This window comes from Lepisma saccharinum, chromosome 26 (assembly GCF_977018435.1).
Source record: "Lepisma saccharinum chromosome 26, izLepSacc3.1, whole genome shotgun sequence".
Classification (NCBI taxonomy): domain Eukaryota; kingdom Metazoa; phylum Arthropoda; class Insecta; order Zygentoma; family Lepismatidae; genus Lepisma; species Lepisma saccharinum.
In genome coordinates, this window is record NC_139254.1 from 54,948,777 (window position 1) to 55,020,865 (window position 72,089).

A 72,089-nucleotide genomic window follows, 5' to 3' on the forward strand; every position below is an offset into this window, starting at 1 on the left:
ATTTGTAAAATCATTAAATCTGAACTTTGAACATATACTTGGAAACAAACATTTCTCCTGAAATTAGATGAATGAAGTGTGGAATTTTAATAGTCAATAGCGCCACCTTTAAGTTTCAAGCACATTTGCACACGTTTTCTCATGCTGCGGACCATTTTCTGGCATTCTTGGAGCGTAATCTGATTCCATACTTCGGAGATCTGTTCACGAAGTTCCTGGACATTCCTTGGCTGGCTACACGAATGCGTCTGGCTACATAGGTATTGCATAGGTTTCAGGTCCGGACTTCGGGCTGGCCAAGGCAACAATAGGATTTCCCTCTCTTGAATCCAAGCCATTGTTGCTACTGAAGTGTGGCAAGTCGCGTTGTTTGTCCTGCTGGAAGACGAAGTACCCCTTGTGGTGCTTCTGGGCGGACGGGAGCATGTTACCTTTCATTGTTTGGATGTATTCTCGTGAATCCATGGAGCCAGGAATTAATCTCAAATTCCCGGTCCCTGCAGCAGACATGCATTCCGAAATCATGACTGATTGACCCCCACCCTGAACAGCTTGCACAAGACATTCGGGGAGAAGTTTCTCGGTTGCTGTTCTCCAAACTCTAACTTTTCGGGAGCTGTACAGCATGAATCTCTATTCATCACTGAAAAGGACCTTCCCCAATGTTCCATGGACCAGTTTATTTTATTTTTTCACCACTTCACACGATTTCTCTTATGTACATTGTTGAGCAATAGCTTTTTGAGAGGAGCGTAAGACGCAAGTCTACATTCCCCCATACGACACGCAATGGTCATCTTTGAGACTCTTTTATTAGCGGAATCTTCAAATGCCTTCATTATCGCTGGAAGAATGGCTTTACTGTTACTCTTTGCCACTCTCGCGATAATCCGGTCCTCGCGTACAGACGTTACCCTGGGGCGCCCGCAGCGTGGTTTATCAACCACTGTCTGTACCTTGCTGCTTGAATTTGTCTATTGTGTTTTACTCACATTCAATGCGACTGCAATTTCTCTATGAGACCTATTGCATCTGTACATACCAATTATTTGCCATTTCAAGGTCACGGGCACAGATTTTCCCCCCATTATCACGTAGCTTGCGATTCAAACAGCCTGTTTATTATCAAGTGTAACGAAAACAGGTTTGGACTTGCACAATGTTGCTACTCGAGATATGTCTTTCTGCGCCATCTATTGACACACATTTCAATTAATGACTGACAAAATTGGTTCACTCCAGCGCAGTCGCTGAAGAAGATATTGTTATCTGAAGACCTCTCAGTTTTCGCTGTATTTTTTTTTATTTTGCGAATTTAGAAAGAAAAAAATAAAACACGAGAATTTCTTTTTTGGATTTTTTTAAGCCAAAACCTTCCTTCATGTTCCGCAATTCTGGAATAAATTCAGTACTGTCATAAGGACGTCGGGTTATACGCATTCATCTGTACTTCAAAATGATGGATTTTTCAGTTAAGAAATTTGATTTTCCACTTTCGTTTCTCAAGAACTACAAGACGTATACCAATATTTTTTCAGCAATATATGCCTCACACACTATATTACTTCCATACAATTTCACTCCATATTTGTACCAAAAACTTTCGGTCAGGACTAATTTTTAGAAAAAGTTGGTGGTCTTAAACTTTTGGTAGGTACTGGACATCATGCCTGCAATGTTTACTATTTAAATAATGAACATGAAGAAAACTGTGTGCTGTAAAATTGCGTTATTGACTTAACCCCCTTTTGAAAAGTCTAGATATGAAATCGTTAGTATAGATTACAAGTCGGACATAAGAAAGGCGTATTTCAGAAACAGGTACGAACACTTTACGAATTTCATTGCTTGCCTCATCCGGTGGAAAGGTACCAGCCTGGACAGCCGGATCTGAATTGACTGGAATTTGTATATCTAAGCCGTTATGGAATGAAAATCATTGCTTATTTTGCAGTCCGTGCAAAGACATCTCGTCAACAACAGGGAACAGGTATACAGGGTGTTTCCGGGCTGATGATACAAACTTTCAGGGATGATGGAGAAGGGCACATGTTTCAATTTGAGATAAGGAACCCTGGTCTGGAAACGAGTTAGTCGAAAGTTATAAGCGAAAATCGGTGTATGAAGATGCAATACTTTTATTACCTGCACAAATTTCACAAGCTGCTACATTCACAACAGTTGTTCAAAGTGGCGTCCCCACTTGATTTCTTCTAATGGGGTCATGTAAAAAGTGTTGTGTGCGAGACACCTGTCGAGACTGAAGAGGATCTCCTGGCAAGAATTCTCGCTGCCTGTGACATTGTTCGAACGACCACGGGTTTGTTCCAACGGGTACACACCAGGACTTTGTGGGACGATGATGTCATGCCTTTAGCAAAGCTGGGGGACGCCACTTTGAACAACTGTTGTGAATGTAGCAGCTTGTAAAACTTGTGCAGGTAATAAAAGTATTACATCTTCATACACCGATTTTCGCTTATAACTTTCGACAAAGTCGTTTTCGGACCAGGGTTCCTTATCTCAAATTGATACATGTGCCCTTCTCCATCATCCCTGAAAGTTTGTATCACCAGCCCGGAAACACCCTGTATACCTGAATAATAGAGATGTCTCTCTGATATCACACGTCTGAGCCGATTATGTATTAACCCCTTGCTGCCCCTTTCATTATTCTTCTTCAACCCCTAGATCCCAATTAGCAATTTCATATTTAAAGGAAAAAATAAACAATTACCTGCAACGTTAAGATGTTATTAACTTGGTATGAAGTAATAATGAAGTTCTTTCTAACGACCGAAATGTGATTTTCATCACTGACAGGAAGAATTTTAAAGTCACCCCTCCACATACAAGTTAATATTAATTTCTTGCACCAATCTACTCGAGCTCCTCTTGTGGTAAGAAATAGAACTCAAGCTTAAGGGATGTTTCAAAGGAAATGAAACTTATGTTTTGATTATAGTGATCGTTATTTGGTCCGTCTTGTAATTTTATTTCGATTAGGTTGAAATCTTACCTTTGTGTGCTATTCCTGGAAAAAAAAACTCACACTTATAGCGATAGCCTATATTTACGTACAGGTCAGACGTGCTGATATAAGTTAACTTGATTTAATTTTTCTTATTTGCGTCGCTTTTCTGCCACTTTTGACTTCACAACTATGATGATGAGTGATGATATGAAGAAATTGATGATAGGACACTTACAAAGAACACTCATGCCCAAGACAGGATTCGAACCCAGGAACCATTAATTTAAAACTTAGTTTTTCCCAGGAGTGCAAGTGGAATATTCTCTTCGCAGTATTTACAATTGAAAAATATTTATCAAGCTCATACTTTCCAAGATACATATTCTCCTGTAAATTATACAAGGTGTATCATTAGTAGTAGCGCAAACTGACACAGTTGAAAATACACGAGGTAACACTTTACTATACCTGAGACGGATTCCTTCAAATTTACAGGAGAAAGTACTTACGGAATTCATTTTCTGGAGTGTTGTTGATGTTCCGGAATGTATTTTTTGCTCCATTTCAATGCGAATCCATGTGGTTTTATACGAAAATCTCTCTCCAACGTGCTATTTCTGCTCCCGCCAATTGCTTTTTACACGAGAGAACTATACACGCTATTGCTGTGCGGCCATTTGCTTTGTGGACGAGAGTACAATGCGTGGTACGCGTAAACCCCGTAGCACGGCCCCCTAGTCAGTGTTTCAAGCCACGCGGTGTTATCTCCGGAAGATGACGTGTCGAGGATGCGCCGTGAAGTTGTTTCCAGGTGTGGAAGATGCGGTTGAATTTTTAAGAGAGCACTATACGCGCTATTGCTGCGCGGCCATTTGCTTCGTGGACGAGAGTACAATGCGTGGTACGCGTAAAACCGGATTTCTTCAAATTTACAGGGGAAAGTACTTATGCAAATCATTTTCTGTAGCGTTGTTGATGTTCGGTAATGTAGTTTTGATCCATTTTAATGCGAATGCATGTGGTTTTCTACGAAAATCTATTTCCGACGCGCTATTGCTGCTGCCGTTATTTGCTTTCTGCACGAGAGCACAATACGCGATATTGCTGCTGCTACAATCCGATGTTGTCCGTATATGCTAAATTGAACGAAAGGAGTGCTAATGGAAGCTAACCTAACAGGCCTAACCTAACCTAGTAGGCATACCTCGTCCCCGTAAGTAAGTAAAAAAGTCAATTTAAAATTCCTAAAGTGCTTTCAAATTTTTAAAAAAATTTAAACTATGCTTGCCTTACCTAACCTAACATAACGTCAATGGTTTGTTCCCGAGGTGTTTTTTTTTTAAAATTTTTTATTTTTTTTTTATTTGAGCATACTTTGAAATCTGTCCCGAAAGTAGGTATTTTTCGGTAAAGGAGCTTGCAACACTACATGCACACTCTAAATCGACAAAACACTGGCACAACGAACGATCAACGGTAAGCTATCGCCATGTTGTGTGTGGAAATAAACAAGAACAGTAAGTACTCGTAAATGTAAGAAAAATACATTATTTTCGTTACAAATTCCATTATTTCACCTAAATAAGTGTTCCGGAATGCAGAATAGTACGTCAGCAATGTAAAAAAGTGCGAAAGAAATCATTTCCAGGTGTCTCAGGTATAGTAAAGTAGTACCATACACGATAATAGAAGCAAAAAAGTCTCAGTAAACATGGGTCTGCAAACGAGCCGTTTTCGAGATAATTGCGAATGTGTGGTTACGAGCCGCCACTGAATTCATTGTTTGTAAAGGTCGTCCTAGTTGGTAAAATGTACTCTTCGTTGCTGTAAGGTTCAATTTTCACAACCCAGTACAGTACAACTGACGTGACTCCCACAGTACGATTAGACTGTGTACTGAGTGTATCCAGCCTGATTGATTACAAAGCCACCTCTCGGAAATGTTCTGTTTTGTAAACAAAGAGAGCAAACCTCGTAACGCGCAAGGAGTAAAGCACTCGGTGTTTACAAAATGCAATCAGTGACGGCTTCTAACCATACATTCGCACACATTATTAGCATTTTACCAACTAGGACGATGTTTACAAACAATGAAGTTGCTACGTTCCCCGGATTATTCTCAATGGAACTACTTACGTTTATTCTGCAACGGCGAGCCTGAGACTTATCAGCCTACTATGAAGCCCTCAGGTTGTGGGAAATCAGATAAGGATATGCTTACGTAAACCTTACCAACTTGCACTAGCAATTAAACTCCTTATTAGAAATTAAATTGTATTAAGTTTATAATTGTTCTTCAATACACAAATTACCACATTCACATTTCAAAAATCACTTCCATTATTCCAGCAACGTTCATCAGCAACTCAGCAAAGATTTATTGGACTTACAGCTTTACAGATGGCTGTTTATGCCCAGCATACCAGCAACGTTCATAATCATATCTCTCTCCTAACAACTCACAATCGAATGTTTTAAGGTTAGTCCTTAACCATAAAAGACTACTCATTTGAACAAAACAAATTACGTCATCACAGACAATTAACATCTTAAACATGTTAAACACTTAAAATGATACAATAAGTGGGTGCGTATCAAAGTCAGTGGCGGTTTGTGACCACACATTCGCAATTATCTCGAAAACGGCTCGTTTGCGGACCCATGTTTCCTGAGACATTTTTGCTTCTATTGTCGTGTACTTTCAACTGTATCAGTTTGCGCTATTACTTATGATACACCCTGTATATAACTTGAAACAAATTTTCTCAATTTATTTTTCGTATTTGGGTGGGGGACCGCAGTCCCGTGAACCCCTTACTTAGGTACGCCTTTGCCGCATGGCGTGGTAGTTTACCAAAATTGACGTTGGTTCCATTCAGAAGTTCTTAAACCTTACCCGTTCAATGAGAAGCGATTCAGGACAAAGGTCAAAGGCTTTTCTGCAAGGGGGAATGAACCCACAGCTCCCCCCTCGGCTTCAATGTAAGAGGTTTCCGTGGAAGGTAGGACTTTGCGTATCCTGAAATCTCTCCGAAAATCCAAGCCGTCAATCAGATCTTTGGCGTTCTTCCGCCCCTTTGAAGCACAGTCCCAAACACACATTTGTTGCAGCAATGCATACACTTCCATGTGTGATAATTCCTCATTTGAATTTGCATCGATCGTTTCCGTTTGCGTTTACAAAACCCATTATTGAAATCTCAACTGTGGACGTCGCTAATTACATGGCAACTAGCAAACATAGCTTGCCTGCAATGGGGTTTCATACATCCGTGATAACAAAGCAGGTAATGTACAGGATGATTCATAAGTCTGTTAAATTTTAGAAATTGTATGCAGATAAGCAACACATCTGACGCTGTCCACCTTTGCTGCGCTGAAAGGCTTGTCTCACAAGATCCACAGTTGTACACAGGTGGTTTCTTAAAATTTTACTCAAAATCATCGCTGTACGGTCACAGTGGCAAGATTCTTGCATATTATAGCACACAAAACGCCTTCTCTTGTTTACATGGCGCCATGTTTCCTACTACTGGTACTACTGCCTCCTGGCGGCAAACCATGGTAACTATGCGCTCGTGCGATTTCATACAAGAACATGAAGAACTTGTCGTTCTACTTGGTTCAGAATTACCACTAGTTTATATGTGGTGAATTTCTAAGATGTTTCATTGACTTATGAATCACTGTGTACCAGTGGCGGCGATTAGGGGGCGAGGGAGCAGTTGCCCCCCACTATTTTGTCACTTTTGCTCCCGCACTATGCTAAACCTTATGCATCAAGCGAAAGCAAACTGTTTTTTCCCCCTTCCCAGTTTTGGAACCCAATCGCCGCCACTGCAGTGTACTATTACCTTTTAGATACTATAGCCAATCGTCATCGTTCCTAATAACAAAGTAAATAACATAAACACAAGCAAACTATATAAACAAATGTTGGAAGGGATGTAAGGAACCTTTTCATTTGGTACTCATAGTTGGGACTTCACACACGGCCTATCTTGAAGAAAAGGTACCACCTTTCACATCACGTATCACAGCAATATTAATCAGAAATGTGATGCTGATCAGATCGTTCCAACTATTGCTGAAATCAAGAATATGTGTAGCTCTACCTCCACATCACCCCATATACCTTCATTGCATGTGTGCAGAAGCACAGGGTACCTTTACTTTTCTTTTAACAATATAAGTCTTATATGAGAGGGAAGCCTCTCCCAAAACTATTACTTGAATTCAAATGTTGGTCGATTTTCAAAATGGAGTGTCATATTTATCTACAGTAAACCTCGTTAATCCGGACCACAATAAGCCGGAGAGGAAGAAAAAGAGCAGAATGCAAGGTTTTAAGTGTGGCTGTAAGTCAACATGAGAACTTCCCAAAGAAAAGGCAGTAAACCACTGATGAAATTCTGTTTCCCGCAGACTTTGTACTGTACTGTATAGTGTATTTAGGCCTATGCCCTTTAAATACATCATAATAAATATGTTTTGTTGCTATAAACAGAGTTTTAACGCACTTTCTACTGTTCTTTTAGGTTATTTCAGTTAATCCGGACTTTCGTTAAACCGATCAACTTATCGCCCAATTAGTCCGGATTAACGAGGTTATACTGTATTTTTAACGGGCGTCATTCAAAATTATTCTTCTAGTGCTTGTGGAAACAGCAATATTGCAGGTTAACGAAACTCTAAATATGAATGCCAATATGAATTACGAATATGAGTAACAATTCAAGGAGTTTGTATGTTGCAAGAAGTAATTTAAATTGGGAGAATACATGCGATGCGATGATTAATTTATTCACACATAATTCCCCATACGTGTTCATTAGCAAGTATAATGATAATTTTCAGCCATTTAACTCTAATGTGAAATATGTCACTGCAATTATAACTATAATATCATGACGTTACTCCACTGTCAAATGAGCATTACTGCAATGTAACTTTACCAAATGACGTCACCACAAGGAAGGAATAACGTCAAATGCGCGAGACTGCAAATTCTGAAATAACCTTGAATATCTATTCGTATTGTCATAGCTGAGGTTCTACAATACTGCCGAGAAAGCAACTACAGTTCACAAGTTGTATCTTTGCGGTTGACCTTGGTCGATCGGCGCAGAGATACATTTCTGTACTGGCCATCTACTGTCCGTTTGGATCTTAGAGTATAGAAAGGTACAGAGAGAGTCTAAGCATGTTTTCGGGGCGAGGGGAATGAAGCCGTGAGGGGAAGGGTGTGAAGTAAAACCGCCATCTTGGAATGTTCCACAGTTACAGCTGATACAGTGGTGGAAGTAGGGATTTGAGCGTGGAATGTTCGTTTATAGTGCATACTATATGTACATTTCAGTGACACTGCGAGTAGATAATAAATAAGAAGCTACATGTCTCCCTGCGGAGCTTTCGGATGCAACAAAAGAAGTGGCAAGAAATGTTTTTAAAAAAGAAGGAATTGAGAGGTCCCAGATAAACATGCTTAATACAACATATTTACGTTTATTATACACGCATTTCTGTTGTGATTTTGTTAGTGTATTATTATTAACGGTATGTATAAATTTTTAAATTCAAAATTGTGACATATCGGAATAGAAAAAATCGTTCGCACGTTTCATAACGGTAACTATTACAAATGTTTATACGTGTTGAGAACTTTGTGGAATGTAAATTCATTGAACGAACAAAGAGAGACTTCAAAATGTCGTTTGGAAACCAACCATCAGAAATAAATGAGACCTTCTGAACCGAAGCGACAAGACAAGCTGCACTGCGCTGTTTTCTTAATAGTGCCCATCATGTCGCCTCGGTCTGTTTGTGTCTGTTTGTTATTTTTTTTCTTCAGACTGAAGGAGACCGTGTCGGTTTTCGCCTCAAATCATAGAGTTTTCAGATATAATGTACACGCGACTCATGTCGCGTCGGAACGAGCAAGTCAACGTTTACACCTGCCTTAGCGGCAAGACAGCTTTGTTGAAATCCTCAAAGCGGCACCTAAAACTTGTTGTTTGGCTATGAAATATTTCTATTCAGACCGAAGCGTCAAGCAACATGTGCCGCTTGGAAGCGAATCCTCAGAAATCAATGCAACTTTTCAAACCGAAGCAACACAGCAAGCTGCATGTGTCAGACTGGTCCGTTTTCCCAATAGCGTTTATCGTGTCGCCTCGGTCTCTTTGTAGCGCATGCGCGGCGAATGCTTGCTTTTAGGGAGACATTTCACCAATCGAAGGCAGCCTAGTGCGACCTGTCACGTCTCTATGGTGTGAAACGTTGCTGTTGATTGGCTCGTTCACAAGCGGCATGTGTCGCGCGAGAATCTAAGAATTCACACCGGAGTGGCAAGCGACAAGCGACAAGGGCCCCTTCAGTCTGAAGCAAAATAAATTTACCGTGCATGCGCCACCAACAAACCGAGGCGATACGATGGACTGTATTAAGAAATCGGCCCAGTCCAAGCGACACTTGCAGCTTGGCGTGTCGCTTCGGTTCGGAAGGTCTCATTTATATCTGATGGTGACATGTCGCTACGGTGTGAAACGTTTGCTGTTGATTGGCTTGTTCCCAAGCGACACGTGTCGCGTTTCGCTTTGGTGTGAATTCTCATCAAAGCAAAATATTCACCGCAGACGAGCGAGCAACACACCGAAGCGACACTATGTATGGTATTGCGAAAATGACCCAGTCCGAGCGACACGCGAGCGACAGCGACACTTACAGTTTGTCGTGTCACTTCGGTTTAAAAAATTGCATTCATTTCTGAGAGTCGGTTGCCAAGAGACACTTATAGCTTGTCGCCTGTCGCTTCGGTCTGAATGCTTCCATTGAATGAACAGGCTCCTGTATTCTGTCGCCTATCGTGTGTCGCGTATCGCCTGATGTTTCGGTCCGAAATCTACCTATAATTTCGACTTAAGCTTACTTATTGAGGTGGCGTAAATTGTTATTAAATTGTGTTAAAGCTTTGTACATGGCTCATATTTTTATATAATAATGTTTTGTGATGCATTTACGAGTGTAGGAGTTATAATGCAACTCCTATTTTGATTCTATTGATATTTCATTAAACTCTTTCTGGTATACTAACGTAGCATTACATATGGTAAATGAACACGTCCAAGTGCATAAAAAGGTTTAAATCTCTTTGTTTCTTCGTCAAAACAAGTTACTAAGAGCTTCGTGTTATTGTTTCTGACGATATCAATATAAAGAGATTAAAACAAACACCCTTAATTTTCCCGACGAAATTCTCTCTCAGCGCCTTGAATAACGTAGTGTGGAAAACGACACAAGAAACTAGTTCCCCAGACGGATGAGAAACATAGATGGCAGTGCGATCAATCTCGGTGCTAATTTTCTTATGAAAGTAATGCGGCTTTGTTAGTTTTTGGAATATATTATGTAGATTTGTTTGTCTTGAAAGGCGGTACGTGAATTGATGGAAACAGTTATATTTGTGGAGTGATTTGCAGTCACGAAATGACATTAATTTGGAAAGAAAAGTAAAATAAAATTAATAAATAAATAGCATGCGTAACACAAGAAGAAACATCGCAAAGTGATTCCGGACGTCAGGTGTTGGATTGTGTAATAGAGTTTTATTTTTCTATGTTATTAGAATATAAATAGTATCCTGAGAGATATTTCATACCGAGGCGACAAACCACAAGTGTCGCTTGGAAGCGAGCAGTCCGTAATCAATGCAGCCTTTCGAACCGTAGGGACACAAGCTCTGACTGCACCGTTTCCTCAAGGAGATTTTACACCAAAGCGACACGCGACAAACGATACGAGGATTTCACACCAAAGTGACACGGGTCCTTCGGTCCAAGGCAACTTTCACACCGAGGCGACACATGTTGCTTGGAAACGAGCCAATCAAGAGCAACATTTCACATCGTAGCGGCATGACGGGAAGCACAGGCCAGCGTTCGGTTGGTTAAATCCTCAAGCGATAAGTGTCGCGTGCCCCTTGTCGCTTTGGTGCGCAATCTCACTAAAGCAAGACACTCATTGCATCGCGCATGCGCGAACAACAAACCACGGCAACATGTTGCAAGCTATTGAGGAAATGGCTCAGTTTGAGCGACGCACAAGCGACAAAGCGACACGTGTGACTTATCGTGTAGCCTAGATCTGTTGTTGTAATGTGCGGTTTATCGTGTCGCCTATCTGTTGTTCGCACAATTAGCAGCGAACGCTTGACAATAGACTGAAGGCACCATGTCGCTTGTCACTTAGTTGGGAACTCCCCCTGTAGCGTGTCGCTTCGGTCTGAGCACCCTTCCTTTAAGGAGCTTTCCGACCGAAGTAACAAGTAGCACGCGAATACGCCATATGAACGTGTCGTTTGCTGTTTGGACCCTCATGTGCAATGAATGCTATTTTACAGTCTGGAAGTGTGTGTCACTAGTGTGACAGTGTGAACATCCCGTGTCGCTTGTCCCATTGGTTTGAAAGTTTCCTTACACTCATGTCGATGGCACTAAGAAAGTTTTGTGGGGTTCCCTTTGCCGTTTCATGGAATCATCATTATCATCATCGCCGCGATTAGTTTAAAGCGGAAGAAAGGAGACAGTAAATATCCAAAATACAAATGCTTCAGTGTGTATATCTTTAAAAGAAATGATGATGATAATAATAATGAACCTAATTCATACACAAAAATTTAGTTGCCAAGAGCATTCAACGCGTATTTTTTCTCCCGTATTATTAACGAAAGTATGACGATAACAGGACGTGGTCGACTGTCTAGAATGTTCGTTAATATCTGCGCGACCACTGTACCAAATATCATAGCAATTATCACATTCATAGAAATGCTTCATGTAAAAGAATCAGACGTTGCATCGAAAACTCCATTTACTTCCATTACAAGCAGAGGAATACCAAGCACCGGGTTCAACACCAGCGCCTCTAGCGGATCATTTTCGAGTGGAACCAGCCAGAGCGCGCAGAAGCATGCCGTTTTCCACACTACGTTATTCAAGGCGCTGTAATGTTAACAAATGGACTTGACAGGCAGGTGGCACATCTTAACATGGCGGCCGCCGAAAGCTATTTTGGCATCAGCTGACGTCACACACGCTCTCTCTATACCCATATATACTCTAAGGTGTGGATGGTCAGCAGCTCTTACAAAGGAAGAGAAGAATGGCACGCGTTGGATGAGGTTGATTCTAGTTTGCTTAGCGTTCACACTCAAACATACAATTCTTCAACTGTAGCAACTGCTTAACCTTCAACGCCGCACAACCAATCCAATGAAAGCATCTCCATAGATTAATATGAGCAAAAACTATAATGACTTAGGCAAGAGTGATCCTTACGAACTTCAGTTCAGGATTCACCTTTGGTTAATCGCGACGAGGAGAATGAGTGGTGATTAGATTCATTGATGAAGAGGCACACATAAATACAGAACGGGATTCGAACCTGGGAATTTTCGAAAGTCGACTACGTGATTTGACTTCGTTTGGCTTGGTATCCAAGTCGGCTCATTATGTAAGTGGGCGTAGGTCTCCTACGTACCCAATGGTTAGTGCTGTTGTCCTCTCGAGCGGTAAGAGCCACCAACATTTCGGTGTTGACTCAACATCGTGAGGATAATTGGGAAATTACTTGACGAGAAGAAGCAGCGAGCTCCGGACTCGATAGCGAGAAAACAGCGGCGATGGGACTCGATGTGCTAACCACACGTCGTCCAACGGAACTCCTCTTGGCAGGCACTGGCCCTCACAGCACTGCTGTACCGTGGAATTCAGATTATCTTAATGTATGTTGAAACACATATACTATAACAACCTCCTTAAAGAAATAAAAATTACAATTGAGGAAAATATTATTAAACATTTTTTTCATTCTTGCTGGTTCTCAAAACTGCTCTTGGTTCATAAGGAGAGGGTTAAGTTAAAATTATTATTCTTTATCTTCCCCTAATGCCATTGCATCGTCGAGGATGCCTCAACTCACTGTTTCCATTCTCCTCTGTTCTTGGCCATCTTCTTTACTTATTGGAATGTATTCCATCATTTCCTTCCACCATATCTTGATATGTCTTCCTTGGTCTGTCCCTGTGCCTTCTTCCTTCTGGTCTCTTGCCTCCAAGAACTTTCAGGTTTTCCTATCCTCCTCCATCCTGGTTATGAGATGGTTTTCAATTGATGTTTGCTCTTACTCTGTCTCATCTTGTTTTTCCGACTATCTTTTGATAGCACTTCATTTCTACAGTCCATACCTTGGCCACCTTTCACTTCCATACAGTAGTATTGGTTCTATCGTTAGTTTGAACAAACACACAAATGTATTGGTTTGTGAGGCCTAACTAATTAACTCTCTAGCCTTCTTAAACCCGAAGGTTTATGGCTGCAGCAACACAAGCCTTCCATCTGTCCCTATCCTGGGCAAGATCAATCCAATCTTTTCCATCCTTACCAATTTCCTTTAGGTTCATCTCAACGATATCCCTCCATCTTCGTATTTGTCTTCCTACAGGTCTCTTACCATCAGATTTTCCAACAAGAATCCTGTAAACTCTTCATTCCTCTCCCATTTGTGCCACGTGGCATGCCCACCTAAATCATCTTGACTTAAATATTCTAATAATATTATCTGGACATGAATAAAAATTATGCAGTTCTAAATTATGTAACCTTCTCCAATTCACCTGTCTCCTCATCCATTTTAGGTTCTAAGGATCTTATTTTCAAATACTCTTAATTTATGTTCCTCTTTTAATGTAAGGCACCAAGTTTCACATCCATGCTATATGTATAATACTACAGGCAAAGTTACTGCTTAAACTATTAGTCTCTTTGATAGTTTAAGAGAATATGAAAGTTTATGAAGAGAAAAGTAAAGCGCATTTCCTGAATTAAATTTTGTGAGACCTGTTCAAAGATATAGCTTCAATTTGGATTTGCTTGAATTGTTGTTTTAAGTCCACTTTATGCAAAGAAAGGCTAATCGGGAGTGAACTTACAGTTTCCAGTGCGATCCGAACCACTGTGCCAGGGGCCTCCACAAGCCATGGAACTCGGAACCCCTTGATTACAAGGCGACGCCATCGGAGAGGCCCACAAAGATTTTGCTAATGTTATATTAATTGTCGAAAGAAAATTGCAACAATGTTCTCTTTAAATCAAAACTTTCAGATGATACTTGCTAGTCTGATGGTGAATGTTTTCGGAGTGACGTCACTGCTTTACGTATACGCAAACCTTTTGCAAAACCCACATGGTCCAACACAGAGTCCTGTTACCACTATCAATAGTGGTCGGCGCAACCGACTGGAAAAGCGAAATGGGTCCGAAAATTGATCGTTGGTTTGGTCTGATGGACACATAACCACATTTCCCGACGACAGACTCGCGCGCGGCGGAACAACACACGAGAAGTACCTGTGCATTTTTTTTAAAGTTGAATCTGCGTTTACGGCTTTGTAAGCGTGACATATTTTCCACGGTAAATTTCCATGCGTTATGTGTCGATTCGTCAGTTCGTAGGACCGTACAGAGAACATTGCATTTCCATTGATTTGTTGTTTTAACTCCACTTTATACACAGATAGGCTAATCTGGACTGGACATACAGTTTAAAGGGGATCCGAAACATTGTGTAATGTGCCCTCATCGGGTATCGAACCCAGGGTTTCTTGATTACACGGCGACGATGTTGCCGCTACACCATCCTGGGGGCCTTATTTCATTTTCATACTCTCACGAAATAGTATTTATAATAATATTACTAGGGAAAGGATTTTAAGGTTTTGCTGAAGTTTGTGTTTTCTCTCGCGGGTTTTGCCACATTACCTTGGGAACTATTGGGGCTGCAGTGATTATATTATACCATTTTTTAGCACACGTTCTGCTCTATACAATGAGACTATAGGAGTTTATGTAGCTTCTCAAGAAGGGTGAAAATCATTTATTTTTCTGTCCAATGTTTTAAAAAAACATGAAAGAAAAGGAAGGAAAAAGAAGCATCAAAGAAGGGGCAAAAAGGGGATAAATGTGCTAATCTCACGAAAAGGTGAAAAAAGGGGCAACAAAGTGTGTTTTTTTTTACTTGATTTCATGTCCTAAGATACATATCTCAAACGATCTGTATCAAAACAGCTATATTTTTTGAATATAGACAGGCAGTTGAGAAAAAGTGGTAATATAATCAAAATGTCAATCAGCTATTCATTGATTTTAAAAAAGCATATGATTCAGTCAAAATAGATAAATTATATAATATATTAGTCGAGTTTACAATTCATGATAGATTAAAACAAGGAGATGCATTATCTCCATTGCTCTTTAATTTTGCCTTAGAATGGTAAAGGAAACTAAAGTAAGGACTCAAATTAAACGGTGTGACTCAGCTGTTAGAATATGCAGATGATGTAAACTTATTAGGGGATGATATAAATACAATTAAGAATAATGCTAAAATATTTTTCAAAGCAGCTAAAGAGATAGGTTTGGAAGATAGCAAAGAGGAAACTAAATATATGATTACAGGCCGAAACAAAGTGTTAGGTAATAATCAAAATCTAATTATTGATAACAACTCGTTTGAACCAGTTTCCAAATTCAAGTACTTAGGAGTAATATTAACAAATGAAAATGATATTAAGGACGAAATAGAAAGCAGGCTTAATTTAGGAAATGCATGTTACTTTTCTCTTCATAAACTTTTGTCTTCTCGTTTAATATCTAAGAAACTAAAAGTTAAAATATACAAAACAGTAATTTTGCCTGTAGTATTATTTGGGTGTGAAACTTGGTCCCTTACATTGAAAGAGGAACATAAATTGAGAGTATTTGAAAATAAGATCCTTACGAAAATATTTGTGCTTAAAGGGATGAGGAGACAGGTGAGTGGAGAAGGTTACATAATTTAAAAGTACATAGTTTATATTCATGTCCAGATATTATTAGAATGATTAAATCAAGAAGACAGGTGGGCAGGCCATGTGGCACGAATGGAAGAGGAAAGAGGAGTTTACAGGATTCTTGTTGGGAAACCTGATGGTAAGAGACCTGTAGGAAGACCAAGACGAAGATGGAGGGACAACGTTGAGATGGACCTAAGGGAAATCGGTAGGAATGGAAAAGAGTATATAGAACTTGCTCAAGATAGGGAAACATGGAAGGCCTGTGTTGCTGCAGCTATGAACCTTCGGGTTTAAGAAGGCTAGAGAGTTAGTTAGTTAGTTTATATTAGACTATAAGAAATAAAAATAAAGGGAACAAAATGGGGCGAAGCTGATACGAAAGTAAATGTAATATATAAACACACTTTCTCTTGATTTAAACTTCAATAACTTTTATGGACAAAAATAGCAAACATTATCTGGAGAAAATTATACAAAATACTTATCGTTTTAAACTTTAAGTAGAGCCAGACATAGGCGCCGACTCCATGGGGCTTGGGGGGGCTCGAGCCTCCCAATGTTAATGATGTTGGGGCAGAGCCCCTCAAATAATTTTGCTTAAGAGGATCTAATGTATTATTTTGCTTCTCTTGTGAAGTTTACTCTGAATTGTGCCACACGAACTTAACTTTAAATACACATTTGAAATGTTCTAGACCATCAACTTTGGGTGGGGGGGCTGAGACCGCTAAACCATCAACTTTGGGGGGGGGGATATGAACGGAGACAGCAAAACACATGACTCATTACTATATACTAAGTCTGTAATTATGAGTATTGTTAACATTTTTAAAGAGTTTCAAAATAACGAGGTGATATGACAATTATACCAGTATGTTGTTTAGTGAATTCTGAACAATTTGAGGTCGTAAACACGACTTTCAGGCAATATTGATATGTACGATATTTAGTTATCCTCGAAATCTCTTCCTCTAGTCCAAAGAATAGGGGGAAAATAATTCTAAAGTCTTTGTGTTTATTTAACACTGGCTTGCAGTAAAGTACGCAAGGAATTATGAAAGGTCTGTATTGCAAGAGCGGGAAAGGCTATGATCAAATGCATTATTGCTAAAGCACGGCGTGATATGTGTTTTTTTTATTATTGCAAAATTAAATTTAAGAAGTAAAATATTGTAGCAAGAACAAAACAGTAAAACTATTTTCCTGCGATTTGTGTTAGCATTTATGTAAATAATTAAGTAAAACTGTTAAATAGTGTAAATATTCGTTCTTTTTATGGATACGTCAACCCTAAGGTTATTTGCACCTGTCACGTGTTCTTTCTTTACAAGTCTGTTGCAGGCATTAACCCTCCGTAACCCGCGAGGCGGCACTCTGCCGCCTTTTCTAAAATTTTGAATAATTCTCCTTATCAGTGCAAGAATGGTCTGGAAAGGACTAGGAATATTATCTACACTATTACCACGAAAACATAGAGGCGTTAAATTTAAGAAGTAAAATATTGTAGCAAGAACAAAACAGTAAAACTATTTTCCTGCGATTTGTGTTAGCATTTATGTAAATAATTAAGTAAAACTGTTAAATAGTGTAAATATTCGTTCTTTTTATGGATACGTCAACCCTAAGGTTATTTGCACCTGTCACGTGTTCTTTCTTTACAAGTCTGTTGCAGGCATTAACCCTCCGTAACCCGCGAGGCGGCACTCTGCCGCCTTTTCTAAAATTTTGAATAATTCTCCTTATCAGTGCAAGAATGGTCTGGAATGGAATGGAATGGACTAGGAATATTATCTACACTATTCCCACGAAAACATAGAGGCGTTCGAACCTTTTTTTCTGGCTCTTTCAGCTGTTTACATTGCGGCACTCAGTACCGCTTGAAGGAACGTTTCCTATCTTAAATCATAGTACTCCAGCCATGAATTTAGCGGATATAAGAAAAATGAAAAGGTTGTACGTTGTTCGGAATGCAAATTAATTGTATGCAGAAACCATTGCAGTATCCATAGGAAATGTCGGAGTTGTCAAAATGTATTGAAAAGTGACAATATTGGTTCCGTTTTATTTGAGTTTGTATATCTCTTTTCATGTATATCTTGTAAAACAAGAAGAAACATATTGAGATTTGAAAATTGTAATATTTTGTAAGTATCTTCGAGTTGTATTTTACTCATTTGATTGCTTTTTCAGTAAGTAAGCAAGATTTTGACTGAGAATTTTGGAACAAATTGTTCCCTTCTAAGCCCATATAAGTTGCATGATTTCAATTCGTTTTTAAAAATATGTTGAACGTTTTTGAAAACTACGTTGAAAATTTTGTGAATGATGAGTTCATTTCTTAGTTCCTTTATTATGACAAAATTTTAATTACGCGTATTTTGGGAATAATATTTTGGTGCATTTCCTTGAAGAGTCTAAGCGTGTAATTCTGTGTCATTTCCTGTAATGTTTTTAGTTTATGCAGTTTTAGTATTAGTTTAGCTAATAAAAATTCCGCCCGCGGGACATTTGTGCTACTATGAGGTCGCGGATGACGGAGGGTTAAAACACACCCAAGCCCTCGCTGGGACTCGAACCCGAGACCTCCGGATCAAAGCGAGTTGAGTCGACCACCCAACACGCTCGGCTACCGAGGCCGGCATAAAACTGTTAGGTTGGCCTCTTAATGTAAATACATAGCCTGCATTTCAATAAAAATGTTAATCTAAAAAAACAAATCAACGGACACAAAATACATAAAAAGACTTTGAAACATTTTCTAAACGTTTTTCATGTTACATTTCATTTGCATGAGGAATATAATAGCTGCTTAAAAACTGCTATACGAAGACGTAATTTTTATTTTTAAAAAAGGGAGGGAGTGAGTCATTCATTCATTTATTTCAGTGAGCAGAGCCCCCCCCCCAATAATTTTGACAAGTCGGCGCCCCTGGAGCCAGACATTACACTGGGGAACAGTGAAATTGCGGCACAGTGTTTGAGAGCTAATTTAGGGCGATTTCATGCTGCTGAATAATGATATAATAATATATTTCCTGAATTGGCTCTAATTTATTAAATAAATGCAACTAAACCAAAATGGCGGAAACATAAGATATACATATAACTGAACTCCCAACAACAATTTAATATTTCTTTTTGTGATTACATACCTTGGCCGCGGTGGCTCAATGGGCGGCCCCTGTGGCGGAGTGGTTAGCACATCGCGCTACGACGCCAGGGGTCCCGGGTTCGATTCCCGGCTCGGCCATGGATGTTTGTGATTGTCTGTCCTGAAAAGTCTTGAAATTGAAATATGAATGAAATGATATGAGTGAATGAAGTGTGATGGGGGAAGCTTCCGCATAGGGGCTTTCCTTTAAAAAAAAGAAAAAAAGTCGGTAACGCGTCTGACTACCATGCTAAAGGTCCCGGGTTCGATCCCCGGCCGGTTCAAATCCGGGAACTTTTCTAACGATGGAAGCGGCCCCGGCGCCCACCCAGCGTCGAATAACATGGTTACCTGGGGGAAACCCTGGGGGGGGGGGGGGGTAAAGGCGGTCAGTGGCGTGATGCTGATCACATCACCCCCACTCACGACCGGATCAAGAAAGTGTGGGGCGTTACCCCCACACCCCCTATACGCCTTCATGGCGTGGTGCTAAGCACAGGGGAGCACTTTACTTTTTTTTTTACTTTTACATTCATTATTATAAAAATAAATTTATATAGGCCTATGATCATAATAATTAAGAAAATATGTACACAATGAAGTAACAAACTATGTGAAACGTTTTCTATACGATTTCCTGCTGTAGCCTATTGCTTTTTAGGACAATCCCTCTGTAAGCCCCAACAGTAGTCGGCCATCATGTGGCGATCCCACCGTCCCTGGTACCTTTCTTCCATTCTCCTTATATCCTGAAGGAATCTTTTTCCCTGTTCTTTACTAATATCACCAAGGTTCTCAGGGAATCTGTCAATGTGGCTATGTAGAAAATGTATCTTCACACTCATATTAGCTCCCAATTTCTCAAACTTTTTCAACATACTTCCAACTATATCGCGGTAGTTTTCTGCTCTGTGATTCCCCAAAAAGTTTTAGACGACGGACACAAAACTCAGCCAGGCCTCAGATTCGATGTAATACATGTAAGTTGTAAAATTGGCATAATTTATAAGTGTACGAATTTGTGGTCCGTCAAAGATTCCTGCCTTCAATTTTTCAATACTTAGTCCTGGAAAAGTGTGGCATATATATTTGAAACAATCACCACTTGTATCTAAGGCCTTGTGAAACTGTTTTATCAACCCAAGTTTAATATGCAGTGGCGGAAGGATGATTTTGTCCCTATCTATCAGCGGTTCATGAAAAATATTAGCTTTTCCCACTGTAATTTTTTCCCTTGGGGTAAAAAAGTAAACTGCTCCCTTGTGCTTAGCACCACGCCATGAAGGCGTATAGGGGGTGATGTGATCCGGTCGTGAGTGGGGTTGATGTGATCAACATCACGCCCCTGACCGCCTTTATCCCCCAGGGTTTCACCCAGGTACCCATGTTATTCGACGCTGGGTGGGCGCCGGGGCCGCTTCCAACGTTAGAAAATTTCCCGGATTTGAACCGGCCGGGGATCGACCCCGGGACCTTTAGCATGGTAGACAGACGCGTTACCGACTTTTTTTTTATTTTTTTTTATTAAAAGGAAAGCCCCCTAACGGAAGCTTCCCCCATCACATTCACTCATATCATTTCATTCACATTTCTATTTCAGGACTTTTTCAGGACAGACAATACCCATGCCTTACCCGGGACTCGAACCCGGAACCCCTGGCGTTGTAGCGCGCTCTGCTTACCACTTCGCCACGGAGGTCGACATTCCGACTGAGCCACCGTGGCCCCTAACTTTTATCGTCCAATGCTTTTCTCTAGCACGAATATCCCACAAACATAGGAAACAGGGATGTTTTGTGTACCCAATTTGCTGTCCTAGTAAAAAATTCACCACCTTGAAATCCACACACACACGAGCCACTTATGTTCAGCATATTCAATTCTTTCTAAAATCATTTTTATGTCTTGGTATTCTTCCTTAAGCTTTGTTGAGTGTCCGATAGGAACTGAAGGATGTGTAATACATCTATCATTGTGTAGTAAAACACATTTCAAACTTATTTTAGAACTGTCCAGAAATAAACGCCAATCCTCTGGGCGATATGTTGATAGACCTAACAGCAGCAAAAGCTCAGGAATATTGTTACAATACATAAGATCATTGTCTTCGCTAAAGTAAGGAAGAATATTGTGTTCTCTTGTTCTATATGATATTGCAGTAACACCAGGCTGAAGACAATGTTTTTCTCTTAGTCGCGATGCTAGAATCTCAGATGATTCTTTGGACAAATTTATGTCACGAATAAAATCATTCAGTCGGCATTGGGAGAATGCTTGCGGTGTAGAACTACATCCTTCAAAATCATTTTCGTTTTTATTGTCACTAGCGCTTTTATCTGATGTCTCAACGTCATCATCGATATTTTGCGAAAAGGTACATACTGGTAAAGGTAAATATTCACTGTGCAGTATTGGCGGCTTTGCTGACTGTACATTAGGGTACACCCAATTACGCTTTTTGAATCTATTCATGTCTTTTACATTTACAGCACAAAAATAGCAATCATTAACATGATTGTTTGGTTCACTCCATGTCATGTGCACTCCAAATTTGAGTCCCTTTCGTCCGCCTTGGCACCAATAACGAAGTGATTCCAAACAAGTTTTGCAAGTGGGACCCATTCTTTATTCTGTTGTCCCACATTTTTGGCAAAATAAGCCTGATACAAATCTCTCACTACATCCGTGATATTTCTTCTCTGTGATGGTAGACAATATATTCCACACATATAGCAAAAAACATTTGGGTTATTGAAATACGTACGTGAGGAATTCATATTTCCAATGTATTCACATTAAACGCATTTCGCTTAGTTATAATTACTACAAAATTCAACATTACGAGATATATTGCCTAGTAATGATTCATAACTTGTCTAGCAACAATTTACAAATAAATAAATAAGTTTGTTAATGGGAAATTCAGCCCATTATCAAATTTTGATATTACTGAGAAAAGCGTGGAGTAATTTTACCTCCTACATTTTCCATGGTGCGTTTATTTTTAAAACTGGAGTCAATTCAACTGAACCAATCATACAATTGGCAATCACAGCTATTTTGTGTGCTGAAACTGTTATTAAACTTTATGCCACAAAATAAAATCTTCTTTTTGTTCCCCAGTGTTATCATTAAACTAAACAAACAGGGCAACTGATATTTTGCAAACTATAATTAACAAAATTGTTAAAGTTCATCTAGAAAGACTAAAAAATATTAAGTTAGAATTATAGAGTACATCCAGAATGTTTATTTTTGCTGAAAAAAAGTTACTGACATTTTTATAGTTTCAGCTCAACACACATTTCCATAGTAGGTTCATATATTCAGTATCAGAAACAGAAAAGTGTATATATTTACATATAATTTTTATTTGCTTTAATCAAACTGTTCAAATATTTTACATGACTGTTTACTGAAAGAAGCCTTTCTACAAAGAAACGTTTATCTATGGTGCCAAAATCCACACAAGCAATTTTAAGCGTGTTTCTTTTTTAAATCAAAAAAGTTGATTTTAATTTTAAAAATCCGATTTCAATCAAACAAATCATCAAAATTTAATTTAAAAAAAATAATCATGATTTTTAAACAACCAGGACATGATTAATAATTTCAAAAATGTAATGCATGCAGATGTTGGAGAAAATGTTGCATCCATGATTTTATTAAAGTTTCATGGCACCGCGGCGAAAGTTAGATGCGGAAATAGCTATAATTCTGCGAATAACTGTTAATTCCTCAATTGGAACGGTGCTATACGTGGCAGCAGCTGTCGATTCGGACACAGCCTCCCTCTCCTCAAAAGTTATTTTGGAACTAATTGACTGGTCAAGGCGAAACTTGTATGATGGCAAGAGCATTTTTCTTCTAGAGTCTCCCCTCATCAATTTCATTGTGTCATTACTCATCCTCATCTTCGCGATTACCCAAAAGTAGCAGAAAAGGACGCAAATTTAAAAATCAAGTACTATTTTTAATCCCTGCATTTTAAAAGCTCAACTACTTAAATACGTGTAGTCGTCAGTGTAGTTGCGATTGGGTGCCAAAACTGAAGGGGGGGGGGGGGGAGGACAGTTTACTTTCTCTTGCTAGACAAGGCATAGCTTTAAGAGGGGAAAAAAGTGGTAAAAAGTGTGGGGCAACTGCCCCCACATCCCCCTAGTAGCCGCCACAGGTAGCCTTAAAACCATGATTTCAAAATCATGATTAATTAACAAAATTTATCGTTATGAATAAAATAAAGTGTACGTAGGTATACAATCAAGAGATGAAACGAGAAAATATAGTTTTTTATCTTTCCTCCAAAAGGTGTTCAAATTTTTGAAAAGACAACATTTCTTAAGCACACTACAAAAACTTACTTCGTCCACGAAATTTTCTCTATTTAATCTCCACGGGGGAACCACTCAAGGTTGTCAGTGTTTAAAGGCAAACAGAAGAAACAAAAACCTTCACTTGCTACTTCAAAACGTCCATCTCTGGAGAGACGTCCCTGTTTTTATCAGGAATGCTTCGAAACGTTCACTTTTCCTAAGCCCTTCGCCACCTTCCTTTGCACTCCCGATCGAATTTCGCTCCAATGGCCGGTGCCACTCAAACCCCATCTGGCGGGAGATGAAGGAAAGACGGGAGGAGTGAGATGTGTGCCAAGCATCAGTGTATCCAACTGCAAGCTCTGTAAAATTGCTTGATGTTGATTTGTTTTTGTCTAGCTATTTTTTAATTATTTCTTATTGGGGCATAGAAGCAGGTGTATCAAGGATATCGTTTAAAGTGATCTAATAGGTGGAATAAATATTTTCAAGTGAGTGCGTTAAGTTTAACTAACAAGAGAGGTTATCTAAGTGTCGCCCTCCCATTTCCATGAAACTTGGCAGGTGTATAAAGGGGCCCAAAGGAAGAAATACGTGTTTTGTTGTTTCTGCTAAAAAAACGATTTTAGGGGGCAAACATCCCCCCTCAAATGTCAAGATGAGGAGAAATTGAAGTGGGGATCTGACCCCTGTGTCCCCCTCCGATTTCCATGAATCTTGGCAAGTGTGTAGAAGAGCCCAAAGGAAGAAATACGTGTTTTTTGTTTCTGCTAAAAAATGGGTTTAGGTGGTAAACTTCACCCCCTCAAATGTCAAGATAAGGAGAAATTGAAATGGGGATCAGATCCCTGTGTCCCCCTCCGATATCCATGAAACTTGGCAGGTGTTTAGAGGGGCAATTTCTCCTCATCTTGACATTTGAGGGGGCTTTTGCCCCCTAAAACAGTTTTTTTAGCTGAAACAAGAAAACACGAATTTCTTCCTTTGGGCCCCTATATACACCTGCCAAGTTTCATGGAAATCGGATCGGGACACTTAGATATCCTCCCTTGTAAGTATATTTCTCTTAATCTCTTGAGAGACGTCCCTGGTAATATCAGATCTTTCACACGATTCGTTTTTGTTTCCATTCTATTTTCTGTTTCTTTCTGTTCTCCAAACTTTTGTTTCTTTCTCCCTCCATTTCTGTCTCCCCATCTATCTTTTCAGAGCCTAACTTGTCGCACAGAACTCTAGCAACATCGCCATCTGACGTCAACGCCGAAAGCTTAGGTTAGGTTCGTTAAGCTTAGTTATTTTATCATAACTACACTGCAAATTTATTTGCTAAGAGAAATAAACCTTACAAGCCTAACCTAACAACGAAGAGATTTAGTCCAACAAGGAAAGCATTCCGTATGACGTCAGAAGGAGAAGTTGCTAGAGGCTTCTGCAGTAAGTGTGACCCATTTTTGTCTGCTTCTCTGTATTATCCTCCCAATTTTTTTATTCATCTTCTCTGTCTTTCTCTTATTTATATTCTCTGTTTCTTTCTTAACTCCTTTTAATTTCCTGTCCCCCTCTCTTTTTACATATATCTTTCTTTCTATATATATTTCACTCTCCCTCTTCAAATTTCTATTTTCCTTGTGTACTCACTGTCACTCTTTCTACCTCTCCTAGTATGCCACTCTTTATATTTCTCTGATTCTCTCTCTTTCTTTCTATCTATGTCTGTTTTCTCTCCTTTGTCTACATCATTCTTTCTCTCTCATCCTTTTAATTTTATTCTTTCTCTACCTGTTTCTTTCTCTTCCTTTTCTCCCTCCATGTATCTCTCTATCTCTCTCTCTCTCTCTCTCTCTCTCTCTCTCTCTCTCTCTGATATATATATCTCTACCTCCCTCTCTCTATCCTTTATATTTATTTTTCTTCCCTCTCTCTTTATGTTTCTATATTTCCTTTTTCACTCTCTCTTATTCCTTCATTATTTATCTTCTTTCTTTCCTTCTCTCTTTAAATTTCTTTCTTTCTCTACTCTCTTTTTATATTTCTTTCTTTTCTTCTCTCTTTTATATTCATATATTCACATATTTCCCTTTTCTCCTTTTTATATTTATTTCTTTCTCTTCTATCTCTTTATTTTTCCTTCCTTTCTTCTCTCTCTCTTTATATTTACTACTTTCTCTTCTCCCTCTTTTCTTTCTCTTCTCTCTATTTTCTTTCTCTTTTCCCTCTCTCATTATTTTTCTTTATTTCTCTTCTCTCTATTTTCTTTCTCTTCTCTCTGTTTTCTTTGTCTTCTCTCTCTCTCTTTATTTTCTTTCTTTCTCTTCTCTTTCTCTTTATTTTCTTTCTTTCTCTTCTCTCTCTTTATGCTTCTCTGACATTACTTTCTCTCTATGTCTGATTCCCCTTTCTATCTTTCACTGCCCCTCTCTGTATGTGGGAGTAGTGCAAGTGTGCATATATGTGTGTGTGTGTGAAATAGAGAGAGAGAGAGAGAGAGGAAAACGTGTCTCTGCTCCTATTATTAATGATCAAGCTTGTAGTTGGAAACAAACCATTGGACGTGTCGTTAAACTTTCTACTGAAGCGGTAACCTACATTATTTATGGAAGCTGCGGTCCACCCGCATCAAAATGTCTGAGGCTGCCACTGTTTCAGTTGCAATTTCCCTCATACAGATTCTACTATTACATGAATGGTGAATTCAATTTTTTACGATTATTCGTGGAAAATCCAATCCAGCAGTAATTCTGGATGTGTTATACACAATGGGAATGTTTGTTAGGTATCCAGTGTTTCTGGCTTAGCTAATATTTCGCTAAAACAGTACATTTTTTTCTTTAATTTTGATCGCATAATCTCTTTCGACATATGGAAGGCGATTCTTTGGTTCAAATGGTAGAATCTCATTGTACCAATGGCCAAATTTCGATTAACGTGACGCAGATAATGACCTGAAACGTTTAATAATTTCTAAACGTTCGTGTATGAAGTCTTAATACCGTATGGGGTCACCAGAAAATATATAGGAAAACATGAAAACACGTTCAATTCTGTTCCCTTTCCGCGAGCCCTGGGTGGTGAAACGCGTCGCACGCTCTTAACGGCGTTGATAGATGGATGTGGCTTGAAGCCATTGTTCTACATCTATTGTTTGGATTTCCAATTCTCAATACAGGGTGCGTCATAAGTAATAGCTCAAACTGACACAGTTGAAAGTACACGATATTTGTAATAGAAACAAAAAAGTCTCAGTAAACATTGGTCTGCAAGCGAACCGTTTTCGAGATAATGGACATTTCCACTCAATTTTTTTTTACAACAATTTTAAAAACTACACCCTGGAAAAATGACCCCTGCAAGTTGTCGCGTTTCTCTGCGTCCAGTTTAAGGCAGAAACGAGACTTCCAAAGTTGCGAGGCTAGCGTTGCGCTGAAAACACGCCGCCGCCATGTTACTACGTCACTCCTTAGGGAAAGCTCGTTTGTCGTCTGCTTCGAGCGTCCAGTTCCGGATGGGTAGCCCACGGTGAGCGAACACGTGCAGCAGTTTTACAAATCTGTACCGATTTAAATAATGGAAGAAGGAGCGATAGGAGAAAGGAAAGCTATGCTTTGTAATGATCATTCTTCTATGAAATATCCGTGCTGCTCACGTGCAAGATAAATGAAAGGGTTCAGCTGCGTGTGTTCTCAGGCCATGCGAAAAATATTGCTTATAAAATTGGTTGTTGACCAGACACTCAAAAATATTTTTTAAACTTATATTTATCGATATTTACCGTAACCTATGTAGTGCAAAATATGAATTTTCACATTCTTCACTTTATTTATAAAGCCTATTTAACTTTCTTTTCCATAAAGGAATTTCAGTTTGTTTCCATTTCTGTTGCGCAAATTATGATCAAATATTTTTGTGCAGATAAGAGAAAATACACTGAGAAGATTACATTAGTTGCACAGTACATGTCTATACTTAGTTTATGTATAATTATTACAAGGAAATAATGTGTATAACCATGGGCGTATTTAAGGGGGATTCAACGAGTCCAACCCCCCCTCTTCTTTTGGTTCACTAAAATTACCAGTTTCCTTGTTCTATCCGCTTGTTCATAAAAAATTCCTTCGGACTTATTTCATTCTCTTAAATTAGAGACGTATTGGACGGGATACGGATGGGAAGGACATTAAGGTAATTCCACACACCAGATGGGACTGCAGACCAATATCTGCAATTTCCTGATAGTTTCGGAATTTCTGCATTGAGACTATCAAATCAGTTATTTTTTTCCCCCTCGAATCATATTAAAGAAATTCGGTTCTTAAAAAGGTAGTGACTCAAGATGAACAGAAAAGTATCAATACTTCGAGCCTACAAACACACCACTTTGTCGGGTCCAACATCCCCTCCCTCCATGCTCCCCAACAAGCTTCCGGCCAGCAGTGTCCTGGATTTTCACTTACGAAATAAAGCAACCCTAATCATACCAAAAGTTGATCCTTCCTCCCCCCGCCCCCCGTGAACTATATATACGCCCATGTGTATAACAATATCCCATACTGAAATGGTACGATATAATTATTTTGAATTTTGTACTGCGAAAAAAGGAGCCTCATCTCGTTACCCCGAACGCATTAATTAGTTGGTTCACAACTTCACCACTAAGGATCCTATAGAGACGAGACATGGCAGCCTTGGTCTCGTTCTTGTTGAGAGTTGTAAATGTCTGTCTCGTGTTTATTTGTAAATGTCTCATTGACAGTCTCGTCTCAATTTATAAACATCCGTCTCGGTTTGGGAGGGCAATTCTCGTTCTCGTCTCAAGTCTAGAAAAATATAGAATTAACAACGTATGCAGAGGCTTATCATTATAAATACAAAAAAAAACCTTTCTTAACATTTTTATTATTATTGTTATTATTATTATTATTTTTGACTCCTCGTTTCGACGCGACAGCCCTCGAAAACTAAATATTATCCTGCTTATATATTCAAACCAAACTGCAGATTCAGAATTACCAGGAATGACTGGCGTTGTAATTATTATACACAAAATTCATGATTTATCTGAGAAAGTCGCATGTTCCAGGTTTGACACTCAACTGGGCATGACTGTTTCCTTGTGAGTGACATTTCATTGAACTGGAAATTGTTACATGGGAGGATGTTTGCTCGAGACTTTGGGGACAGCTAGGGGGATGCTTCTATTGTTAATGTTAGTGTTGCTCGCGAGACGAGGCATTTTCCGTCTCGTCTCATAAAAGGACATGAGACAAGTGAATGTTTTCGAAATGAGATGGGGCAGAAGAAAAATTTCGTCTCTTATCATGGCAGGTTGGGTGATACTTAGATTGTGCAGTTGGTGGTAGTGTGTGTGTGTGTGGGGGGGGGGGGTGTATTCCTGCACCCCGACTTCGAATACAGCTTCATTGTAGCGATTAACCAAAAGTGGGAAGAAATGTGATGTTAGAGATGATACATAATAAATTAACCATCCGTTCTCATCGTTGCGGTTAAACAAAGTAAACGGAAAAGCGTCGTAAAAGTAGGCTAAATACAAAAATTTGCAATATACATATTAACTGAAAAAACTGGCATTTACTGCAGGAAATTTAAAAACTCAACGTATCTTTTTATACCGTATCACCTCTTATATTGCAGAAATTGGCGTGTAAACCAGTGTGTTCTAAAAGTATTATCTTAAAATTTGTGAAGAAAATATTATGACGAAAATAACTGTAATTCCAGAAAAGGCATTCCTATAACAGTATGTTCTTGCCAGTCAGAACTAACCTATGTATTCGCAATGAACAAGGCTGTTCACGTGTTCAGCCATTTACTGTTACAAGGTTTGCTTTGTCACCCTAATGAGAAAACCCTCTACCGAGTGGCTGAATTATAGTAAATACTACTATACTGCCGGGTATAATTCATCTCCAAGAAATGGAGCACAAATTTTTGCACTGGAAGTTGTAAGATACTTGTTTTACACAGTAACAAGTGAAAATGCTGTCGCTTCCGCGGCTCGTGCTAAGTTGACGGGACGAGCAGAAGCCCCGCCTGCACGCATTTCTAAGTGATGACGTCAGAGGACCTCCTGTCTGTGGAGAGGACGTTTTCAAATCCGTGACGTAGTAGGTGAATTTCAGCGGTGTTTGAAGGCGTGTTTCTCGAGAACCGAAACAAATATCGCCAAGATATTTTGCACATCTCATGTTTGTGTCATTCTCTGTAAAATGAATGCATTTAAAACGTTTTTGATGTCAAAGTGGAAATGTCCATTGCAAATGTGTGGTATGCAAAAGGTTTAAACTGGCACAGTTCGCGCCAAACCATAGATTTCCTTCTGCTAGCAGACTTTCCCGGGCGTCACGTGAGTGTTTTCAACCATTGGCAGAAGCCTTGGAGACAGAACGTTCTTTGTCCTCTGCCTACCAGAGGTCGCCGCATCCTTCGCGTGTCCTTTGTTGCCACGTTGTCAAGGACGTGAATATTCTGGTGGTGGAAACATCTGTGCATGTACCCCCAAATTACCGCTCGCAGCCCGGCCTGTCGCCACGTTTGCTCGCTTGCGCCGAAATCAGTGGCAACAACGTCCTGCAGACGACAGAGAAGGTTTTGGCGGGAGCCGTGCCAGGTTAAGCCTTTGCACAATACGTCACTGATTGCATTTTGTAAACACCGAGTGCTTTATTCTTTGCACGTTTCGAGGTTTGCTCTTTGTTTACGAAACAGAACATTTCCGAGAGGTGGCATTGTAATCAAACAGGATTGACACAATCAGTACACAGTGTAATCGTACTGTGGGAGTCACGTCGGTTGTGCTGTACTGCTTAGTGAAAATGGAACCTAATAACAACGAAGAGCACATTTTACCAACTAGGACGACGTTTGCAAACAATGAAGTCAGTGGCGGTTTGTAACCACACATTCGCAATTATCTCGAAAACGGCTCGTTTGCAGACCCATGTTTACTGAAACTTTTTTGCTTCTATTATCGTGTACTTTCAACTGTGTCAGTTTTGCGCTATTACTTATGATACATCCTGTATATTGTTACCAAAATGACATTAAACCCAATTCTAATAACATTTCTGTGCATCTCCTTATCTGTTCTCAACATACGCGCCAAGCGTTACGTATTTATTTTTAATTGATCTTTATTTAACCTTAAAATACTATAGTTGAAACGTCACACATTTATGGCTCTAAGTCTTAAATATTTCCATACAGAGGAATCATTAGATATTTGAATAATCTGCATGCAGAAAGGATATATCTTTAACATTGTCTAAATCATGTGCATGGACCAGAAAACACGCTTTGGCCATTGTTTATACACTGTACAAATATTGACTGAAGAAAAACTGTCTAAGCCCACTAAGTAATTTAACCAATTAATATATTTTTAATTATGATTTTAAGCAATATATTTAGGGGTTCACACAACTAAAATTTATCATCATTGTCTATATTTATGCATGTAGTAATATTAAAATTTAATTAAGAAAATGTTGGGTCCCTTTTTTGTAAATTAGCAAGTGGCCTGTCAAATTTTACGTGACGTAAACGATTAAATGACTTTTACACAGCGGCTCTCAACCTTTTTCAGTCCGAGACTCACCTTGAAAGATATTACATTTCATGGAACCCTTGAATAGGTGCTGGTAGAATTACTTATAGTGATGTGCACCCAGTTTATAATCACATTTATGCCAACATCGAGTACTTTAAGAAGCCCTTTTTGACACTTGCTTGAACAAATTACACATACTACGTACTTCACTCTAGGAAAGTGAATAAGTAATTTGAAAGACTAATTTACTCGAGCCGAACATCTAACTAAATACACATGCTGAAATTGAAGGAATTTTTTTTTTATTCACGAACCTAATTTGACAGTTGGGGCTGCCTTTTCCGCATAAGCTGGGGTATGTTGGATTCAATGGTGCTTTTCACTTGAATCACAGATCCCTTTCCACTCTAATATGAGGTGGAGGACAGCTCTCTGCAATCGCACACACACACACACACATACACAGACAATGGGAAATACCAAGCCACACCTTAAGTCGACATGTATGTGACACACAGATAATTACGAACTGATTGTTGCGACAGTTATCCTATTCCATTGAGTTAAAAATCAGAGAAATGCCGGTAGAAATAAATGGTAGAAGGCAAATATCAGAAATGTAGAGTTTATACTACGCACAGCACGGGTTGAATTTAAATTGTAAAATCAATCTATCTTAGTAATGTAAATGTAATAGGTTTTTACGACATAGTAAATCAATTTTCGAGACCCACTTCGCGACCCACCAAACGCCCCCTTGGGACCCAGCAGTGGGTGGCGCCCCATAGGTTGACAAAGGATGATCAACATGTTGAATTGTACGGCAGAAAGAAGTGACGTCATCGCACATTTCGTTTTTCTCCTTGTGGTTAAGATCAACGTTCAAGGTTTATTAACGGGTCTAAATAAAGCCTTTCAAGACAAACTGTAGACCAATCAGGGCACGTCGAAAGAAGAGAACAGAAAAAGTCAATGAATCCAAAATTATTTATATTCTGTGGTGAAGAGAGATGCGATTCTGAAAGTGTAAACACTTGGTTGTGAGAAAGGAAAGGGCTAATTCATTTATTTTAATTCTCACTTCTGCCACTTTTGGCTAATCGCGAAATTAAAGATGAGTGATGATATGTTGAAAATGATGAAGGGACACTCACAAAAAACATCCATGCCCAGTCCGGGATTAGAACCCAGGAAGTTCGGTAGGAAGACAGGAAGTCCACAAATTACCACGCTTGGAGGTCCATGTTCTGAAATGGTAGGCATGAGATAAAGGTGAAATGAATCAAGGGACCTTCTCCATCACTTGCAGGCCTTGTAAAAAGTAAAACTGGCTTTTACTTATTGTGCACGAGAGCATGGAACTTTCAGAACCTTACTTTTTAACCTAAGTGTAGCCTTCAAGTGCAATCAGCAATCCATGTAGGCCCTATAAGCCAGTAAGTGTATAAAGGAAGCGGAAGAGGAAAATTGTTTTTCGTTCATTATTAGTAGTAGATATATTATTTCCAAGCTACTTTTTGGGTTTAAAGTCAAGATCACATCACCTCAAAAATGCCCGAAATCAAGAATGTGTGGGGGCCCTACCCGTACATACCTTAATGTGCCATCATGGCACTGTGCTATATGCACTGGAACTTAAGCTTTTTTTATCAGGCCCCGCACTCAACTAGGGCCGCCCCTGTATATACGAATGATTATATTGTAGCGCAGAGAATAAAATACTTTTAAGATCTATTTCTTGGAAAACTGGCAAAAATATATATTTTCTAGGGATTCAATACTTCCACATGGTCTTGCTTTTCTTATTTTTTCTGTTTTGCTAGTTCGGACCCATCTTTTCCTCAACGCCTACGAGAAGTGCCCCCTTGCCCCCCCCCCCCTCCTGCTCTGCTTGCAAAGGGTAAAGCTTAGGTTTTGTTAAATTTGCCAGTGGTATTCAAGTATACACCATGAGCAAATGCCGTTTCCCGATTTCCTCTCGACATTTCCCCAATACGAAGCAACTCCTAGCCTCTCTGTTAAATCCCTACGTGACTGATGACGTAAGTCAAGTAGCAGCTCCCCTTCCCCTCCCCCTCCAGTGTAGAAGTTACTACTTTCGCTCAGATTACTGTTTGAAACGCATCACAGCACTTTCTCGAGAATCCCGGCCAAGTTAGCACTCGTTAACGTAATTGGGAATTCCCAGGACGGTGATAGTAACGACTGCTAGGAGTTGGCAACATTTCAACTGTCCACCAGCATCATTAGAGCATGCGCACTACGCCTTATATCGATTCCTTGGCGTCACATGAGCTTAATGTGGCATTAAAGTTACCCGGTGACTTTGCAAGGGAAAGCAATCACTTGCCCCTGCACTTAGAGCAAGTTTGCAGTGCGAAAGGGTTAGTCAAGTATGGAGAACAATAAATGTGCCTTGCTTGCTGACAACAGATCCAGTTTTTGTAGTTTCACCAGAAGCTCAAAAGAGGGCGCAGATGCTTTCAAGATATATAATTTATACAAAATAGTATTTTTTTGAAGTTTAGAGTGTTATAACTTTCCTAGTTTTTTCTCAGATATATTTTACATTAAAAACTAGCATAATCAGTGTACAAGTCTGTGAAGATATCGTTTTAATTTAATTCTTAGAAAAACATTCGTGGTTAAAATTTATAATCTTACTTTCAAAATGAAGTAATGCCGTAGAAATGTTACCCTTTTATCCCTTAATCCTCTATCACACACCAACATAATCCATTTTTTCCTAAATACAAACTCCTCACTTAGCATCGGGACTTCTCGGGGAAGTTCGGAGCAACTCGGCGCTCGCGCTGCTGCCGGTCTCCGTTTCTCAGTCGGGCAGTGGTCCTGTACGCAGTGCAGTGCTCCGGTCTGCCGATCCGTTTTCAGGAATGGTCCAGTGATAATCGTTGGATCCGTGGCTTACAGTGATGCTGGGATACGCGTTTCTAGCCTCGGTGGACTGAGCTTCCGAAAAGCAAGACCATCCGCGGACTGATAAACGGAGAATTCAAACCGTTGCGGTGATGAACTCACATCGAGACCCGGGAATGAATGCTTTGAGCAAGCCTCGTAAGTTTCGCGTAGCCGTCATGTGGTGCTGCCTATAGCAGAAGGATATCCTTGGATGTAAAATGTCACACAACTGAAAGAGACCCCTTTTTTAAAGCCCCATTTTTTGGAATACGTAACGTGTTTTTATGTCTTCCAGTGTTGAAATCTTTCCCAGTATCGGAAGCTGAGTGTGTTTAATCATATATATATATATATATATATATATTCCAAGTCGCAAGTATAATTGTGTTGTGAGATAATCAAAGGAGAAATTGTGAATTGTGGTAGTGTGTGGTAATTTAGAGCAAGATTTCTTTGGAAATTTAGTAAAAGAAAGAAACGTGTGTAACTTTAGTGATGTACGATTGGTCAGTGGCATCTGCATAGTTTGTGAACTTGATGCTGTTTTGGGGTGAGTACTTCTTTGTGACTTACTCTATTAATATTGTTCCACATTGAATAGTCTACCATATGGTCACTTTCGAATTTCGTACCTCTTTGTTACATTTCTAGGACCAGAATGGATACTTCAAAGTTCGATTCCTCAAGCTATACGAAATGCTCAGATTTGTCGCGAAATATATTGTGTCGTTTCGATTGCTTGAATTGCAAACAAAATTGCACTATATTCATCGCTGACTGTTTTATACAATCTGTCACGGAAATCAGGCCAATTCCTTTCTATGGTCGTTAAAACTGATTTTTATTCATGCTCTTCTTTAGGCAATCTGATGAGAAATTTAGGAAGCCAACGAGAAAAGCGATACTTGGATACCCACAAAGTTTTCTGGTATTCGATTAGTATCGTTTAACCAGAATACCTAGTAAGCTATGTACGAAACTCTTCGTCTTATTGTTGTTAGAATAGAAACTAGACAATTTATTGTGCGGCATGAATCTCCTAAAGTTTTCAATGCCAGTGATTCTAAGAATTCATAAGGAATGGGAATATATGAGGTCGATATGACGTCAGAGCTTCCGCCGTTTCAAGTTAATGGTGCTGAATGGTAGTTTCTAATAAAGCAACGCGCATACGCAGGCCAGGGCACTAACCCAGAACCTTTGATTACAATTCTACTATTCAATAATATCAAACATCACGACGACCTTAGTGTGAATATTTGGTATATTTCCCTGTATCTCTTGCTTCTATAGAGGTGAGAGAAACTTGGGGTTAAAATCTCCCTCCACACTCTTCTGGATACGCCAATCATTAAACGGTTTTGAATTTCCAATAATATGGCATTGCCTGTATGGAAATAAAGTTTTAGCTGCAAATATCTTCCTGCGAATGGCACTTTTCCCTGGTGGCCCATCGAGTGCATGGGAGTGGGGAACTACATGTAATTCCGATCTCGATCACAGCAGATGTGATGCGATCAGTGGCGCAGTCTGTCAGGATTTTCCCCAATGGTCTTCCTCAGGTATCTATTGATAAGAGGGTGTGATTTAGACAGACGTAAGGCAGAGATATTAGAAGAAAATCTACCTGAGATCAGAGACACAGCGAATCCGTGTCCACCGCGTTACAACTAGGTTCTTTACTAACTGGATTATCCCAGCCAATGGGCGGAATGCATCTTTTCACACGTCAGTAGACACCTTAAGTTGGACACATCAATATGTAGCGATGTTGGTTGGTTGATTTGATGTTTCAAGTCCACCTTTTGCACAACAAGGCTAACGTGGGATCCGAACCGCTATGTGCCTCCACAGGGTATCGAACCCGAAACCACTTGATTACAAGGCGACGACACTAGAGATGCCATTAAAGACAAAGCTTTAAAAATAATATAGCGACAAATTTCGTTGATCAGTAACATGCATAAACATTGTTTCATAATACACTAAAACCAGTATAACTATTAAAATTCTTATAGCGATAAATTTATGAGAGAAAACATACCTATCACTGTGGTGTAGTGGTTAGCGTATCGTTCAGTAAAATCTAGGCGACCAATGTTCGAATCCCAGCCAAGAAATTACCATCTCTTTTTAATTTTTCTCATTTATTAAATTTCTTGTCGCGTTATAGCTAGAAAACAAAATTAAATATGTCAAATATAATCAAAGAGAGTAACAAATTAATGAAGGGTTAATTTTGAATTAAATACGTTTTTGTAATTGTGAATCATAAGCACAGACTACAATTGAGTATTAGGTAAAATTTTGCATCATAATCGAACATATGTTCTTAGACAAATTTTGGAAGTTCAAGACCGATGGTTAGAAACTCTGAAAGGTTCAAGGAATTACTAATAAGCTGATTAACTAAACCCTTCAGATAAAAGGCTTTACGTGGAAGTTGAAATATATGAAAGCAAACTTATAATTTTGATGCATCCATCGTCACAGTTGAATGCGTTATTCTTTCTGGTTTCGTCGAGACTGCCATGCCTGATCTGGGCACTCACAGGGCCAGATTTAAGGCTAGCTCTAGTAGGAATGGGCCTAGAGACGCGGAAATTAGTGGCGGCAAGATTTCTCCTATTAATACGATTCGAGCGAGTTTGAGCGGAAGTCAGAATGGAAAATCAAAACTTGGAAAAGAGAAAATGCGTTTAATTAAACCAGCACCTGAAGCTTCTCTCTAAATCAACGGTAAAAAATCCGTCATCCGATGATGTGACAGGCAAGGTGGAATAAATGTGGAGAATCAATTACAAATCCTCAGTTCCAGCAATGAAGGACCCCTCACTAAATTTCTACAATTTAAATTTTGTTGAGATTTGTAAAATTCCTGATTATTTTCAGAACTACAGTAAAAGCTGCATATCCCGGAATCTCTATAAGAAGGGAACCTGTAAATACGGGAGGAAAAAAGTCCCCAGAACGGACCGAATTTATACCTGAAAATGGCCTGCTTAAGGCTGAAACCTCCTTAACGCGGAAACGGAACACCATTTAAAGACCAACGAGATGTTTTTATTCTCAGTAAGACGGAAATTTCTTCCTTTATTTTTTTCGCTCGCAAGAAAACAATGCAATACTGTAAGTGGAACACGCCTCTGTTGCCACTCGCTTATCGGTAACATTGTCAGTATGAAAGAATGCGCTACAATACTCATAGCTGTTACGATTCCGTTTCTTTCTTTCATCTCTTACCCTCTTTCTCCACCTTGCTTTGTCTATTTCTCCTCTGTTCTTTCTATTTCTCTTGTTATCTCTCTTTGTTTCTTTCTTTTTTTCTTCACTTTTATCTAAATCTTTCTTCACCTCTCTTATTCCATCTTCAATCTTTCTCTTTCCCTCTATGCACATCGCACTACTACGACAGGGGTCCCACGTTCGAAAAGATACATAAGTACGTACTGTACGTTCTTACAATACTGTAAAAAGTGTACCAACATGTTGTGTATTTACATAATTGTAATCTCTGCTATGCTTATTGCGACTGTATCGCATTTTTATTCATGTACGTACATGGATTAGTACTCCACATTATAAGTAATGCGAAATGTAAATCTGTCTTTCCATTATTTCCTGCAGCTCTCTATACTGTATTCAAAGTCAACCCTGTATAAGAAGGAAAACTGTTAAGAAAGAAAATTTTGCTCGGAACCATCATGTTCCGGGATAGACAGGTTTTACTGAACCGTGATAAAAATATACGTATAAAATGCAAAATTAACTTCGAAAAAACTTAATCATGATCCACCAGAATGACGCGAAACTCCGTTGAACTTTTGCCGCACATATACCTAGTTTACAATTTACAACAATGCTTTCTTTAGTTTGTTGACGTTACCGCCAGACCACATGAAGCGGTGTCCGTTCTTCGCTGTTACGGGTGCTTCGTAGCTGTTAGAATTTTTCCAGATATTTGATGTTCTTATGTACAACACTTCATTTACAAAATACTATTTCATGAACGAAGTATAAGCAAATAAGAGCTGCTTCTCAAAATTCATGCCAGCCCCCGTGGCGGGGTGGTATCCCGGGTTCGAATCCCGACTTGGGCATGGGTGATCTTTGTGAGCGTCCCTTTATCATATCATCACTCATCTTCACCGTCCCTAATAGCCAAAAGAAGCAGAAAAGCGACGCTAATTAACCTAATTCAATTAATCAATCAAAATTCATGGCAATGTAGTGAAAATCACGCTGGAGAAATTCGGTAAAATATATTTTTCATTTATCTTCTCATTTTCCTGGCATCTGGCGGGCCCCCTACACCACTGATCGATTAACGTAAGCAGTTATAATGTAGAAGACCGTAGGTAAGGTCTCCATTCTGATACTTCAACTTCGTTTCAATATTATGTTGTACATAGAACATAAATAGAACAATTATATAAATTGATGCAAATTGCATATGATGCATGTAAAGTGGATTTCGATGCACAAGAAATAGTAGATTGGTGAAAAGATTGATTTTTCTAACATGTCATCCATAATGTACAGCACTGTTATAACCCATCATTAAGACAAACGGTAAATAATATCGCCACGTTCCTCACCAAACTGTTCAAAAACTGTATGTGGCTACTAACCTCAGAATTGTCCGTGACTGTACATGAAAGTACAGACTTGTGAGGGTGAGGGCGAAAGGCGAGTCGTGACGGTGAGGGCGTGCGAGAGTGAGGGCGAAAGTCGAGTCGTGGGGGTGAGGGTGTGTGAGGATGAGGGCGAAAGTCGAGTCGTGAGGGTGAGGGTGTGTGAGGGTGAGGGTGAGGGCGAAAGTTGAGTCGTGGGGGTGAGGATGAGGGCGAAAGTCGAGTCGTGAGGGTGAGGGTGTGTGAGGGTGAGGGCGAAAGACGAGTCGTGAAGTTGAGGGTGTGTGAGGGTGAGGGCGAAAGTCGAGTCGTGAGGGTGAGGGTGTGTGAAGGTGAGGGTGAGATCGAACCGTGAGGGAGGTTGAATGAAAGTGACCACCTCTGGATCAGACAGGATCATTTGAAAGAAATTCCTGTGTCAACTGATGCATTTCCAGTTCCGTATGTACTCGTATTTGCAGATCGAAGATTGATGCATTTAAGGCGTTTTGAAGAATATTTTAAAGTAACGTACACAATGTTGATTCTTCTGTTCGTCTGTAAAAATAAATACCACTTTAACCCAACAATGTTTATGCGAACTTTTCTGTACTAGAGTATAGTCAGGGTAACGGTTATTGATTCGGTGTATTTGACTTCGCTTTTCTGCCACTTTTGGCTAATCGCGAAGATGAGGATGAATGAAACTGACGAAGAAACTCACAAAGAACATCCATGCCCAGACAGGAATTCCAATCCGGAATCCTTGGTGTCGTAGCGCGCTGTGCTAACCACTCCACCACTATTTGCCTATTCGTGATAATGTGGCAGGAAGGTTTAAGTAATATCCTGTCTCATTCTTTCCAAAATGTGTCGCTAGGTACCTAGGCTTGCACCGGATTGTCGATGAATGAGTCACGATTGAAGATTAAACAGATTTAAGCTATCGATAAGTCTGAAACTACTAAAGCTGGAATTTTGAAGTTTTGTGCACAGAGAGGCTATTCTAATGGCCGCTTGAGTAGCCATAAAAATCTCGATTGCCTTATTGGTCTCCCTAATGGTGTTGTGGTAACGTCGTCTCCTTGTAATCAAGAGGTCCGGGGTTCGATATTCTGTAGAGTTGCACACGGTCCGGATTATCCTACACGTGCATTAAGTTGCGTTAAGATAACCTTCGATTTGTTTACATGGTCGATTGAACGGATACAGCCGGATTGCGCACACTTTTCTGGTTTTATCAGTGGTATCTGATAAGCCGTTGAGAAGCTGTCACAATGTACAGGATTGCGCACAAAAAAAAAATGAGGCGATGTTGTCAGATGTAAAATGTTCTCAAGCCGTTCTCACTTATGTTGTGTTTGTTTGTGTGTGTGTGGACTCACAAGTATTTTGCTAGAAGGGTAGCATTAGATAGGCATAGAGGATGAACCTGATTGGTTGACTAGAATGTAATGGTCGGTGTATCTCAGTATTTATACAGAAGGTCACGAGCTTTGATTGACAGAAGTGTTTGTTGTGCAGTCATTAACCTAACCTAACCTAACCTAACCTAACTTTTGAGTTTGAGTAAATTGGTATGAAAATTGTATCTTGAAAACATCAATACTGACTTACTGTATTATGTAAATTGGTATGAAAATTGTATCTTGACTTGCTACATTTACTGGTCAAATTATATTTTTTATTTAATCCTTAAGAGATTTACTATTTTATTTCTAATTTCTCCCTCTCTTCTTGTCTAAAGAAAAAAACAGTTTTGCGTACAGACTTTAAAGCTATCAAAGTGGCAACGTTGGATCAAAATCTGTGCGCAAAACAGGTCAGTGAGTTTTGTGCGCAATTCTGGGTCTAAAGTGTGCGCAATTCGGTTGCGAAGGATGGAACATTCTAATTCGGTTGATATCTACTGGACATAATAGCGTGAAACTTACTGCACTAAAGTATGAGCTCGATCACTGCGCCCATCTGCCCATATGAGACATACAATAGAATTGCCTTACCATTTGGCACGCACAAGATATGTATTATACGGAATTTTCATCGAAAAATGTAGACTCGAATCCATGCTATTGCTATATCGAAGCTACCGATGAAAACCTGGTCTCGCCCGATTTTTCACTGCCGCTGTTTTACCGATGTGGAATTGGTTGGCATAGTATGCCATTCCTGTCAGTATGTATAGAAATGGCACAGCATACAAGAGACCCGCATTCGAGTCCTGGTCGAGCTGCACTTTTCGCTGAAATGTCTTCACAGAATAGAATCTCAAAATTCAGTATATCTTAACTTTTATTTTTTTTTAGTCACTTGTATCATAGGACATATGAAATATAAATTTATTACCTATAAACTACCCTTGGTCAATTTGTTCAAGAGTCTAGATCGAATGAACTAACGATAAATGCCAGATTATAATTACGTAATATCCACAAAGCCTAGATATCAAAAATAACATCAGTATTACTTGTATAACTGCTAGCTCTATTCTCAGATGTATAATTTCATTGTTTCTGGTGGAATGTCATACGAGTTATAGTGAAATCAAAGTTATACATTGAATACAAATGTATATTTTGTTTACTGCAACTTGTAAAATTTGCAGTCACCATCAAGATAAGTGAATTCAAATTGTTCATCACGGCGGTTTATTTGAACTAAAATTATTCAAGATATGTGAACTGATATTATTCATCAAGTTGTGTGAATTAAATTGTTCATTCATTTTCTTTACTTAGTGTGAGGTTAAAATGATTAGAGAAAAAAGTATATGTAGCACAGGGTAACTTATTGCTTGAATCTGCATACATATGTCTCACGTAAATAGGTTTTAAATAGAGAATCCGATAGGGAAGAAGTAATGGATAGTTTACTTGTGTTAGAGCTGTAAAATAATGTATATTTTTTTGAAAATGTAAAGTTGAGATACATTATTTTAAAGTTTGGTCAATAAGCTGCAGATTAAGTATGGAAACGACCAATGAAATGTATCTAATGGCGAGTCGAACCCTTGATTTCTTGATTACAAGTCTGGTTTTTATAGAAGGTGTATTTTAATAAAACAAGACCTTTCCAATTCGTTGTGCGCATGTTTTGCATTGGGGAAAAAGTCAGTTTTTACCTGAACGTTGACAACCTGGCAGTATATGAGAGATATGTAGGTTGCGGCACAGTCAGGATAAAACTAAAATTATTACGTATTTCAACGTGCTATGAAGGTGTTGCTCTATGCATTTTGGATCTCGACCATAACATAGGTGATGCGATCAGCAAAACCTCCTGATCACCTGTAACCTCAGAACTACACCAAAGTGCCCGTTGATAAAGGCTGCGATAGCCAGGGCCTTTAGGCAGCATAAGTTATGAAACGTTAACTGCCCGGTCTAACCAGTCTCGTGAATCAACCTTCATGAATCTACAGCGTGAAAGGTTCAGTCAACGTGGACTTTTTGGTTTTATTCTTTCACTTACCGCGACAAACGCACAGTCAGTGTCTTAACAGTATTTGAACACCTCGACCTCTGGCATCGTAGATGATAACGTTTACCTCGAAACTCTGAGGTCGGCGAAAATATACATTTTGGAGATGAACAGATTCGTGGATTATCAGCTAGGTCACTCCGTATATGATACTGAGCTTTCGAGAGCTAAGGTTATTCTCATGGAGAGAGCTAACGTGTCTCTTATCTTCAGGGATACAATCCTTGAGAGAGCTAATGTCATTCTCATCTTCAGAAATTTAAGCTATTATAGAACTAACGTTTGTCTCATCCTCAGGGGTTCAAACTCTGAGAGAGCTAACGTAATTTTTATCTTCAGGGATTCAATCTCTGAGAGAGCTAGCATCTCTCTCATCTTAAGCGGTACAATATTTGAGAGAGCTAACGTAATTTTTATATTCACGGATTTATTCCATGAGATAGCTAACGTCATTCTCATCTTCAGCGGTTAAATCTCTGAGAGACCTAACATCTCTCTCATCTTCAGAGGTTCTATATTTGAGAGAGCTAACATCATTCTTATCTTCAGGGATTTAAACCATGAGAGAGAGAGCTAACGTTTGTCTCATCTTTAGGGGTTCAATCTCTGAGAGAGCTAAAATCTCTCTCATCTTCAGCGGTTCAATATTTGAGAGAGCTAACATCATTCTTATCTTCAGGGATTTAAACCATGAGAGAGAGCTAACGTTTGTCTCATCTTCAGGGGTTCAATCTCTGAGAGAGCTAATGTCATTCTTATTTTCAGGGTTTTAATCTCTGAGAGAGCTAAAATCTATCTCATCTTCAGAGGTTCAATATTTGAGAGAGCTAAAATCTCTCTCATCTTCAGCGGTTCAATATTTGAGAGAGCTAACGTTTGTCTCATCTTCAGGGGTTCAATCTCTGAGAGAGCTAATGTAATTCTTATTTTCAGGGTTTTAATCTCTGAGAGAGCTAAAATCTATCTCATCTTCAGCGGTTCAATATTTGAGAGAGCTAACATCATTCTTATCTTCAGGGATTTAAACCATGAGAGAGAGCTAATGTTTGTCTCATCTTCAGGGGTTCAATCTCTGAGAGAGCTAATGTCATTTTTATTTTCAGGGATTCAATCTGTGAGAGAGCTAACGTTTGTCTCATCTTCAGGGGTTCAATCTCTGAGAGAGCTAATATCATTCTTATTTTCAGGGATTCAATCTGTGAGAGAGCTAATGTCATTCTTATTTTCAGGGATTCAATCTGTGAGAGAGCTAACGTTTCTCTCATCTTCAGGGATGCAATCTCTGGTAGTGGTAACGTCACTTTCGTCTTCTGGAATTGAGTCCGTGAGATAGCTAACACCACTCTCATCTTCAATAATTTTAAAGCCATTTTCAGTCCCTGAAGATGAGCGTGACGTTAGTTCTCGAAAGCTCAGAAGCATATCCGGATCTGACCTGGATGACATTCAGAGAGATTTCTTCATTGTTAGCCGATAACAAAGCTTCAAGAGTTATCTAAAGTCTGGTTAATTCAATTTCTACAGTTTGCACAACCAATCACCATCATTCCAAATTGTTCAGACTGGGCAACGGGTGCCCCTAAAATAGCATATCCTGCACGTTTTACAATCGATGTGGGAATTTAGGAGACTCAAGATGGAAACCAATAAAGACCACTTACACCTTCACCTCTTAAAACCTACAGGCACAGAAGAGAACTTGCAGCAATGAGTTTCATTGGTGGTTCATTCGTGTACTTGGCTGAGTGAAAACAGTGCGTGTCGACCTAGATGCCGTGATACGATACTATTAGATTTCGTGGGTCCAAATATTGAGTAATGACTATATACTGTGCATCGATGATCACGTGTAACATGAAACGGAATGCTGAACTCTCATGCAAGGATATTTTATTCAATGCAGAACAATCACTGCTTGAGCAAGCAACACGCCAAGTGATTTCATTACTTATTTTGCACAAAGATTGAGGTGGAACTTTCATTTCAAGTCGATGAGCTGTATCCTTGCGGATAACCTTAGCTACTCCGCGCAGAGAGAGAGGGAGAGAGAGAGAGAGAGTGAACGAGAGAGAGAGAGTGTGAGAGAGAGTGAGAGAGAGAGAGTGAGAGAGAGAGAATGTGTGAGAGAGAGAGAGAGTGAGAGAGAGAGAGTGAAAGAGAGTGTGTGAGAGAGAGAATGAGATAGAGAGTAAGAGTGAGAGTGAGAGAGAGTGAGAGAGAGAGTGAAAGAGAGTGTGAGAGAGGGAGAGTGGAAGAGAGAGAGTGAAAGAGAGTGTGTGTGAGAGAGAATGAGATAGAGAGTAAGAGAGTGAGAGTGAGAGAGAGTGAGAGAGAGTGAGAGAGAGTGAGAGAGAGAGTGTGTGAGAAAGAGTGAGAGAGAGATAGAGAGATAGAGAGAGAGTGAGAGATAGAGAGAGTGAGAGAGAGATAGAGATTGAGAGAGAGAGTGAGAGTGAGAGAGAGAGAGAGAGCCAATGTAACTTTAGGATCACCCCGATGGCGCAGTGGTAGCGTCCTCGCTTTCTAACCAAGGGGTCCCGGGTTCGATACCCGGTGGAGGCACATAGTGGTTCGGATCCCACTTTAACTGTAGGTTCAGTCGCGAGTAGCCTTCTGTCCATAAAGTGGACTTAAAACACAAACTCAATCAATCAATGTAACTGTGAATTGTGGAAACAAGTTTCGATTTTTGTTAATGAGAGTCACTTTTCTGCCACTTTAGCTAATCGTGACAACGAGGATGAGTGATGATATTATTTGAATCCGGGACTCCTGGCATCGTAGCACACTGTGTTAACTGCTTCACCACGGAGGTCGACTGTTATAATACAATTGCTGACGAATATTAGGGAAATAAGTTTTATAATACATACGTACAAATAAGGGGATATCCTGGTTCTCATTATCCTCGTATACACAATTTGTTGCTCTCTATTCACAGTAGCTTACAGTATAGTTCCCGACTGCGGGACGGCATGGGTTCGAGTCCTCCTGGGGTCAGTCTCTGGGTTTTCGGCCTGTGCATAGGACCAGTGGCAACCCACTGTCGTGGGGAAATAGAGGAGCTAGGAGATAGTAGCGTAACCTGGTCATAAAAATTTCCTATAACGGCTGAGGGTTCGACGTGCTGACCCCACGTCACCCCATTACCGGTTGAAGATCTCCACACCTGACTGTGAGAGGGAGACTGGCAGTCGGGAGATAGGCCAAGGCTCATACGGGCTTCAGAGCCACGGATTATGATTATATTACAGTAAAGTTCGGTTAATTGTGTCGTAAAGTTGAAAGCAAGAAAATTAACTACAAGGAAATGAAGAAAGCCCGTGTTAAAATCATTAATGATAGAACGCGAAAAAAACTTTACACTAATTGTATATATTTCTTAACCTTGTAAGGGAATTCTACAGAGCATTCCCTGACATTCGCTACGAGACTCGGCGGCAAGCGGCCCGGCGTCAGGGCTTGTATTTCCCGGTGAACGGGTCCGCGACAGTCGCACCCTACAGTCTGTTTTTTCGCTCTCCCTGCCTTCGCTCTTTTTCCATTTCTGTTGACATTGCAGACTGACGCTAGTATAATCCTCCCTAGGACTTTGTGTTGTGTCTGTGTGTTGGCGATTGTGGCTTAATATGGCACCACAAAAGTTTACATTACAACAAAGGATTTATCTTGTCGAGTGTTACTTCGGAAAGAGGAATTGTGAAGAAGTGCGACGAGGTTTTGCAACGAAATTTCCTGGTGTTCCCGTTCCACATATGACCACTATATTAAACCTCGTAAAAAAGTTTAGAGTAACAGGGTCAGTTCTGAATAAAAGTGGAAATAAAAATGGGGAAATAAAATATACAAAGACAATCCGCACACCATCCGTGAGTTATAAGAGAGTATTGTACGAGAAATCGGGAGAATTACAGTAGACGAACTTGCACGTGTAAATGCCAATTTCCTTCGGATATGTCAGGAATGTGTTGCAGCAAAGGGACATAATTTTTAACACCTTCTGTAGTCAAGGTTAGTACACAATATGAATGCTGTAATTTTAAAAGCCGACTCTAGCGACAGTCGCAGAGCCCGCTCACCGGGAAAGACAAGCGCTGATGCCGGGCCGCCTGCCGCCGAGTCTCGTAGCGAATGTCAGGGAATGCCCTGTATATTTACGCTGGCCAACATATCTCTTAAAGCGTAATCACAATGTATAATTTTGTAACAAATTGAACTTTCCGCTCTACTTTGTCTAATTCATATTAACAATTCATATCTGTAAAAATGCATTATTATTTCCAGCTTTCTGCAAATGATTTTGATTTACAAATCTGTTTTTCTTTTTAATCACGCCTACTTTTTTCCATTTATTTTCATGGAGTTCGCAACAAAACTGAGAGGATTAGAAGTACAAAGCATGGTTTTGCAATGGAAGCTTATATGATGGAAATCAAGCAACAAACATCACAGACTATAAAACTTTCCCTAACCCCTACATTTTCGAGGAGGATTAAATCTGAAGATTTAAAAAGCTTCATAATTTTTACCCGTTATATTTAGCTTTCACTCGAATTAAGTGTAAACGTTTATCTGGGAAATATATGTACAGGGTGTCAGTATAAAATCGACAAACTTTCGTAGCGTGTCGAGGGCGACAAGCTGAAGAACTTTCTCTCAGCGTTTTGCGCGTAGAGATGTCGTTTCGATCCTGCAAGTCTCGCAGAAATATAGTACAGGCTGACGGTTGTCAGCAACATTTTTTTCTGCATGATAATAGCGACAATACACTATGGGAAGTTGCTGAAAATAACCACCACACACATACAAACACATACACAATGCTGCTTTTAAAGAAACATTAAACATTAATGACAGAAACATTTACATTAAAGAAAGGATTCGTATAGAAGTAGCCTCCTTCACAAATTTGTCGGCTACGACGCCAGGGGTGCCATGTTCGAATCCCACCCTTGGCACGGGTGTCCTTATGAGTGTCGCTTCATCAATTTCATCACATCACTCATCCTCATCTTGGCAGTTAGCCAAAATAAGGCATTAAATTGAAGTAATACAGGGTATCTATAAAAATACTCCGGGGTTTTGAAGCTAAATATTTTATTAAAAACTGAAACTCAGGAAAAAGTAAATACATATTTTTGAAGGTAATGTTATCAAGTTTTGTTTAATATTTAGTAAATTCCAATGTGTGCCCCGTTTGTAGCACGGCACACATCCAAACGATAATCAACTTCTTGCCATGTCCTGGTGATGGTTGGCACAGATGCGATAATCCTTTGCCTTAGATGGTTGACATCTTGAATTTTCTCCGCATAAAGAATGTTCTTCACATATCGCCATAGGAAAAAGTCTAAGGGAGTAAGGTCCGGACATCTTGAAGGCCATGGAATAGGCCCTTTCCTTCCAATCCACACTTCCAGTTTCCTTAAAAGCGTTAAGCCATTGACGAATGGTTTTGACCGAAGGCTAAACACCACCGTACTCCCGTCGAAAGTCCCGCTGTACGGTAATAACAGATCCAGTTTCTACAAGCCATAGTACACACTGCGCCTTCTTCCCTGCACTGAACTGCACTGAACTGCACTGACTGTGTTCGGCTCGGCTCGGCCACTTCAAGGTCAACGTTGCACAACGTTGCCAACCTTTGTTGGAATAAACTCCAAAGGCGTGAATGAAACTTGATGAGCTCCTGATTTCAAAGTAATTAATTAACCTGAGTTACCTAATACCGTTTGCACGCTATCATTGTTTAAAACCCTGGAGTTCATTTATAGACACCCTGAATGAACAAAATGAAATTAAATCAGTGAGTGTGTAGAAATGAGACAGGGGCTTTAAAAGATAAACATTATAAAGAAACATGTTCGCCTTGATGGGACATGTTGTCTATGCCTTGATTGGTCCTGAGGTCGGCTTGGGGATGTGTGTTCCTAGTTCATTGATCAATTTCATCATAACATCACTCATATTCACAAGGCCATCCACAGGATTTTTTTCTGAAAAGAGGCAGTGCTTCAAGTTGGGGAAAATGGAGTGGTGATGCTCTCCTCAGTTAAGAGAATTCTCATAAAGCATCCCCACCAGTAGAATAATTTGCACAAGCACTTAATGTGCCATCTGTCACAGTATTCCTCGTTCATGTTTTCACGCTACAATTTCAAAATTTGAATTGTGTGAAGTCTTTCCAGATAACTCACTGGAGCAGGTACCTTCGTGCCCCCCCCCTTCTCCCGTTCGGGCGTCCTTGCATTATCATCTTCGTAATTAGCCAAGAGTAGCAGAAGAGGGAAGAAAAAATAAACCAAATCAACGTTCAATCAATGCCTTGATTGCACTAATTTACCGTTATTTTGGTCGCGATTAGCCAAACGTTGCAGAAAAGCAACTTAGAAAACCAAATGAAACCGTTATATTGATACGCGCATCAAATTTGAACATTTTTTTTAAAACTCCCTGTATGAAATTCCAAACGTATCGCTGAGCGTTTGAGTTCCGTTCCGTTCTATTAGATAAAAGTTGCAGAAAAGCGACGTAAAATAACTTAATTCAATGAAACAAACAGTTATTTCGATACGCACAACAAATTTGACGATTTTTTTTTGGAACTCCCTGTATTGAATTCGAGATGTATCGCTGAGCATTTGAGATCGGTTCAGCTGGAGAGAGGACAAGCAGAGATGCCTTTCGAGGGAATAAACCGCACAGTAGTACTGGAATCGGTCGCCTCCGGACTGACGAAATGGAATCCGCAATTACGCCCCCCCACCCCCTTTGGGAGTCGCCTTTGTGTGCGTGTCCCTCCGAACCGAGCCTCCGAGCAAGGGTCACTACGGTATGCCGGGGGTGAGGGTGGAAGGGGGGAGGCTATCAGAGTTCTTTTCATGTTAAATCTCATCATCATTCCGGCACTTTTTCCAGACCGTGTTATGGATGCTGCGATTCTGCATTCTGAAAGGGCGAGGGAGCATTTTCCAAGTTTCCGAAGAGATTTGGGACTTTGGGTCGCCTCCATCGAATTCTGATGCCGCGAGAGATGATGGCCGAGGAAATGCGGGAAACGTTTAACTTGCTCTTAAGGATGCTGGGATGAAGAGCCCGATGCGTTGCTGGTGTGAAGAAGCCGCGTTAACATTCTAACGTAAGTGTTACGCTTTTTACAACGAATGGTATGATTGATCGTTCATAGCAATGAGACGTTTATGTTTACAAGTCTCATAAACATTGGCCAACATATTTTATTTTCTGCCTAGTTTTAATATCATCACTCTTATATTGTTTTAATTTTCTTCTCTTACTTATCATATATTTTGTTGTGACTATTTCCCTACTCTATCTTTTTTAATCTTATATATTACATTCCTTTTTATGTTGTAATTGATTCCATTGTATCGTGTTCATTTTCTCTCTCTACTCAATTCTATTCTGTTGTGATTGTTTCCCTTCTTGTATCGTGTTCATGTTTCTCTATATTCCATTCTATTCTTCCGTTTTATGACTTTTTCCCTTTTTGTATCGTGTTCTATTTTAATATTAACATTCTTGCATTGTGCTCATTTTCCCTTTTTATTCCGAACTATTCTTTCAGTGTGACTGTTTTCTTTCTTTTCTCGTGTTCATTTCTTGTGTCTTCATTCTATTCTGTTCCTATGTTGTAATCGTTTCCTTTTTCGTATCATGTTCATTTTCTCACTCTATTCCAATACGAGATGTATATCGTCCTTCTCTTTAAATCTTCCAGTCACTCTTATCCACTTTCTATCTCTGCGCATTATTCAAAACCTGTCTTATTCCAGTTTCCATCAGTTCTTTACCCTTTCATTTATGAATCGACCTCACGACTTTTTCTCTCCTTCTCAAACATATTCTTTTCGAGCCTCCCCGATGGCGCAGTGGTAGCGTCGTCGTCTTGTAATCAAGGGGTCCCCGGTTCAATACCCTGTGGAGACACATGGTGGTTCGGATCCCACTTTAAACTGTGGGTACAGTCCAAATTAGCCTTACTGTGCATAAAGTGGACTTACAATACAATTCAATCAAACATATTTTGTTTCTTGACATACTTTTATCATTTCTATTTTCTCTTTTATTCAATTGTCTGTATTTTCTTATTTTATGTTACATTATAGTTATCTCCATTAAACATTCTCAATTTTGTCTATTATTACACGTTTGATATTTTCATCTCGTCTCTTAGTTTTTATGTATTTTACTATGCTCTTCATTTTCATCATTTACTATTATTGTTATCCCCTTTCTTTTTTATGTATTTCTATTTGTGGTTTCGTTACTTCTTTTTTCTCCATCTCTAGGATAATTTCTAAAGTAAGACTCAATGATGAATGGTGTGGAAAAGATATTGACACACCAAAGCATTATGCATAATGTATATCTGAGGTCTCTTTCATTTTTATTTTCGCTCGTACTTTGGCTTTCGAGTGTCTTATATTATTATTATATTTTAATGTAATTCTGAATTTTACTTGCAGCTTCACGCATTTAGAAACACTATTCATATGACTTAGTGATGACGTAGGTGGTGCTTGCTTAACTTGGAACATTTTATGCTTCTTTGATTCAGTGCCTGCCTCTTCGGTATCACAATCTCGGAACAGGTTCGAGCATGGAATGGATGTTGATGTTCCTTTTATGCGTGCTCCTTGATCTATAGCATCTAATTATAATCTATGCTCAACGGGAGTAGCCAAAGACGTAGAAAATAGACATAGAAATATATATAGACACAACTCTAGGTGCTGATTAATTATAAGGGAAATACCTTCCTTGTTATTACTTATAATCATAATAATATTTATTTAAGTGATGAGCACGATTTTACAACCAGGTACGAGGGTAGGGTGAAAAGTTTTGAGCCTCACATGGAAGGAATAATGCTAGGTAGTTGACATTTTGGAGGATGTAAGGTTTGAGTTTTTGGACACTCTCTGCGAACTTTTATGAATTTCACATGTTTTCTTCTATTTCTTTGTCAGGTTGAAAGTGAATTAAGTGTCAGAGAAGAGAGTGGCCGACAGTGCCGTGATTCGGTACCTCTGTCGGCAAGGCCTCACTGCACAGGCTGCTTTGGTCGAGTGTGGCTTCACCGCACTGCACCATCCACCTTATTCCCCCGACCTGGCCCCGTCAGATTTCCATCTTTTCCCTGCTATGAAGAATTCACTTCCAGACGTCACTTCCACACGGAGGACGGCGGTCATTCAGTGATGTGAGACTCAGGACAAATCATTCTACCAGATGACTGTAAACAAATTGCAACACAGAATGCATAAGTGCATTGATCTGGGGGGGGGGGGATTGTAGATATTATGTGATTATGTAGAGAAATCATAATGAGAATTTCAGCCCTGTGAGGCTCAAAACCTTTCACTCTACTCTTGTACATCACTATATCAAAATTGGTTATACAAATTTACAGACTTGAATACATAATTATAAAATCATACAGTCGACCTTACAATCTTATATATCATGAACAATTCAAATTGTAGGTTTCAACAAGATCAGCTATTAAACCTCTGGCCTTATTTAGACATGTAAGAATTGAGATATTCCTCTGGGAATATCTGGGAATTTTATAAGATATATTATTCAAAAAATATTAACTGTCAACTTGGAAAGTAAGATCTTCTGTACAAAATTTATCCTTTTCATTTTCTTCTTTCTTCTAAGGTAAACATGTGTTAACCATTCAGAGTAATATTGGTCATAGTATTTTTTTTAACCTTTGTGCAAAATAACCTGATAAAAGGTTTTTGAACTGATTCAACTTTTGAAGGTGACTGGTGGATGCCAGAAACCATAATTCATTAGCATATATTCAAGAATAGTACGAACTATCGCTCTATACATGAATATTAAGGTATCTTCTTTTTTAAAAACTTTCCATGAGAAAAATATATAACCAAGCATCTTCTTTGCTCTTTTGAAAATTTCTGAAATGTGCTCATCAAATATGAGAGAGGAGTCTATTAATATTCCTAAGTCTTTATGACTGTCGCACACTTGGATTTTATTTTGATAAATAGTTGGAGACAATGTAATAAACTTTTTTAGTACATCTTAAAACTTTACACTTTTTCAAGTTAATTTCTATTTCATTAATCTTGCACCAATATGTCATTCTATCGAGCCTGAAGTTGAGCGATATCATTATTTGTTACAATACTCTTTAAAATGTTTATATCATCTGCATATGGTAAACATGTGCTAGATTTAAAACATAAAGTTACATCATTGATCAAAACAGCAAATAGAATTGGGCCAATTGGCGACCCTTGGCCCAATAATAATAATAATAATAATAATAATAATAATTGTTGTTGTTGTTTTAACATTTCAATGAAACTCTTTTCGTTGATGGATGTATTTATCTTTAATAACTTTGTTACTTGCCTCTTTAAGCTCAGTGAGACGGTGAGGGTGATTGATGATTAAATTAAATTGATGCTCAGCGAAGGAATCGAACCCAGAACCTTTTAATACCGTTGCGTCTGCTTACCCATTAGTTTTGATTTTGATTTCATTGTATTTTGTTATTTTGCGTCTCTTTCTTTCAACATTTAGATAATCGCACTATATAATATAAGTACTACCAAAGCAATAAATAAACTGTTTAATATTAAACCACCAGAAGACAAATACGGAAGAAACTAATACAAAATTACGATCAAATCCATTTTAAAATATATTTTTGAAATATATTAACCAAGTCAACACAATCAACCCATGAGGATGAGTGATGATGTCTCACCTATCGCACATTCCTGAAACACCTTTTGGGTCAAGCCCCGCCTTCATCTTCTGACGTCAGCCTAAATGATTTCGTTGTTAGATTAGACATGTCACGTTAAGGGCTCTCAACATATGTAATACCTTTTATTGTCAAGCCCCGAAAAATTGCAGGGTATAATGTTAAGAGTCCTAAATCTAACATGTCTAACCTAACAACGAAATCATGTAGGCTGGCGTCAGAAGACGAAGGGCGGGGCTTGACCTAAAAAGGTGCTTGAGAAGTGTGCGATAATTGAGGCCCGAGTCATGATATGATGAAGCAGACTCACAAATAACACCCATGGACAGGCAGGGAGTCAAATCCAGGACCCCTGTGGTCGTAGCGCTCAGCCATAGTGATCGACATTTACCCCACCGACAAAGAGCATTTTGCGAAATGGGTTTGCAGCCATCACAGACTGCTTTTGGCAGAAACAAAATTGTTTTCCGAATTCAAGAGGACGCTGATTGCAAAGTAAGAAAGGCGATTGGAACTAACTTGGCTTTAAATATGCAAATACATCCCCCAAGACGTTTTCAACCTGGAATGTCAAATTCCTTTCCAGGAAGCGTCGGTTTTTCCCATGATTCCCAGTCGGGGAAATCGTCAGAGTCGAACACGTTAGTGGGCGGGCATGGGAAGAGAACGGGATTTGAAGGCGAAACTGTTCCGGCGCACGCGAACAGTGCGTGCGTTTGTTTATTGACCAATCCATCGGCATTAATAGTGAAAAAAAAGTACAATTCGTGTTCCTGTGATGGGGAGGGAGTCAATTCTATCACGGAAGTTCGCGTCGTCGAATAAGACCAGGTACAAAATTGAAAACGGGTGGTTTGTAGTGTAACGATATTGTTTAACTTTCATAGAGAGGCATCTTCGGTTTTTCCATGAACAGACTTGAGCTAAAACTTTATAGATGGATAGAAATAATTTTAATTCTATTGATCTCAACCTTTCCTCTCCTACCCCCAAAATCAGCGCCTAAGAAACCTGATCAAGTTACGCAGACAGCGTAGAGGTCAGCGCCATATCTTGTTCAACGTTTAAGCTCTGTAGAGTTCTAAAAAGCACAGATAAATACTACGCTATTCTTGAAAAAGCACCCAAGCCGAAAAATACAATTTTACAGGAGGCATTTATGTGTGTCTATTCATTTGATACACACATTACAGTACAGACATGATGTACACTCATGGACATTTCTGGGCGGATCCAGGAACTCATAAATTCAAATTGGTTCCGCTGCAGGACCGGAACCTTTCTTCTCGCACAATTTGAATTCGGTCCAAGTTGCGAATGGTGTCATTGGAAAAATGTTCCTGAACCGAAATTCAATTGATCCGAGAAAATGGTTCCTGGAACGTATTTAAATTGATACAGAAAAAAAGGTTCCTGGACCGTATTTAAATTCATCAGGGAAAAATGTTCCTTGACCGAAGTGGAATAATTTAAACATAAAAAGGTTATTTACGTCCTAGAGCCCATTTACACTTGCTGATTTTCTCTTCCGGACGGGAATTGAATTTATTTACAATTCCTGGAAATTAACAACCAACACTGGGATTATTAAGGGTCCATAAATCCATACATTCTAATGGGTTCTATTTGGTTCCGTAACAGGACGAGGACCTTTTTTCTCGCACAATTTAAATTCGATCCAAGTTTGTGTCATTGAGGAAAGGTTCCTGGACCGAATTTAAATTGATCCGGAAAAAAGGTTCCTTTACCGTATTTCAATTGATCTGGTAAAATGGTTGCTGGACCGAATTGAAATTCTTCCGGAAAAAAGTTTCTGGACCGAATTGAAATTCATCCGGAAAAAAAAGTTTCTGGACCGAATTGAAATTCTTCCGGAAAAAAGGTTGCTGGACCGAATTGAAATTCTTCCGGAAAAAAAGTTTCTGGACCGAATTGAAATTCATCCGGAAAAAAAAGTTTCTGGACCGAATTGAAATTCTTCCGGAAAAAAGGTTGCTGGACCGAATTGAAATTCATCCGGAAAAAAGGTTGCTGGACCGAATTGAAATTCATCCGGAAAAAAGGTTCCTGGACCGAATTGAAATTCTTCCGGAAAAAAGGTTGCTGGACCGAATTGAAATTCATCCGGAAAAAAGGTTGCTGGACCGAATTGAAATTCATCCGGAAAAAAGGTTCCTGGACCGAATTGAAATTCTTCCGGAAAAAAGGTTGCTGGACTGAATTGAAATTCATCCGGAAAAAAATTGCTGGACCGAATTGAAATACTTTACAGATAAACAGGTTCCTTACGGTCCAGAACCCATTTACCATTACTGATTTTCTCTCCTGGACCGGAATTGATTTTTTTAAAAAATCCTGGACCTTTAACAACCCTGCTTCTGGATTGTAATGAATACATTGACTCTCGGGTCGTTGTCTTGTAATCAAGTTGCCTCTGGTTCGATACCCGGCGGAGGCACATACTGGTTTGGATTACACTTTAAACTGAAGATCCAGTCCCGATTAGCCTTACTGTGCACAAAGTGGACTTAAAACACCAAATCAATCAATCAGAACTCTCAATGGAATCGTTACAACCCAGAATTGTCCGGGACTGTACATGACGGATCATCACTGTTTAGAATCGCGACACATGCCAATACAAAATTTAACTTATTGATTTTTCCTTAATTGGTTCAGTGTGACTGAGATGAAAGCAACAAGAAATCGCCGTTTGTTACTTATGTGTCTTTTCCATGTAGGGTAAACTATGGCTCAAATGTGTCGCTTTAACACATGTATTTTTTTCGCTGTAAATGCAGGATTTTGACACAACAGCTAGATGTCTCCAATGAGTTATAAGCATATGTAAGCATATATTAGTTGTGTCCTTGTGCCTTAAAATGTAGCAGGACGTTTCCGATGACTTGTTAGGCATTGCATTCAAGTGAAATGGGTCAACGGGTTTCAAGATGGTGGTGCCAACCTCCGTGTAGAATTGTTAGTACAGCGCGCTACGAAGACAGAGGCTCAGGGTTCGATTCGAGTCTGGAAATTGGTGTTCTTTGTGAGTGTTGCTTCATCAATTTCTTATCATCACTCATCTGTATCGACCCTGCAACTGTCCTCAGCGTGAAGCAGTTTCGTTGCAATATTTAAGTAAAATAAATAGCCCATGTCACATAACATAATATGAGTATATTAACCATTTAACTACAATTCCCATAGTAACCAATGATAAGACAGCAGAACACAACATTGAATAAAGTTTCTGTAACAAAATTTTCTTCACTCTTTTCGGAATATGACCGGCTCCGTGGCGGAGTGGTTAGCACATCGCGCTACGACCCAGGGGTCCAGGGTTCGAATCCTGGCCTGGGCATGGATATTTGGGGCATGGGCAATTTTATCATATCATCACCCATCCCCATCTTCGCAAATTAGACAAAAGTGGCACAAAAAGCAATGTAAAATAAAGCAAGTCAATTTTCGGATTATGGACAACAAGAAACAGTGAAACAGAAAGTAAAATTAGTGTGAGCATTAATGTGTCTGACAAATTTACAATTCATTATGGGTTAAGACAAGGAGATGCATTATCTCCATTGCTCTTTAATTTTGCCTTAGAATATGCTGTTAGGAAGGTAAAAGAAACTAACGAAGGACTAAAATAAAATTTTGTGACTCAGTTGTTAGCATATGCAGATGATGTAGACTTATTAGGGGATGACATAAATACAATTAAGAATAATGCTAAAATATTTTTCAAAACTGCTAAAGAGATAGGTTTGGAAGTTAACAAAGAGAAAACTAAATATATGCTTACAGGCCGAAACCAAGTGTTAGGTAATAATCAAAATCTAATTATTGATATAAGCTCGTTTGAACCAGTTTCCAAATTCAAATACTTAGGAGTAATATTAACAAATGAAAATTATATTAAAGAGGAAATAAAAAGTAGGCTTAATTCAGGAAATGCATGTTACTTTTCTCTTCACAAATTTTTGTCTCCTAGTTTAATATCTAAGAAACTAAAAGTTAAAATATACAAAACAGTAATTTTGCCTGTAGTATTATATGGGTGTGAAACTTGGTCCCTTACATTGAAAGAGGAACATACATTGAGAGTATTTGAAAATAAGATCCTTAGGAAAATATTTGGACCTAAAAGGGATGACGAGACAGGTGAGTGGAGAAGGTTACATAATTTAGAACTACATAATTTGTATTCATGTCCAGCTATTATTAGAATGATTAAATCAAGAAGACTTAGGTGGGCAGGCCATGTGGCACGAATGGGAGAGGAAAGAGGAGTTTACAGGATTCTTGTTGGGAAATCTGATGGTAAGAGACCTGTAGGAAGGCCAAGACGAAGATGGAGGGACAACGTTGAGATGGACCTAAAGGAAATCGGTAGGGATGGAAAAGAGTATATAGAACTTGCTCAAGATAGAGACAGATGGAAGGCCTGTGTTGCTGCAGCCATGAACCTTCGGGTTTAAGAAGGCTAGAGAGTTAGTTAGTTAGTTAGTTATGAACAACAGGAAATAAAATGTCTTTGAATTAAAGAACTCTTGCATCCCTATTAGCCAAAAGTGGCAGAAAAGTGACTCTAAGAAATAAAGCAAATTAAGATGGCGAACTTTAAAGGTTTGGCGCAGTTGAGTTTTGTATTCATTCCTTCCGCTTTAAAATTGCGTGTTTAATCCGAACAAGGACACTGAATTCCACAGGAAATTCGCCTCTCCGTGTATGAATACACTGAGTCCGAAGCAGTTAATATTCCTTCAGTGTCCAGACAAGGATTTGCAGATCCCGACTGGAAATGGAAGAGAAGAAGATGAAAATGAACAGCGAAAACATTTCGTAGAGGACGAGGATCTATCCGCCTCATTCTGGCGGAAAATTTCGCGGCGTAAGCTTCTTTTTTTCATCTCTCTGTCTTTCTCATATTATTTCTCCGGCTCTCTCTTTTCTCCGGAGATAGCAAGAGGAAGAAGGATGGGAAATGTATTTCTCGATCCGAAAGGGCAAGAAAGTTGGGGCTTGTTGGGACCACGGGGCGGGCCATTGGGGGTCGCTGGGGGGAGGCTGCACGTCGACTGGTTAGGAGCGAATTTCATGCCACATGATGCGGAAAAGTTTCTCCACGGACTGGGAGTAGTCTGTGTGTGCGCTTAGAGGCACGAGGCATTGAATGTAAGTGAGGATATGCAGGGAGGGCTTGGAAGCTTTTGAGGATGAAATCTGGTGGATCTCTTGATGTCCCTTCCTTCTCCACAATGAAAGTTCCCGAGCTCTCCTTGGAGACGCAATCTGCTCTACAAGTTCCAAGATGTGTCCTAGGTGTTACGTTACATCTAGAACGTTTATATGACGTCATTCCTTAAAGGGAAAGGGTCTTGCTGAAGTTTGCACGCCAGCCTAACCATGATGTCGTGTGTGCATTCACTTTCTGCTTTGTAACGTTGTCTGTTACATACATCTCTACGTCAGCATCCAACCACAGGTCTTGTTTCTAAATATTGTCTCCATGGTTATTACGTTGTAGTTCTTTTTGCTCTGATGGCCACCTAACATTAACCACCTCTTCATATCTGTATATGTGAAATATTTGATCTACATCTGCCAACATTCAAGAACGCCCTATTGTTTTCGACGTGAAGTTTTCGTTTTATTTTTCACTAAATTTCGATGCTATTTTCGCGGTTCAGGGCAAAATTCTGTGTTATTAATATTAAATGGGTGATACTTTTACATGCATTTTTACTGTTCCTTGTATGCCTTAGACTTTCATATTGTTTTAGTTCTGGAAAATTGAGACATGTTAGTTTTAATAACAAAGACATTATGGCTTACCTTTGTGAAAATGAACAAATTTCTTCCATTTGGAAAACTATTTCATCACATCAGCCACTAAATATGAAATGTTTATTGAATAATAACAACCAAATCTTTGAACAGAATCATACACATCGCATTTCCCTAAAAATGCCAAAAAATCCTTCTAAAAAGGTAAAGTGTTCCCCTGTGCATAGCACCACGCCATGAAGGCGTATAGGGGGTGTGGGGGTAACGCCCCACACTTTCTTGATCCGGTCGTGAGTGGGGATGATGTGATCAGCATCACGCCCCTGACCGCCTTTACCCCACAGGGTTTCCCCCAGATACCCATGTTATTCGACGCTGGGTGGGCGCCGGGGCCGCTTCCATCGTTAGAAAAGTTCCCGGATTTGAACCGGCCGGGGATCGAACCCTTGACCTTTAGCATGGTAGTCAGACGCGTTACCGACTGAGCCACCGCGGCCACCAAAAAATCCTTCTGCGACTTCAAAAAAGCGTTTTGTGTACACACACACACACACCAACACCTGCAAAATTTTTCTTCTGGGAAGATCTCTTTTCAATCAAACCATCACCAGCTAGACCACAAATGACAGAAATTGCATTTCCTGTAGTTCTTTTTGAACAGAAAAAGTGTTATATCCAGTTTATGTGGCAGATTTCGCCACGTTTTTCGCGTTAAAGTGCGGAATTCGGTGTGATTCTGACAAAAATGGCAGAATTAGCGTTATTTTGCGATTCCGAAACACCAAAATCTTGCTCATTTATCTACCCAAATACATGTTTTACACTTTAATTTGCTTTCCGCAACTTTCGGTGTTATCGGTGTGACTTACGTATTATCAGAAGCCTAGTGGTCGACCCTTTTCCTTAATCACTTGGTCTTGGGTAATCTATGCGAAATGTGCGTATCATAGATTACAACAAACCCAACCTGTTTTACTATAAAAATATAAAGGTAATAGTAAATATTACCTGAAACTGTGGAATGGAACTCGGTCTAAGATTTCCACGTTTGCGTTTTGTCTGAATCAAGAAGCAGAGAATTAAGTCTAACTGATATCCTAACATACTCTACGGTATGTGGGATCGAACTCTTGGGTGATGTAGCTCACCGATCATTCATCCTCTATTCTAGAGTAACTAGCTACTCATGGTTAGCTTGATGGTAAGGTGCGTGAGGTTTTAATAACATACTTAATGGCAAACCACAACACTTGAGTTTAAACCCTTACAGACTGGATCCGCATGGTGAAAGAAAATATCTGTACCTCACTGTGGAAGTGGTCCCTCGAGGTGTCAAACCACGAACTTGGTTAAAACGAGGTGTCTGCTTGTAGTGCAAGTCTGGAAGCCCAGACTTCTCTCCCGTTCTCCTAGACTTTTAGCTACTACTTCTGCACCTTCTGATTGATAATCTCGAACTGACCACTGACCTCTCTCTTCCCAGATATTTATTCAGATTGGTTTTGCTAAACAAATGCAGAGTCAGACCTGTAATATCTTCCTTGATTGCGACTTTTTACGCCGATAGCGATCAAGGAAGCTTCTCAATGTCTGACAATACATTCCTTAGATGGTTCCAGTAATTTCCTGATTGGAAAGGTGATGGCTAAATGTATGAGGTTTGTAGAGTTCGTTGTACGTTACATTTAGTAGATTCTAGAGAAAATAACATAACAGGTGTTTTCCATTATTTACAAAAGGTTGGTATGGCGTCTGACTGCTACGCGGGACGATCCGGGTTCGATTCCCGTAATAGATTATATCAGGTGGGAATTATTCTTGTATAGAGCCTGCATGCACCCTCTGGAGTCCACCAAGCCTCAAATAAATGGGTATCTGGTGGGCAACTATGGGAGTAAAAGCGGTCGGAGAGTGATGTTGATCACATCTTCTGCACAAAAGACCGAAATCGTGGCTGTGGCATACACGCCCATGTACCTCCATGGCATGTTTCAATGCGTAGATGATAGATTTGAATTTTCTTATCCTGTTTGAAAGTGGTAGATTACAGAAAGCTCAATCATAATTTTGAATAATGTTATGTTTCTGAAATGTGAAGTCCTGGAGACGTTGAAGTGAAACTTTCGGAAGACTTACCAACGTTTCCAATGCTTCGGTCGAAGGGATATTTTTTTCCCTCCTCAAGGAGAGACACCTCGTATCCAGAAAATGAAGTTCTTAAGAAATTGAAATTAATGGAAACGGAGGAACATGGTAGGAATATCTTGAAGAAAAATGTATCCCCAACCCACCCTTTCTAACGTAGGAATTTCCATCCTCTCTCTCTGCCAGGAGAGAGATACCCCCCTCCTCTTTCTCATGCAACTCCTGTTTCGTTCGATGGAGCCAAAGAACAAGGAGGTCTTTATTCAAAGGATTTGAGAGATTTTCATTTTGCACTTCTCTAAAGGTATCGATCGGCGAGGATCAGCTTCCGAAATGGGACGGGGATGGAAATGATTCCACCGGCGGACGAAAATGTATACTCTGGTGGAGGGGGGAGTACAAGGGGCATTGGCTCATTCCTGCCTTTGTATCTCGCAGCTATTTTTAGCTGGAGACACTGTACGAATGAGGAAACGTACAGTTCTGGTCCAGAAGCAGCTTTTCCAATTCTACAGGGTGTCCAAGAAGTGCCTGTACCACTAGATTATATTGCTTAGATATACAGCGTGAGCATAAAAACACTCCCTGATTTCAAGATGTCATAAAATAAATAGTTACTTGAATATATAAATAAAATTTATATCCAAAGCTCAGATAACTCAAAATATTTTCATATCGTTCCTTTCTGAATCGCTAGTTGTGACTTCGGCAGCTAGAGGGCAGTGACATTGAAATTGGCATTCACCCCGCAGCAAAGAAGCTGGTGGGTGGTAGAACTTGCCAAAACAAGCGGCGTTGTGAGAGTGCAGCATGCATTTAAACGGAATTTTGTTGTTGATCCACCAACACACAAATCCATTTTGAAGTGGCATAAAACGTTTGTGGAGAAAGGATGCATTGTAATCAAAAAGAACATTCTGGCTGACCGTCCGTCTTGGAGGAAATTGTGGAGCGTGTGCGAGAAGCCTTTGTACGCTGCCCAAGGAAATCAACACGCCAAGCTAGCAAGCAGGCAGTTGCCACAAACAACCGTAAGCACGATTTTACGTAAGCATTTGACTGCAATTGTTTCATAAGTTATATCCACAAGACAAGGTAAAGCGACGTGGGTTTTGCGGGACTATCCGCACTTTAATGCAGGACGATGAAACCTTTCTGACAAAGATAATTTTTAGTCATGAGGCGACCTTCCACTTGAGTGGAAAAGTGAACAGGCATAATGTTAGGATCTGGGGAAGCGACCATCCGCATGCCTCACTTGATGTGGAACGTGACTCACCCAAGCTGAATGTTTTTTGTGCAGTGTCAGAGCGTCGAGTGTATGGTTCGTTCTTCTTGAGGAGCCAACAATCACAGGTCAAAGCTACTTATCAATGCTACGTGACTAGTTAATTCCTCAACTTGCTGCAGATAGAGGTGAGTACATTCTACAACAAGATGGAGCGCCCCCCACGCTGGCATCAATCTGTACGCAGCTTTCTGAACGACAACCTCCCACACCGATGGATAAAACGAACTGGACCGAAATATCAAAATCTATGCAAGTGGTCCCCACGATCACCGGATATGGAAGTTACTTTTTCCTTCCGGGGTTCGTACCTCCAATACCCACAACCCTGAAAGATCTTCAGGAACGCATCGGTGCAGCTGTTAACTTCATCACACTGGATAGGCTTGAGAAGGTGTGGTTGGACCTGGATTGCCGTCTCGATGTTCCCCGCGTAACAGATGGCGCGCACATTGAGTGTATGTAACTCCAATGAAAACCACCAAAAACTTTATGAGTTTATGCAACTAGTATGAACATTTAAACAGAATACTACTATTGGTATTAAAGTTATACCCTTTCAAAACCAGAGACTGTTTTTGTAATGTTTTATAATGTATCTATTTATTTGCATTATAACATACTTTGGAATTTTACATTGGCTCCGTATACTTCGCTACACTTTTTGACATTAAGCACACGGCCATTAAATTAGTCGGTGGCAGAAGTTCGCGCTGTTTGTCACGTCGGAGCAGAACTCCTTGTGTTCGGAGATTTAAGAGCAGTCCGACGTGTAGATATGGGACTTCATTTGTGGAGCCTGCAACGAACTTTCAATTCACACACTTACCAGCTCTGTATCGAATGCGACTCGAAAGTTACCCGGAGAGAGGTCGATCTGATGGTAGAACTAGGCAACGCAGCCCGGTTGACGTTGCCACACAGTGCGCGGGAACCAGCAACTTTTGTCCCGCCAGTAGTGCAGTGGCACGGGTTCTGCGCCCGAAAATGAGGTATAGTGAGGTACACAGTGTTGCCAACCTCTTACTCGAAAAAATAACCAAGGTTTTTCTTTTTCGGTCTAACCTAACCTCAAACAAGGAGCTGGCAACCTTGCTTGAGGCTTTTCTCGCAGTGTTGCCAGCTGGGGCTCGGTGAGGCTCAGTGCCAACCTCTTACTCGAAAAGTTACCAAGGTTTTTATTTCTTGGGCTAATCTAACCTAACGCGAGGAGCTGGCAATCTTGCTTGAGGCTTTTCTCGCAGTGTTGCCAGCTGGGGCTCGGTGGCGCTCGCAGTGTTGCCAACCTCTTACTCGAAAAAAATGACCAAGGTTTTTATCTTGGTCTAACCTAACCTCAAGCAAGGAGCTGGCAATACTGCTTGAGGCTTGTCTTGCAGTGTTGCCAATATTTTACTCGAAAAGTTACCAAGGTTTTTATTTTGGTCTAACCTAACCTAAGGCAAGGAGCTGGCAATCTTGCTTGAGGCTTGAGGCTTGCTTTAATTAATTGCATAAATCAAGGTTGCCAACCTACTGGTATTTCTACCATGGTTTTTTTTACAAAAAAAAAGAGAGAGGGGGAAGAGTTAAACAACCGACAATGCTGCCAACACCTACCTATAGTTTTTCTTACTTGATAAGGGTTTAGCCAATTTATACACTGGCGTAACATACACACACTGTGCAATAGAGCCGGCAACAAATATATACTGCCGTAAAAGAGAGATGGCAACACAGTATGTGTGTGCGTGTGTGCGTGTATAATATGTAGCATTATTAACTAGAGTGTGTTGGCAACCTACCTGCAATTAAAAAAAAAAACTAGAGACGTCAATGTTGCCGTAAGATAAAGAGGGAGACTAAGCTGGCAACAGTGGTGAGCGAATATGCCTTATTTCCAAGTTCTGGGCGTCAATGTATATCGGGATTTTTGTAAAAACCTTATCGCGGGAACGATGTGCTGCACATGCATATGCGCGCACCTGTATTGTGACGCAAACAAACAAATAAATAATTGTTGTTTTTTAGGATTCCTGGCCCCTAACCCCGCCAGGGTGCGTGGTGCCCAACCCAAAAAGGTTCTAACGGCTGCGACTCTAGATAGTCGCACCTCTGTAGGGTTTCACGTGTTTTTTTTTTTTTTCCCCCAAACTTCCATGAAACCCTACAGAGGACCTCCGTAATGCATGCAACGTGTACTAACGACTCTAGTGTTATTTTGATGTTGTAATATTTTTGGATATAGAGTTTTATTGTGAGATATAGATAAAAATAATTATGTTTATTATAATATTTTTTTGATGAAGATGAATAATGTATGTGTGTGTGTTACAAATAAAGTTGCATGCTTTTTTCTAGTGTGTGTGTATGTGTTTTTGATGTTTCGACAGCATCTGAAACGATAAAAAAGAATTTTATTGTTAATTTTCTCGTGTAAAAAAACAACAACAAATTTTTTTTGTGCAAATTTTCTGATTGTCTCTCGTGCTATAGTGCAAAAAAGATATTGTAACTGATAACTAATGAAATAGACATTTGTAACTGATCTGAACTAGTGAAATTTTCGTATTGTGCCATTGAAACTGATTGTGCTAGTACAAAAATTTCTTATTGTGCAAGAAAAAAATGTAAAAAACTTGTTAAAACTGCTCTGTGACCCTCTCGTTCTTCACGTCGTGGACGAAGGACTTCTCTGCAATCAGGATAACGCTGCATACGGTGTCCTCGGGCAGCGCGTCGTGGAACTCGCAGACGACCTTGATGTTGGTTCGATCGTTGACCACCACCTGCTTCCTCTTCGTGGTATTGATGACGAACATGGGTCTGCGGGTTTTGAATTCGCTGGGCGTGTAGTACATGTCCATGCTTCCCTCGGTCACGCGTTTGAAAGAGGTGTAAGCTTCGTAAAGTTTGAGGTAATCGTCTTTGGTCATGTCGAGGTTGTAATTCTCGCGCGGGAACACTTCGTTTCTGCCATTCTTCAGATAAACATTCTTGATCTTGCAGTCGTCGAACATGCTGGAATTTTTTTCCTGGTTGTTATCGCGCCCGGTCTGAAAGAGCACGACGACGAAATCTGGCATGTCGAACTGTATGTTGTTGAACTGCGTCGTCACGTCGAATTCCATGTGACTTCCCGACGCCATCTTCTGCACGCACTGGTAACCGTGAAAGTGAATCGGTACCTGCGGACTCTTCAAGATCTCCGCTTTGTACTTGAGGGCGTAGTTTGTTTCGTATTCTACGATCGGCATTCTCAATTCCATGCTCCGGATGACGCACTTGGCCGCTTCAGGTAATGTGTTGGCTATCGGCGTGCCGTCGGCGTTCAAGTTGGTGTATCGCATCAGTGCGTCGTTGTCGTTGGCCGCTCTTCGAAACGTGACGCGCAATCCTCCCTTCCACATGATCTCCTTGTAGTCCGAGAAGAATCCCGGCAGCAGACGCATGGGAAAAAGCACCGTGTGACTTTTAGTCGATATTTTGGTCCCCGCTTCGAATCCTCCCGCCTGGTAGTATGCTGCGTCTGTTTTGGATAATTTCAATGTTCCCACTGCCGTCGACGTGATGCCTGGATAATCTATTCTGTCTATGACGGTGTTGTGTTTCCTCACCTCCACCTGCGAGAACAGGTGAGGCACGAAGTTGTCCACGAGTATCAAATTTGCATTGGGCGGAAACGCATCTCCGCTTTCCTTCTTCACCACGTCGAATTGAAGGTAGAGGTCCGCTCTGTGAGGATGAACGAACCCATCGCCTACGTCCACGTCGTATTCGATCTCCCTGTTTGCTTCGTTGAGATTGGCGAACGTGCGACGGTTGGGAGGGAAAGATTGCAATTCGTAACTTTCGATTTGCTCCATTTTCACTATGTGTGTTATTTATTATACGTTGATCTCCACGATGGCCGTCGTAGTGGCACCTGCGAAATCCACCACGTCTCCTTTCTCGTTTGTCACCACCAACTCTATGTCGTCTATGCGGTTGCGGCATACTGGAAAATAGATCGGCGAAGAGGGTGTGTAGATGATCGGTTCCATGAATTCGGAACTGGGTTTGAACGTAGCTATGATTCCTGTCTGCTTGTGACTTCCCAGCAGCCCCCCGTCCGAGGATTTCGTGATCATGCCTTCCGCCACGTTGCAGTGAACGTTCAGAGTTTCGATGGCTAGAAATTTAGGAATATTGACTGCCGTGTGCTTGATGCCAGCTTCGAGTTTGGTGTTGTTCTCGAAACCTAGAAGTTCTCCTATGGTGCCCAGGTCCACGGTCTCCGTTGCCGATACGATTTCCACTCTGTGCGTGACCGAATTTTGAGAAAGGTACGTGCCTTTGGGTAACTGAGCTTGCAAAGTGGAAAGATTGTATTGACCTGGCGTGACGACAATGTGCTCGCTTCCGACGCTAATTTTGTTGTTGTGCTGCGTGACGTTAGGTATGAGGTACATGCTGTAGAATGCACGCAGAGCCACGGATTTAGGATAGACGATGTCGTCGTGCAGCGTGAGTTTCAAGATTGAAGATTCGCTCGTGAGATGGAACACGCCCATCGTATTTAAGATTCCACAATGCTTTCTGAAAATGTTCCACCGACGGGTTATTTATTTTAGACATGTATGCGAGAACAGAAAGGCATAGGTGGCCGCAGTTAACATCGGTGAAACCCTGGATGCGTTTGTCATTGTAGTAGAGGTTGGCAACACTGAGATACTTCACCAACCTGGCAGGTGGTGTGCCACCGAACGAATCGAAAACAAATGCATTGTTATCGTCAATTTTGAGGTAGCATATCCAATGTGTACCAGGATTTTTGTAACTGTCCAGGTTGACCACGCCATACTCCTTTTTCTTCACAGCAGAGGGTAGAGAATCGGACATGAAAACACCCCTGAAGTTTTTTATTCCCAACAGTTCGATCAGAGATTCAATATCGAAGTTGGACAGGGCTTCTTCTTTTTTTTATATTTCTTCAAAGCATCGAGGTTGCTTTTTTGTTTTTTGGTTATACCTTTCCCCTTCTTCTCCATAGCCAGGTTGTGACGTTTCTGTTCTTCCAACTCGGCTTTGTTCTTCTTCGAGTCGATGACGGTTTTCGCGATGGCGGCACTTCCGCCGGCCAAACTTCCAACAGCCCCCAATGCTGCCAGGATGGCTGGGATGCTGAATATGAAACCTCCGATTTTTTGCTGTTTCCGCGAACGCTGCAAGCGTCTCAATTGAGGTGTGCTGAGAAGTAATTTCATTCCGTGTCCTTTCATCAAGCAAGAACGTTTCTTCTCGCGTTGTTTTTTGGTGAGTAAACCATCGAGGGTACCTAGATTTTTCAGATTGGAGTATGGTATCTGGTACACGACACCTTTGGGCTTCATGTTGATGCTCTATATGTTATCTTCACGGTATGTTATTTATATATATGTTTTGAGATTTTTTTTGTTTTGTGTAATTTTTTTCGGTATGTTATTTATATATAAATGTTCTGAGATTTTTTTGTTCCGTGTAATTTTTTTTTTTCAAGGATATACTCCGCGCAGAGCTGTTACACAAATTCTATTACGTGCTTTGTTTTCTTACCAAGAAGTTCCTTTGTACCCTTGTACACGATTTGAGTTTTGTTCTCGATTAAAATAGCTAGCTTCTCGTCGGATAACATGTTAGCGTATCGATCTGGTAAAAATAGACTGTATTGTGCGTTGAGCAACAAACGCGCCTTGGGACCATACTGGGTAGAAACAATTGAACCGGAAGTTATCGTGTAAGGTTTGTCCACTTCTAATTCCTGAATTTTTACATACTCTACTGACAAATTTAGCATTTGTTTTAATGCTTAAAAGTCACTCATTTTTTCAGTCGTCATATTGAAGAGAAATTTTCAGTGTGTGTGTTATTTATATATCAAGTTTTCGACAGAGGAAAAAAGTTCGTGCTTCGGAAAACACGATGATGTGCGTGATAATATCTTCCGTCTCTTGTTTAGATCTACGCCAATCATCCGTGTATTGTCTTCTTCCCTGCCTCGCCTCGTGCAGTTCGTCCATCCTCTCGTTTAATTTTTCCCCTGCAGCCGAAAGAAGAGTGTCGAGATCACCGCACCTCATGCCACTGATCTCCCGAAGATAATCCTTAACAGCCATTTCACAAGGGATGCGAAATTCCGGCGTTGATCTCGCTATGATTAAAAGTTTATTAACATCTCCGTTTACTGCGTGTTTAAAAATTTTACACAACAGTTCGTGTGGCAAGACGGTTATACCAGACATGATGTGTTTTTTTTTTTTTTTTACTGTATGTTATTTATATACCCCACCCAAGTTTTTGTTTTGTGTTCATGGCGATGGTGGTGCCCAGTGCTGCAACTCTTTCTCCCAGCGAAGCGTCTCTGCTGACGAATCTTTCGAAAGCTGCGTGCTCTAACTTTCTGTCTGCTTCGTGACGTGCATCCAGTTCGGTGCGAGTGGTGTTGTAAGCGATGTCGTGATCTTTGCATGCGGCGTCCAACGGATTCACACCCCTGTCTCCTCTCTTCAATCTTTTCTCGAGTTTGGTACCTGGTCCGCAGTACTGGTAGCCGGGTAAATGCATCTCGAAAGGTAACTTGTTGATGATGTCGTTCACGAGTCCCTTTCCTTCGGCCATGTTCCAGAATCTCGGAGGCAGCGTGTTGATAATTTTAATGAGGTAACCTATGCCCTTGTCGTCGTTCACGATGAAGTTGGAAAGTTTTGTGCTGATCATGTCCACAATTCCTACCTTCTCGTTGTAGAAATTACGATTGCCTGCAGTCTCCTCTCCTGCAATAACCAACAACCTGTCTATGAGCTTGCGCACGTCGTCCACCCAAACGAATTCTTTGGGCAGGGTGTTGTAGAGTTTGACGCCGCTGCCTGTTTTCACCTGGTTCCATATCGGCTTGATGAGATTTCTGTACTTCTCGCCGCTGCTGGATTTGACCCTGTTCTGCGAGGCGTCGTTGTTTTGGTATAAGGCATCCGTCATGATCAAAATTTCCTTGTAACTCTGGTAATCTTCGTCGGTGTAATCTTTCGGCTGCTTTTTGGCAACGAGTTCCCACAGTCCCACCGTACCCGGATACCTGTTCCAACTATCCTTCTCGCCTAAATTAACTTTAATGTCGTTGCCTTCGAAGGTAACTTTCGATTTTCCAATCTTCCAAACCACACCGCCGCCTTCGTTGCTCTCCATGCTCGGATACAATCCGAAAACTTCATCCTTGTCGATTTTCGCCGTGCTCAGGTAGTCTCGTGCCAAAGGTCCCAACTCGATCTTATCCAAAGACGACGACGTGCTACCTATGGCTCGACGTCGTGGCGGTACGTCTCTTAGTTCGAACGGCGTCGAAGGAATGCTCGAAATGGGCGTGGGTACGGTGTAATTTTTAGCTGCAAGTGGTACGAGTTCGTTGATCAAATTTTTATTTTGTTCCGTGACGCCTTTAATTTCTTTACCTAGATCGCCGATGGCGTCGATCACAGGTTGATCTTGACGTTTCTTCTCTTCGTAGAATCCGCGATTCTCGGATTTCCAACCTTTGAAGCGTTTCGCGAGGTAGTTTCGCAACTTGAGATTTTCGTCTTCGATTTTTCGTTTCGTCATAGCGTTATTTATACTCATCGTTTCTCACAACGTTGCAACGTTTAGAAAGTCGTTGATTTTGTTTCTGTATTTTCCCTCGTTAGGTTTTCTCGTCATGTCGATCGTCGCGAATCCGAAATCGTCACTGTTCCAACAGTGGGAGCAGCAGCGTTCCGAAAATTGATTGTTGTTCATGTCTCCGCCTACGTAGTCATCGTACGCGTGCTTGAGGTTGGTGTGATCTTGACGAAACAAACATATGAAATTAGCGTTGTCGCGTACTAACTGTTTTGGAATTTTGGAAAACGTTTGAGCTAGGAAGAAGCAATCTATTCCTTTGTGACGACCTTGCGTGAAAAAATTGCGAATTTCATTTTGATTTTCCAGGATGACATCGTCGAACACAACGACTGAATTTTCACGACAATCGTGGAGTGGTTTTATTTCCGAAGAGAACGTTGCAATGTCCAGACCATCGTACAGTTTTATCAGTTGCTGGTATTTCGCTTGTTCGAGACTTTTCGAAAATACGTAGAGGTGCCTGTTCTTCCAATCTAACCAATTCGGTGCGAGGAGAAAATTGTCCACGAGCAGTGTTGTTTTCCCACACTCTGAAGGACCTACGATCAGACAGCGGATGCTGTCGGGAAGCAACTCACCGTTCTTTTTTTTCGTTTGACTTTCCGAATCCGGTAGACGCTTCACCACGTTCCACGTACTCACAAGATCACTTCGTTCGCGTCGATCCAACTCTTTTCCGGAAGTCCCAGCCATTTGACAAACAGTTTGTCGCCTTTCCTACGCAATACTTTCTCGATGAGGTACGTGTCGGGATGTTTTGTTTTAGAGAGTTCCTCTTCGTAAAATCTTCCTTTCAAAATCTCACCGCTACTATCTTTTATTATATACGTGTGTCGGTTTCCGGGTAAAACTCGAACCACCGTAAAAAGTTCCGTGCTCCAATTTTTTGTGAATCCCTTCTCGAAGGTGCGTTTGAATTTGCTGATCCTCACCTGGTCTCCAATTTTGAATTTTGATTTCTTGGTAGTCGTGGGAGTGTACTTTGGACAGTAAACTGTAGAAATTAAACGCTGCTCGTCGGATTTCGTAACATCAGCTGGCTTCATGCCTATCGTTCTGTGTACCGCATCATTATAGGTGTCGACGAGTTCCGGCAGTATGTCGACCCATTTGTAATTTCCTCGAAGCGTGAATCGTTTCCACATGTGTGTTTTCAAGGTTCGATTAAATCTTTCCACGATGCTGGCTTTGATGTGACTGAAGGTTGAATAATGTCGAATGTCCTGTTTTTGAATAAACTTTTGGAATACGGCATTGTAAAATTCCTTCCCCTTGTCTGTTTGCAAAAACCGTGGCCGTCTGCCGCTTTCGCGAAAAATTGTCTTGAATGCTTCCGTGACGCATGTCCCCGTTTTGGCTTTCAAAGGTAGAGCCCATGCAAATTTCGAAAACGTGTCTATGACGGTGAGGAGGTACTTGTTGCCCTTGTTCAATTTATGCACATTTTTTAGATTGCCGCTACTCATCTCCACGAGGTCACTTTGCCAGAGGTCATCGATTCCCTTGGTTACCACAGCTAAACGTTCGTAGTTGCGACGTGCAGGTTTATGCAATTCTTCGACGATGGCTTGCCTAGACATTTTTTAGAGATTACGTTTGAAGAGAAGCACCAGCGTGATGGGATTCAAAGAGGGTGGCACTTCGCTCGTGTTTTGAATGATCAGCTTATCGCCGGCACTCACGTCAAAAACGGTAAGATCTTCGTCTTCGTGTATTTCATATATGTTGCGCGTTTCGTTCCAACGTGCCAGAGGAATGTTTCCTGCTTTCTGGACACCACGATTCGATATCAAGGTCATGGTGGGAACGCTAGCTTTTCTGCCGTGAGACCAGTACGAAAATTCGTTTATCTGAATTGTGCCATCGAGGAGAAACTTGTAGTACGGATGATAAGGATGTAACATGTACAGTTTGTTACCTTCGACGAACGTGGAGATTCTCTGTTGATTGGGTACGCTGTTGATTTCGATGGCTTGCAGAGAATGCAGTTTAGCAAATTTAGTATCGACGCTAACGAGGTTGCTGTGAAGCTGTCCTAGTGTATTTTGTACGGGCAACAAATGTTCGACGATGGTATCCGTTACTGTAGAAAATGACGGTTTGATTTTCACTTCCACGTTCAACTGCTTGAAGTTTTCGCTGAGTTCTTGTAATTTGGCACCGAAAGAGGTCAGCGTCGATTCCTGCGTGGATTCCAGCACTCCAACTTGATCTCTGATGTTGACGACAATACTCTGAAGGTTTTCGACTTGATTCAATTTCGAACTTTTCTCGGTAAGATCGTTCACGATGCTTCGCATCTCGGTAAACTGCGTGTGAAGGTCGGCGACGCTCTGCGAAGTGGGCAGCGTCGACACCAGCGAAGTAAGTTCGTCTCGAATCTGTTCCACGTTCGCCGTTTCCGTTTCTAGTCGTTTCAGCATACGCGATATGCTCCTTTTCAAAGCGTGTAATTCTTTTGAGGTGGGGAGATTGGCCACCCTACTCTCGAGATCGCTCAATGAACTTTTGATGTCGCTCGAATCGGATAGTGCCGTCACCG